This window comes from Hibiscus syriacus, unplaced genomic scaffold (assembly GCF_006381635.1).
Source record: "Hibiscus syriacus cultivar Baekdansim isolate YM2019G1 unplaced genomic scaffold, ASM638163v2 tig00110429_pilon, whole genome shotgun sequence".
Classification (NCBI taxonomy): Eukaryota; Viridiplantae; Streptophyta; class Magnoliopsida; order Malvales; family Malvaceae; genus Hibiscus; species Hibiscus syriacus.
In genome coordinates, this window is record NW_024062733.1 from 11,937,976 (window position 1) to 12,010,064 (window position 72,089).

The following is a 72,089-nucleotide window of genomic DNA, read 5'->3' on the forward strand; positions in this document are numbered from 1 at the left end:
AAGAATCTATCATCTTTGAAGAGAAAATCTATCATCTTTGAAGAAAGAATCTATCATCTTTGAAGAATGTAGATGTAAATATACTAAACTCAACAAAGATTAATTTAGGAGAGTAGAGCATGTTCTGATTTGACTCTTGAAACACATTACAATAAGGATTTATCCTAATTCCTTTCATGTCTCCACATCTAATCAAATCTTGAATAAAGCCATTCAGACCATATTATGTTGAGATGCTCAACAACAATCTGATGTTCAATATTAATTGGCTCCACTAGTTTCTTGTTGTTAAAATGTCAGCTTCCCATCTATGGAAAGAAATCTTCATCATATCTCACTTCTAACCTTGGGGTTGAAGAAGACAAACTTTATCTTGAATCAATAAATGAAAACTATATGATCACAACATTGGTTCAATATCATAATAATTGGTTCGTAAAACATTTGACAACACATTCATCATCTCATGTGGTTTCTGCTCAGATGCTAGTAAAACATTTAACAACACATTCATCCTTTCCTGTAACTTTTGCCCAGATGTTCGTAAAGCATTTGACAATACATTCATTCTTTCATGTGGTTTCTGCCCAGATTTTTGGTTAATAAAGCTCTTTGCATATTATTAAAAGCTTTGTATGGTGTCAAAAGACCACTTGAGAACAAAACTCAATGGGAATACAAGTGAGATGCTGGTATGACCAAAAAGTTGGTCAAATTCACAAAATACGCTAGTGTCGAATTGAATAAGAGATACCAACTGATTTTGATATCATTTCGGGTAAGGGCCAGTGTGATACCGACAACGTTTTCTTCCATAATGAATGTTATATGAAATAGAAACACATCCGCTATAAGAGCCATGTACATAAAGTGTCCATGGAATTCTTGTTGATATAGATGAAACACACATGATAAACAAAATATATGAAAAATCAATTCACCCTGACTGACAATGATAACCCCAGTAACAAAGGGAATAAGGGTAATATACGTAAGTCAAGCCTCCCTCTTCAATGTCATCAAGTAAGCGAAAATTGTTGTGAAAAACATCTTCGTAGCCCTAACAATATGATTGAAACTAACTAGCAGAAACCTCAAAGAAATATTTCTAATCATCACTAACACATAAAAGACCAAATTCAAAGTCGAGATCTTGAGGAACTAGACCCTGGATCGAATGATCTGCCTAGGGACCAACTTTATCCATGCAACCGTGATGTAGCTTACCAAAGAACACGTTGTCATGTGACACATGGTTAAGAAGATTGGGTATTTGAAACCATACTTACTGAGTAAATATTTGTTCAATAACATGATCATAATGTAACTGCCTGATGAACGAAACAATTATGTATAGTCATCTCTACTGTCACTGTTTCACCATTTTCATTCTTCACATCTTTCTGTCTCATTGGAAATATTTGCTTAAATCAATGATCTTTCTGCAAGATGATATGGGTTTTCAGTATGGCCTAATATTTGCTGATATGAACGTTCTTAATGCGTCAACATTCCTGATTCAGATTGAAATGAGCTTTCAGTATGTCCCAACATTTGCTTCTTATTGATGTGAGCTTTTAAAATGCCTCAACATTTTTTTTGTTAAAATGAGCTTTCAATATGCCCCTAATATTTGTTGATATGAACGTTTAAAATGCATTAAAAATTATTTTCTTGATGATATGAGACCTCAAAATAAAATTTCAAAAAGCCTCACATGAATTATTTCTATCTGAAATGGGCTTTCGAGATGTCCTCACATTTGCTTCTTGTTGAAATGAGCCTCCAAGAATACCCAAATATTCATATTGTTGTGAGCCTTCAAAATACCCTACATAGATGCCCCAACATTCTATTTCTGTTTGAAATGGGCCTTCAAGATGTCCCACATGGATCTGTTTGAATTGGCCTTCAAAATTCCCCAACATTATAAATTGTAAGGCTTACTCTCAATGTTTGTTTGATTTGAATCTCATAATCCCCACGAGGTCCAATTTTGACAACGCACTGTTATGGGTATTTGTGGCTTTATTCGTGCCCCATTTTTGTTTATCTTGAATACTGTCATTCTAGTGTCACTAAACAACAGTTTTCAAGTAACTTGAGGAATTCTCTTCATGTTATCACAAACTTAAGAAGTAATCAATCATTCTAACAGAAATGTCTGAGATATGTGCCTCTTCTGAATGAGGTACCCATTTTTTGGATCTAAAGGGATCTAGTCGGACAGAGTGGTATAAATCGCTTGGTAATTCATTCCAGGCCGACACAGTGGCTTATAATCGTTCAGTCTTAAGAGACATGTTCCCCAAGTACATCAATGTCCTGTCTCTTTTCTCTGGGATCGATGGTGCAGAGATTGCCCTTTACCAGCTCAGCATACATTTGAAATCAGATGTGCAAGAACTGAATGGTGATCAGTTGGAGCAATTGATGAGTAGATTTGGTGGATTCGACCTTTTTATCAGTGGCATCCAGTGTAACAACCTTACCGGAAGAAATAAACATCATCGGGATGAACTAGAAGATTTTTGTTGGTGTATTTTCTTGCAATGACTGCTACACTGAATGCCTCTTATGCTGCTTCAAGATACACACCTCCATATCCCACTCTTCCCAAACCATGGAAAGGTTTAGTGAATGATAAAACTGGTTATCTTTACTTTTGGAATTCTGTAACCAATATTACCCAATATGAAAGACATACAAGTGTAGAATCTGTTCCAATGCCAAATTTAAGTTCAACAATCTTCTGAAGGATATAATGAATATAATCCTGACAAAGAAAATGATCGGCATGGAAGAGGCAGTAATGATGTATCAAGACTTGAGCCAGTATCACAGTATAACCAGAGTGCAAGAAGGGACTTGTTCATTCCCATAATATACCTTAATGGGAATTATAGTTCTGTGATGTAATCTTCTAGAGAACATGTATTGATGGTTGGGGAAAATAATTTGTCTGGTGATGCTTATCGCCCTCAGCATGTGATAAGTAATAATCTTTCTTGATAAATTGCTAATAATGTCACAGGAGAGCGTCACAAGTTCAATTTTCCAGACTTTCTAGCTTCTTGTACCATTTAGTTTTAAGAAATGTGAAGTGATTCATCATTCTGGCATCACTCATTCTTTTTCTATAATAGAGGTAGAATAAACAACAACTTGCTTCAAGGACTTTCCTCATTTGAGACTATCCTGTTTGAAAATGTTTTTCCTCCTTTCTTTATCGAATAATGAAAGAATTTTGTAAAATGTTGCCTATCACAGGTTCATAATAGAATCAAATCATAAGCTTGAATTCAAAGAATATCAAAAGAACCAACAACTCTTTAATGTTTGAGAATTATAGTTCTTTGACAAGTATCAAGATTTATGGGTTAGTTTCAGAATGGCCTTCCTATTTTCTATGGTTACATCTATTTAAGATGTCACTCCTCTCTCGCTCTTTGTGAACTTTGTCAAATTCCTTACTTTAAGGACTTGGTATTTTAACCAGATGTGTATAAAATGACGCAACTAGGATTGTCAATACTAGACTATCTAGAATACCTCTATTTCAATTCTATGGAATCTTTCATTTAGACTTATCTAACCAAAGTATTACGAAAATATCGGTCTAAAAATGAAATTTCTGAGTGCTTGTGTGAAGTTGACTATAACAGGTGTTTCGCAACTCCCTTAGTCCATTTTTATTTAGTGACTTTTTGCCCTTTTGGCTAGATGAATTCAGCTTTATTGTATATAATAATATAATCACCTTTATCAGGCTAGTTGAAACTTATCCATAAAGTCGGGGTGATTAACCAATTGCTCTAGAGGGACAATTTTATTGCATATAGTAGTATAACAAATTACCTGAATATTATCCATAAAGCCGGGGTGATTAACCATTTGCTTTAAGGGTATAACTCAAGCATATCATATTAGCTTAATATTATCCATAAAGTCAGGGCTATTAACCAATTGCTTTAGGGGGTAACTCAAGCTTTATTGTATATATAATAATATAACATGGGTATCCAAATCCAATTTCTTAAGCTTGTTAAGAAGAACCTGTTATAGTCTAGGTGTTTTGATGGAATTCAGAAAATCTCTTCGGTAGAATTCAATTCCCAAGCAATTGACTTAAACTAGATTTACCTATTTGTAAAAATTATGTTCATCATCGAACGTCATCAATAGAAAAGTACTCTAGTCGGTTTTGTAATGTAATACACAAACGATGCCCCATGTTGTATGCTCTTAATATAAATACCAAGCCTTTTTGTAATTCCTTTCAATAGGAGTTGGCTATCTCATATTTGTAATAGGATATTGTTTGGGTATATTTCTTCTGAGGTAAGGTCAAGGGTCTTTGTTTTTCTGGTTTTCAATCCTGATATTCTGTCAAAGATTATAACTCTAATCATGAAGAGCTTTTTAATCCAGTTGATATTCAAAGAACTGCAAGATTGCAAAATTGACTCAATGCTCATAACCTTACAAGCAACACAATTTTATTTATTGCACAAAAGGCAGAGAAAGGAACAAAAACATGTGCAAACAAGATGCTGAAACTAGAAATGTACTACAGTGGTAGATAACAACTTCCACTTGTTTATTTAGCTTGCATATATCATTCCTCTAATGTTGGGTGTGTACTTGGCCCAAGATTTTCATCCTTATTTGCGCCCATTTCTTGATCATTTATTGTGTCAAGACTCCCTTATCAACAAGGGTCTCTATTTCTTTTAACAGTGGCCAACAACTCCCTATTGAATATCCCTTTACCCCCAAGTGAAAACCACAAACACTACATTGATCATAGCTATGAGCAGAAGAGTTTGGTGGCACTTTTGTTGGTCTTGGTGTGATGTATTGACCTTTAACCAAATGAGGATATAAGTCTGAAATGGAAGTTTGGAACACTTCTAAAGTTTTTCTTGATCGCATGACTTTATTTGGTCGATCCGAACAACTACTTGCTCTTTTTCTTTTGCAGTGGCTGGGATTCTGGATGCGACATTCATTCATATAATCAACTTTCACTTTCTGATCCGTCGGGCTCTTGGATATGACTTTTGAGTTTCCTTTGTTTATCACATTTTCAATTAATTCTCCATTTATCAATAAATTCTTGAATTCCTTCGTCGGATTTGCCAGTATTAACTCGAAGAAAGGAGCGGGAAGTGAATCACGAAACATATGTGATATTTCTTCTTTTAACATGGGAGGTTGAACTTTTGCTGCCACTCCTCTCCATCTTAAGGCATACTTCTGAAACCCTTTATTGGCTTTCATTTTTACTCCTTGAAGATCCATACGTGTTGGAGCTAAGCCTTTAGTATATCGATATTTTCCCAAAAATGCATCAGCTAGATCAACCCATCTCTTGATCTATTCTTGGGTCAACTGATTGTACCAGACTACGGTTGGGCCAACGAGGCTATCATGGAAGGGGTGAATTAACAAATCATCAGAATTTAAATATCCTTCCATTTTTCTATAAAATATTCTCAAATGGATTAGGGGACAACTGGTGCCATCATATTTCTCAAAATTAGGCATTTTGAATTCATGGGGAATAGCCAAGTCTAGAACCAAGCTGAGCTCTCTTGCTTCTAATTCTTTGTGGGAAGTATTAACACCTTTCATATTTCTGATTGCTTCATCTGCCCTCTTGAATCTCTCCTCATATTGTGAATAATTAGTGAGGCTATTCTTTGGGTTCGATTGGGATGCCCCAGGGTATGTTATCATTCTCGACTCTTCAATCTAATAGGATGGTTGCTCTTTATCAGTTATCTCTTCTTTATCAGATGTCATCCCCTGAATAATTTGATTTGATCCATCTGGTACTGAATCCGATGTTTTTTTCCTTGTATCCTGAGGTAACACTGTCAATTGTTATGGCCACTGATCTTGTAGTCTTTCATGAGATTGCTCCATTGTTTTCATGATGATGATACAGTAATATAAATGATCTCGGTTTTACTGTTACAGAAACCTTCAATGAATTATTTACATGTTTTTATAATTAATGTATATAATAATACTTAAATAAATAAAAATGTAATGTAAATGCGAAAATGCATAAATGCAAACTGTGCAATGCATAGATGCAAATATAAAATGAAAATGTAAATGAAAATATAGAAATGCAAATGCAAACATAAAAAATGCAAATGTAATGAAAAAAATACGAATGCAAAATACAAATACAACAAAGGTGTTAATCAAGAGTGATTATCTTAGAACAGATTTCATTGAACATAAAAGTTTCGGTGCATCAAACAAAACTTTTATATGTAGGGGATAGTTTTCATTCCTAACTTCTCTATTTCCCTTAAAAGTCAAATTAACTTCCACTCATGCTCAGGTGTGGAGTTGTCAATCTGCTTTAATTCTCTCGTGAAGCCAGCTAAGTCCTCCAGCTTATGAGCCATATTGTTTGCTTGAGTAGCAGCTTCCTTCATGATAATGTATTTTTCCTTCATCTTCTGTGTCAATTCCCGGAGTTGTAGACAATGTTGTTCATTTTTTCTTGTGAGACAATATTTATGTTCAAAAAGTTCTCATACAAGATCTCCATAATCATCTAAACATTTTTTCAATGTCTTGTTCTTGGCTATAGTGGCTTTTAATTCAGTATCAATTTGATGCTGATGGATCTGATATGATGCTTCCTTGTTGGTCATAGCACTATTAAACCTTTGATTTTTGACTTGACATTTTCCCAATTCAATGACAGTTGTATTGCGTCTTACTTCTGCAACTCGTAAATTATGAGAAAACTTCTTGGCTCATCCTTCATTTATGTTGCAGTTCTTTTTCAGTTTGGTCACCCCTGTTATCCACTCTTCTAGGGTGTTTCCCATGCTAGCATTTTGAAAGACTTGACTGACCTTTTGGAAATCCTCCTGCATGGTTTCCAGTTATGTGCTTAATTTATTGTTTTCATTCTTTAAATGATGCATTTGAACCTCAAACCTCGGCAAATCTTCTTCTTTCTGGGCGCCCCTACTGATATTCTTACCTTTGACCACTTTTGGTATTAATCTAGTAGGACCTTCAGTTACCAAACTAGGTCGATCATTTATCATAAATTGTAAGGTTCCATGATCCAAAAAACTTTGGGCTCGACGTTTGAAGACAAGACAATTCTCAATGGTATGTACTTGAACTCCGGCATGATATTCACAATAAACGTTGGTGTCATACCAATTCAGATACGGAGGTTGGAACGGTTTTATGTAGTATGGAACCACTTCTCGCGCTTCAAGTAGCTTCTCATATAACTTTTTATATGATATAGAGATAACATCAAAATGAGAACCTCCTTTTGTCTTGGATTAAACCTAAGTTTTAGACATCGGGAGAAGACTAAACTTCGATGATTTCATATTATATGATTTATTCTCATCTCTGGGAACTTTTACAGTTGTCACCATTTCCTGGGTATCTCTAGACAATTTGTGAATACGAATGATGACTATTTGTAATTTTTCAAATTGGTTAGGATCAGAAGTCCCTTGTATATCTGAGATTGTAAGATTATTTTCATTGAGCTCTCTCTCTCTTTTTGTGCAGGAATCTCTTTTCCTTTGGCCAAAACAAATATTCTATCCATCATCTTGGACATCTGCTCTCTTATTTCTCGTATCTCCTTTTGCTCTTCAATGGGCATATGATCTTTGGGTGCATAGCTCTCCTCTATCTTCAGAGTTCCCTCAGGACGTCATTCATTGGCTGCGTCATAGTTTGCTTGATCATAAAACTTTTTGTCCATTTATGAATTCTTTCCAATTTGATGAACAGTCTTTCAAATCAACACCTTTCGGATTATGCTATGATCATGAAATGCAAACAAAAGAAATCAATATAAACAAGTTAGAGCAAAATAATGTATGAAAAATAAAAATGAGAAAGGAAAAAATAAATTGGTTAGTATCAATTAATGGAAAGAAAAGATCCTATCTATCATGATATATCTTAACCTCATGCTTTCTAGTTCCATGCTTTGTTTGGAAAAATTAACCTAACCGAATGATTACTAATTCGCGGGCATTTATTTAGAAGAAAAAATAAAATCAAATAAATTAAAAACTAGAGCTTATTTCTCCTTTGTGTACACCTACGGAAAAAGGTTCAGTCTTGTCTTAGATTGGGTGAATTTCTAAGGTTTATTATATACATGGTTTTAGTTCTAGGAGTAAAGGTACTCGAACTGTCCTTGTTGGTGCCCTCTTGGGCTACCAAACCCTCATTCCTAGTCTATCAAAGACTTAAGTGGACCGAGTTCATTTCGAGGGGACATATTTCCCTATGCCTGACACGGAGAATAAATTTTCACGAAGACATAGAGCATATGAGCCCTGAAAGCTACTTGCTAGGTCTGACACGGAGAATAAATTCTCACGAAGACGTCGCTTTCACTCCCACTTAAAAGGGATAAGCTTGATTATAAAGCTTATGTTATGCAATGCAAGTGTTTGTGTGTGAGGAGAAATGTTCATACAAAAATTGATAAAAAGCAATTAAATATAAAAATAAATATACAAGGAAAAAATTTGAAAGAAATCAAAAGAATCATAAATTAAATAAAATTGGATTCTCAATTTCTAACTATTGAGACAATATAATTGACTTAGGTTGACCAGAGTCCCCAGCAGAGTCGCCAAGCTGTCGTAACCGGTTTTCGCCCGGGCACGAATTTTTACTTGGCGAGAAAAATAATGTAGATAAAAAATGATTTTGATTTTAAAAAATGTTTTGGGAGTCACCATCGGCCTTTTGGATTAGGTAGGTCGAATACCTAAAAATCATCTTTTAAAAGAGTTTTTAAGAAAACATCAGTTAAAAGATAAACTAGTCTGCGTTTAACCAAAAATTCGTTCTTTTTAATAATAAAAAGGGATATGTGGTCGGTTACGTTTGGGGAATGATTATCACCCCCACAAATCCCCAAAATTGGTCCTTGTCAATTATAAATTGTCTCTAATATATTAGAATTTAAGAATTCGAATATAAATTTAATTTATGATCCTATTATTTCGTATTTTAATCGGATAATTCTAAGGAAGAAAAAGATATTAAATAATTTTTATAAATTATAAATAAAATATTTATTTATTTAAAACATCAGAAAATGACATCTAGGTGCTTTAAGATTGTCCTTTCTTAATATTTGAAAAATAAATAAATATTAAAAATAATAATATTTCCTAAGAAAATAATTTAAATAAAACAATACGTGTTTTCTGATTTTTATAAGTATAATATTTATTTATTTTTAAAATACCAGAATAGGACATCTAGTTATATTAAGACTGTCATTTTCTTTGATATTAAAAAATAAATAAATATTTAGAAGAATATAAGGATTTTTCTTAAAAATAATAAAAACAAAGCAAATATATATATATATATATATATATATATATATATATATATATATATATATATATATATATATATATATATATATATTTATAAGCAGGATATTTGTTTATTTTTAATATACCAGAATATGACATCTAGTTGCTTTAAGACTGCCCTTTCTTAGTATTTAAAAATAAATAAATATTATTATCTAATCAAATTATAAAATTATAATATTGTATTTCATGTAAATGTTAGTGAATGAAACATAAAAAATAAATAAATAAAATACTATATTTAAAGTATAGGATAAAAATAAAATTAATACTATATGGTATTTTATTATTAATATAATATTAAGTAAAAAAATAATAATGATCAAAATAAAATAAATTAAAAGCAATAATATTAAATTGCAAAATATTAAAAATTCAGGGTAAAAATGAAAATTAGTGATTAAAATGTAACATATTACAATTAAAAGCTCTAATTCAAAATATTATGAAATATAATAATTAACAGTATAATTTAGCCATAATAATTAACACGTGATTAAAATAAATTTAATAAAATTATAAGGGACTAATCATAATATTTACCCTAAATATATATAAATACTGATAATGACTAAATTATAAATAAAATAAAATTCAAATACCGAATTGAAATACTCGGTGGCCAAAATAAAGGTTTACAAAACCTAAAGGTTGGCGAGCATAGTTTTCCCAAAAGGGAAATTACAAAGACACCCCTCCCCTGAAACGACGTCGTTCGGGGAGGGTATTTAAACCTTAAAACTGACCCAAAAGGGTCGAGCATTTCATTTTCCTGGTTTGCTTCTCTCTTTAGAGAGAGAAGCTCTGTATTCTCTCTAAATTCCTCCAACCGGAAGAAAGACGGCTGCCGTATTCCGGCTCAGATCACCGCCGGTGGCCGGAAAACTAAAAATACACCGCAACTTAGATCTTCACTTCCTAAGGCCGAATACGGCCTCTATTTATCCTAAAAACCCTTAGAATTTCCTAGATCTAGGAAATTACCTTCAAAGTTCAAAGGTTTCCGTCGACAATTGGGCTCTCCAAGGGTAAGTTCTCTCTCCTTCACTTTTCTTTCGGTCTCTTTTTCTGTTGGTGTCGTTCTTGGTTGTTGTCTGTGTCCCCTCTTTTGCAGGTTCAGTGACCATATTTATAGGCCACCACGACGTTGCTCTCGGACCAATTTAAAGGAGCGACCCTAGGTGAGTCACCGAAGCTAACGGTGGTGACTCACTATAGGGTAGTAACGTGTACAGCCACCTAGTGCTTCTGGAGACTTTGGCGAGGGTTGGGCGTGACAGAGGCGGTTGGAAGCTTGAGGCAGCGGCGACGTGGCCTTAGGGTATGATACCCTAGGGTTTTCATCTTGAGGGTTCTGGACCGTTGGATCTTGCCAGATCCAACGGCTGCTGATGCTGGCGGCTGGGTACTGAGATGATGAAACCCTAATTGGGTTTAGAATTCTACTAGACCAGATTGGGCTTCTGTTGGGCCATCCGGGTCTGGAATTGTAATCGGGCCCCGATTTTGGGCTTTGTAATATTTATTTAACAATAATAATAATAATATATAATAATAATAATAAAAGGAAAAGGAAAAATTTAGTGTGTACAGTGTGATTCGTACACGCCACCATAATAATGATCTATTGCACTCTGACAAACCAGACTGAAAAATACAGACCATGAAAAGGACCCACCTTTCCATATGAGTACATGATGTGTTCTTGATAATTAATAGGCTACCCAAATCTTGTAATCATCTATATGTTTCTCTCCAGCCATCTTTATCTCAGATGTTTAGTAGGCTTCAAGGACCTAATTCATTCCACATTCATAAATGAACCAAGTGGTCAATTAGATCATCATCATTCCATCCATCATTCACCACAGGTGATCAAAGTTGAGGTCTCCTGAGAGCAGAGATGAAGGTATACACTTTTCGGTTATGCATGTGAAGATGATCTTCCTCGATTTTAATGACTGAACTTTTCTCTTTTTGATGCAGTTATTAGGTTGGAAGCACCGTAAGTTCGGCCAAAATACCAGTGAACCACTCAAGGAGTTCACCATTGGTAAGTGTCGTCCTGCCATATTGCTTGTTCTGCAAACTGCAGTGGCAATGCATGTTCGGGCCTTTCTTGTTATTGTCTTACGGGGCAGCCATCTCTGGATAATCAACAGTTCTATACAAAGCCAAACTATGGTACCAAGTCATTCAGGCCATCCCAGAGTGTCCGTCTTCGAAAGTCATTTGCTGGCCTAGAAAGAGTATACGAAGAAGACTACGAAGAGGATTCATCATCAGCAATGTCTGAGTTATTTCATGACTTTTTTGCCGTTGGCACCCTTGATTCGGACCATAACGTTCCCGATCCCTCGACACCAACATATGCTATCTCTGTAGTGAATATATCTGAAAAAGAAACTGAAGTCACAGAGAATGAGCTGAAGCTCATTAATGATGAGTTGGAGAAGTTTCCTGGAGCAGAAGCTAAAGAAGAAGGTGGCTGCAACGATTCATCTGCAAGAAACAGTTATGTGAGCACTGGAAGAAGCGGTCATTGCAGCACAATTACTCATAGTGGAAGGCCAACTGAAGGTCCAGATACCAATGGGAATGATACTACAATTTGTCCACTCCAAGCCTTTCTGGCTCAGCAATTGAATTGTCAGAAACAACTACAATGACCAAAAAGGCACACAGGACCTCACTTGAGGACCTGTTTCAGAGGATTAAAATAACAGATGATAATTTATCGAGTAATTACGAAGACGAAAAGCGTACGAAAAAGGAAGGAGATAAATCTGCAGTGCACATTATGATGAAAAAACTGCTCAATGCTTTTAGGAGCTCTACTGCAGCTACTGGAGGAAACATAAGCACAGCAAGCCACAGAAGAATGAGAACAAGGCATCTTCTATGATGTAGATCATATGCTTGCAGATGATGACATAATTATATATCCTCATAGATCCCTTTCGAAGAACGTATGGCACTATAAGAGCCTATCTAAACCACCTCAGTTCACGCTTAGCTGCAACGATTCGAATGGGAACCGAGACTGCTGGATCAAAACAGATGCAGACTGTAATTATAGTATACCACACATTTGACATGCTTATTATTGTTATGGGTGTATACTTGCGAGAATATTTTGAGTTTTCGAAATAAATTTCCTAATATGGTATAATGCTGTGTTTGTAGACCTCGTGTTGGAGCTCTGATAGGAAGAAGAAAACTTTCAAGTGTTTGGTTTTCCAACTATCATCACTGGTTAGTATGAATGATAGTTGACGGTATTAAACTGGTATTTGGGAGTGGATATTTGACAGAACAGGTTGAAGTAACTAAGGGAGTCCAATCTCCGTGTAAAATTACAAGGCATTGTTGTTTTCCTACAAAACATATCTGAATTAGTATTGGGGTTCAGTTCACTGTCTCATTAACCATGAATTTAACGAGAGATGAACGTAGAATTTTATGTTAAAGGGGCAAATTTAAAATTATAAAATTTTAAGGTGGTAAATAAAATTTTAGGGGTGAAAACAGATTTTTAATAAGAATTTTATATTTTTAGGGGCACATGCCCCCACCTAGATCCATCTCTGAATTTAACAACTGACAACCAGAAAACCACGAACAAATATGAAGCAATCTGCTCTCTACTCGTTTATACCACGTTACACATGGCATACGAATTATAAGTTATGCAATAGCCAGAAACGCAAATTACAAGCTATGTAATAGTGTTTGCCTAAAAAATCCGTAGAAGACGCCAATTGGGAGGAGCTCATATCCAACTCTAGCGCATAAAAGCATGATCAACAAGTACGCTTCAAGCGAAAAAGATGAAGCACTTCATAAGCCATAAAAACATATCAGTAATAGAAGGACCAAAAACAAAAACACTTTGAACCTCGTCCAATGCAGTCACAAAATAGGATGTAGCCAGTGACGTCAAAACAGAATGAACGAAACCGAATCACCATTATCATCCTCTAAGCATCCAATATAGTTCACTTTGCATCGAAGAGATGCGGAGCGATGAATGAAAGAGGTATTCTTGTCATCAAGGCACGTCCAATTAAGCCTCCTACGATGACCTCAATGTACCTCAGCTGCACAAATAGCCTCACCCGTTTACCGGCGAGAATCTGAAAGCGCCTAAAAAGTAGCATTAGTTGGTGACCAACGGCTCAAACACTCAATTCGATGCCTCAACGAAGCAATAGAACCCAAACTGTTACAATATTTAATACTTAGTTGGCATTGACATGTACACTATTTTTTCTTCAGTTAGGAATTTTTTTTTTAACAAGACTCATGTTAATACTTCATCTTTGCAGGATCTTCATATATTATTTTTTTTGGATAATTTGATTTTTATTACCCAAAAGAAAGAGCAGTGTTACCTGCTACCAATGTTACATGCTACCGAATATCACTAAATAATCATCAACCCCCTTCTTACAAACTAAGCAACAATCCGAATTAAAAAAACAACTTAACCAAAGTCAAACAAAAGAAGATGCAAAACAACAAGCAACAAAACGGGGAAGTTCTGACAGTGACTTTCCATGGATCATCAACCCTTAGGCCCCTCACATCTGCAGGTGAACAACTAAACAAGCACACAACAATTCAGTAGCAAACAACAAATTAACCAATATTTCAATCCAGACAAAGCTGAAGATTAACCCTATCAGATTTATTTATGCTACAGCCATGTAACTTAGCACTAACAGACCTTCTGATACCTTCAAAATTTTCTTTTTCAACCCGAGAGCAACCTCTAAAATGCCTGGAGTTACGTTCTTCACAAACAAAATACAAAAGACAAATCCAAGCTAGCTTCAAGATACAAACAAGCAAGGATTTTCCCTTGAAATTGGTTACTGCCCAAGCCAAGGCATCATTCCAACATAATACCCTGTAAGGAATTCTACAGGCTTGCAAAACTTTACTCCATATCCCCCTGCAAAAGCACAGTCATTGAACAAATGATCTCTGCTTTCTAACCCTGCACTACAGAGTTCACAGCACCCATTCGAATGAGTTTGTCTTTGGTTGGGAGCCTATTTGAAACAACCATCCAAGCAACAATTGATATTCTTGAGATATGTAAAGGGAAACAGATCAGATGTTCCCACCTTACCTTCTCCCTCATATCCCTTATTTTCTCCCAAACCCAGTTACTTTTAACCATACTCCAATCCACCACATTACCAAATAAATCAGCTGCTTCATTCCTAAGTTTAAGTAACCTCCTCATTATCCAACTAAGCTGGGGCTTGTAGTTATCCTCCCAAAAACAATCCCCTTCAGGGCATACTCTTTGACCTAGGTCACCCAAAGTGAACCAGCATCAGCTAAAATATTTCTAATCAATAAGAAGCAACACACCTTGTTCCAACAGCCTAAACTCCTTAAGCCTAGACCACCCTCAGACTTTAACCAGCACATTTGTTGCTAGCTAACTCTAGCCCCCTAGCTGGTGTATCATCACACTTCCAGAAGAATCTCATATAGAGCTACTTAACCTGTCTGATGGCCTCATTAGGTAAAACCAGCTGCCTACACCAATAATTTGATATATTGAATAAGATAGACTGAATGAGTTGCAATCTGCCACTATAACTCAACTTCAATTTAAACCACCCACTCATTTTTCTTCTAATCTTATCAATCAAAGGAATACAATCTTTAACAGTTAATTTCCTGGTGACTAATGGCACACCAAGGTACTGAACAGGAAACTTGCCCAACTTAAAACCAGTAGCTGCCTGCACTCTCCTCAAAACATCTTCATGTACCCCACAAGCATACAATTTAGATTTTCCAGCGTTTGGCTGCAACCCAGACATGTCATAAAAACCCCAAGAACCCCAACAAAACCCAATATTGAGTCCTCAGTACCATGACAAAAAATGAGTAAGTCATCAACAAAGCTAAGATGAGTAAGAGAAACACTCTTACACTTGGGGTGAAACCGAATTAAACCATCTCTAGCATCAACATTTAACAATTGGGACAATACATTCATAACAAGAACAAAGAGATAAAGAGACAGTGGGTCACCCTGTCTTATCCCCCTCATCCCTTTAAAATAACCCACTAAACTCCTATTGAAGGCCATAGAAAACCTTGCACTAGTGACACAAGTATTAATCCAACCCCTAAACACCTCAGGAAACAATTACTTTCATAACAAAAATCCCAATAAACAGAGTCAAAAGCCTTCTTTAGGTCAATTTTAAGGGCACACTTAGGAGAAAGTGAACTACGAGAGTATCCCCTAACAATCTCCTGGTCTAACAAAGTGTTATCTACTATACTACGCCCCTTAATGAAAATAGACTAATTTGCCAGAATCATGTCTGAAAAGTAACTAGCCAAACGACTTACAAGAATTCCAGTGATGGTTTTATAAACATCCGAGCAATAAGAAATAAGGCGAAAATCCCTAACCATACTTGCATTGGGAGACTTAGGCACCAAGACAATGGTTGTAGCATTAAAAGTAGGAAGCAATGAACAAGTCTAGAAAAACTTTCTAATGGCAGCTAAAAAATCCTCTTGCACAATATCTCAGACCACCTTGAAAAAAATATGCAGTACATCCTTCAGGCCCTGGGCTTTTCTCATTCCCTTGCTTGAACAGTGAAGCCTTGATTTCTTCATTAGAAACCTCCCTTAATAGAGAATCAATAGCATCATAAGGTAATTCATACCCCAATAAGCCCTTAAGGAGATCCACATCACATCTTTTAACTTCAGCATCCTTAACACCAAGAAGCTCAATATAAAACCGCACCATCTCAACAGATATAGTCTCAAATGTATCCAACCGAGTGCCATCCTCAGTATAAAGTAATCTAACTGTATTTTTCTTTCTTTTCCTCAACACAGCAGAGTGAAAGAACTTTGTATTCCTATCAACCTTCTTTAACCAATGAACTTTGGTTTTCTGCTTGTAAAAAGAAGCTTCAGCCACCTCAAGGTCATGAAGCTCTTATTGTATAATCTTCTCATCATCTAAGTAGTAGCCAGCTTATAAAAGATTTGCAAGCTACACTTGCTCAAGCTGTTCTCTCTTGGCCTTAACCCTCATGGATATGTCATCAAAATGACATATATTAAACACCTTTAACCTTAACTTAAGCATTTTTCAACTTTGCAAATAGGCAGTACATAACAGTGCCAGACACTTCAAGCCTCCCAGGACTCTTTGATTGTATTCTTAAAATCCACATGACTAGCCCAACAGTTGAAAAACTTAAAAGGTGTTAGGTATGGCTCATAAATATACCTGTAAAAGGAAAGTCTTGTAGTGGGGGTTACGATTATGTGGGTTGAGGGTGTGGGCGATATGCCTCCGCGGTATGGTACATGGTTATTTTTGTAAATATGTACCAGAGTTTATTTATTATAAAAGGAGATGTAACCAAAACCTATGAGACATTGAATAAAAATTCTAGCGCCGCCTAGGGCACCGAGGACGTAAGCACATTGCTGGACCTCGTTAAAATTCTTGTGTTCTTTCATTTTCTTTACCCAATTATTTCAACAATTAGTATCAGATGTTAGGAGCCAAATTCGAAGTTACGAAATTCGATGGTCAGGGTAACTTCGGATTATGGCAAACAAGGGTGAATGATCTGTTGGCGCAGCAAGGGATCCTGAAAGCTTTGCAACCTACAAAGCCGGAGTCGATGGAGGAGGAAGATTGTGAAGAATTACAGCAACGAACAGCAGGAACCATACGATTATGTTTGGCAGACGAGGTCATGTATCACGTCATGCATCTGTCGTCTCCAGATGAAATTTTGAAGTTGAAAAGTCAGTTTATATCCAAATCCTTAACGACTAAATTGTATCTAAAGCAGTGGTTGTATGGGCTGAAGATGCAGGATGATCATGATTTGGCGTAACACATGAATGTCTTCAATTAAATCGTTTCTGATTTGGCTCGCCTTGATGTGAAAATTGAGGATGAAGATAAAGCGATGATTCTGTTGTGTTCGTTGCCTCCCTCTTACGAACACATGGTGACTACTCTTACATATGGGAAAGAGACTATTAAAATTGAGGAGATTACTGCAGCCTTGTTGGCTCACAACCAGCGGAAGTAGAATGCAGGGGAAACCTCTCAAGGTAATAGCTTATATGTCAAAGGTAATCAAGATCGTGGATGGAAGCCAGAGAACACAGGGTATGGGAAGCGAAATTTCATATCCAAATCTAGGGATAAGAAGACAATTCATTGTTACAAGTGTAAGGAGGAGGAACATATGAAGCGAGACTGCCCGAAGTTGAAAAAACAGACTGATGAGAAGCATAATGACTCATCCAAGTCTGTGATTGTGGTCGATGATGACAATTCTGATTGCAATGAGGGTGATATGCTCTCTATTTCAACGACTCAATTGACGAATGCTTGGATTCTTGATTCTGGATGTTCTTATCTCATCACGCCAAATAGGGAATAGTTTTTGACATACAGGTCGGTTAATTATGGTTCTATTTATTTGTGTGATGATCAATGTTGCAATATATTGGTATTGGTGATATCAGAATTCAGATGTATGATGGTTCTGTTTGGACGTTGTGTGGTGTTCATCATATCCTAGATTTGAAGAAGAATTTGATTTATCTGGGCACTTTGCATAAGAATGGTTTTATCCCTAAGGCTGATGAAGATAGGGAAACCATTCGGATTGTTAAAGGAGCTTTGACTGTGATGAAAGAAAAGATGACTGCAAGGAATATTTACATATTGTTAGGGAGTACCGTTGTAGGTGGAGTTTATTCTATTGAGTCATGTGATGATACTACCAAACTGTGGCATATGCGTCTTACTCATCTTAGTGACTGTGGTATGGCTGAATTACATAAAAGAAATCTGTTGCATGGTGTTAAAAGTTGTAAGCTCGATTTTTGCAAGTATTGTGTTCTTGGTAAACAGACTAAAGTTCGTTTCAAGACTAAGAACCACACAACTGAAAGGATTCTTGATTATGTGCATTCTGATGTATGGGGGTCTTCCACAACATCGTCTTTGGGTGGATCTAGGTATTATGTTACGTTTATTGACGATTTTTCACGGAAAGTTTGGGTGTATTTTTTGAAACAGAAGTATGACGTTTTTGAGAAGTTCAAGCTGTGGAAAGCTAAGGTAGAAAACCAAACAGGACAAAAAATCAAGTGTTTACGGTCTGAAAATGGTACGGAGTATACAGATTCACGGTTTCTAAACTTCTGTAAGGAGCATGGGATTAAGAGGCATTTTACAGTGCGCAAGACACCACAACAGAATGGTGTTGTGGAACGGATGAACAGGTCATTGAATGAAAGAGCCAGATGTTTACAATTGAATGCGGGGCTTCTCAAACACTTCTGGGCTGAGGCTGTTAACATGGCATGTATCTTATCAATAGATCGCTAAGGGCCAAGGGCATCATTGGCTGGGAAAGTTGCATAAGAGGTATGTACTAGTCATGATGTTACTTTTGATCACTTACGGATTTTTGATTGTCCTGCTTATGTGCATGTACCTGCTGATAAGAGATCCAAACATGATGCAAAATCGAATGAGTGCATTTTTCTGGGTTACAAGAAAGGTGTCAAAGGATTCAAGTTCTGGGATCTAGTTGCGAAGAAAATTGTGATCAGTAGAGATATTTTTTTTATGAATAACCCATATTGCAACAGAAGAAAGACACAAAGTGGTGGATTTCTAGCAGTTTCCAATTGAGAAAACAGAAACTTCTCAACCGAGTTCTGGTGGTTTTGCTACGGTTGATTTAATAGATTATAGTCTTGCCAGAGACAAGGTGAGACGGACGAATATAAAGCCTCCGAACAGATTGGGTTTTGAAGACTTGGTCTCTTTTGCACTTACTGTTAGCAGTGATGATCCGGTTACTTTTCATGATGTTGTTACTAGTCAAGTAAATGACAAGTAGATGACTTCCGTGGATGACTTTCATGGTTGAGAAGATGAAGTCTTTGATTCACAATCGCACATGGGAGTTAGTTCACCTTCCTGAGGGTAAGAAGCATATTAGTTGCAAATGAGTGTATAAGAAGAAACCAGCAGTAACATAAAAAGAGGGGGAGAAGTTCAAGGCTCGTTTGGTAGCAAAGGGTTTTTCACAGTAGAAAGGAGTTGATTATGATGAATTTTTTTCTCATGTGGTCAGGCATACTTCAATCTGAGCAGTACTTGCATTGGTGGCTAGTTGGGATTTGGATTTAGAGCAGATGGATGTGAAAACTGCTTTTTTGCATGGTGATTTAGAGGAGCAGATCTACATGCAGCAGCCTGAAGGTTTCACTCAACCTGGAAACGAGCATTTAGTTTGCAGATTGAAGAAATCTTTGTACGGGTTGAAACAATCTCTGAAACAATGGTACAAATGGTTTGACTCCTATATGATCAAGATTGGCTACAAGCGATGTGAGTATGATTGTCGTGTCTATGTTAAGAGCCTTGATGGTGGTTTTTTTTTTGTTACAGTATGTTGATGGTATGTTAATTGTTGCGAAGAACATAGATGATGTTATCGGTTTGAATACTTTATTGAGTCATGAATTTGATATGAAAGAATTAGGTGATACAAAGAAAATTCTTGGAATGGAAATTTGCAGGGACAGAGACTCAAGGAAACTGTGGCTATCTCAACGGGGTTATGTTGAGAAAATGCTAGAAATGTTTGCGATGAGCAGCGCAAAACCAGTGAGCACTCCATTGGCGAATCACTTTAAGATCTCATTAGAACAGTGCCCTAAGACAGATAAGGAAGCTAAAGATATGGCAAAGTTTTTGTATTCTAATGTTGTCGGCTGCTTGATGTATGCAATGATATGTACTCGTCATGATTTAGCTCATGTTGCTAGTCAAGTTTGTAAGTACATGTCTAAATCTGGTAAGCAACATTGAGAAGCAGTCAAGTGGATCTTTAGGTACTCAAAGCGTACTGTGGGACATGAAATTGTTTTTTGTAGTCAGCGGGATAATCCTTTGGTTGTAGGATATGTAGATTTAGACTATGCGAGTGATTTGGATAATAGAAGATCTACGACAGGGTATGTCTTTACTCTTGGTAGAGGCATATTTGTTAGAAGTCTACTGTTCAATCTGTTGTGGCATTATCTACAACTGAAGCTGTAAAAAAAGCTTTATGACTTACTAGTTTAGTGAAGGAGTTGGGTGTTCAACAAGGTGGAGATCAGTTGCTTTACAATAATCAAAGTACTATTCATTTGGCTAAAAATCAGGTATATCGTGCTAGAACTAAGCATATTGATGTAAGGTTTCACAAGATCAGAGAGTTGGTTCCATCTAGAGAGATTTTGTTTCAGAAGATACATATTGATGAGAATGCCGCTGATATGTTCACCAAGCCAGTTACGATAGACAAGTTCATGCATTGCTTGGACTTGTTGAATGTTTCGAGTTGTTAAAGAAGTAAGGTAACCCAACCCACATTGAATGTTTCCTAAGGGGCAGAATATTCGCCAAGGTGGAGATTTGTTAGGTATGGCTCATAAATATACCGGTAAAAGGAAAGTCTTGTAGTGGGGGTTACGATTATGTGGGTTTGGGGTGCGAGGGTTGTGCCCTCGCGGTACAATACATGGTTATTTTTTTTAAATATGTACCAGGGTTTATTTATTATAAAAAGAGATGTAACCAAAACCTATGAGACATTAAATAAAAATTATAGCGCCGCCTAGGGCACCAATAACGTAAGCACATTGCTGAACCTCGTTAAAATTCTTGTGTTATTTCATTTTTTTTACCCGATTATTTCAACAAAAGGCTTAGGTCTGTCAGCATGATTTTCCTTGAAAAAAGAAACCAAAGTAGGGCAATGATCAGATACCCCCCGAGCCTTAAATTCAACAAAGGAATTTGGAAAATCCTCAAGCCACCGAGGATTGATTAGTACTTTATCCAACTTATGAGCTAATAAATTCCCTTCTTGCCTATTAGACCATGTAAATAGAGGCCCCTCAAAAGGATGGTCTATAAGCACCAAGGATGTTAAACAATCTTTGAATGCCTCCATATCAACAGTATCATAAGGTCCTAACCTCTCAAAATCAGAACTTTCCTCAGCATTAGCAATAATTTTGAAGTATCATCTTATCAACCAAGAGGACACCCCCACCATGCTATCCAACTCTTTCAATTGCCTCAAAAGATTTTGCCTATCAACCCCATTGTTACTACCATAAACAACAGTTATGACACATCTATGGCCACTAATCTTACCAACTATAGACAATGATTGATCAAAGGCTTTTAAAACTGCAAAATTTAATCCTTTCCTCTAAAATATCCACAATCCCCCATTTTCATAATACTCATGGTTAGAGTAACAATCCCAATCCATTGAATAACAAGCAATCAGTCTATCCATATTAACAGTCCTCACCCGAGTCTCCATAAGACAAACAACATCCACATTAAGCTTACCAAGTCTCGAAAACACTTGTACTTGCTTCATAGGGTTATTGAACCCCCTAACATTCCAGAAGAGGCAATCATTGAGCAAAAACAGAGTTAACCTCCCCCCCCCCCCAACAACTCCCACAGCAGCTCCCACAGATTTATCCATAATATCTTTCTTTATATTTTTTATTTTATTCAAAAGGGCAGCAACACCCATAGATGTAACTAGGGGTTTCCTAGCACCTTCTATACCAGCAACTGTCACAAGTACCTCAAATCGATTTGAAGAACCAGCTAGCAACGTTTTATCCTTACCTCTCTCTTTAGCTTTCTTTTTTTGAGAAGATGCTTGCAGAACAGGAAAATCCACTGCAGCAGGCAAAATAACAAACTCTTCAATAACAATCATACCTACTGTAGACTCACAGATGACCTTAGATTCTTCCACCAGATCCTCAACCAACTCCACCACCTGAGAGCTCATCCAATTCTCCAACCCCTCACCAGCGGGATGGCCAGGTTCCTATAATGCCTCAATTCCACCAACTACAGCAACTTCAGGACATTTATCCTCTCCTTTCTTATATTAATCATACATATACCTTTAAAAAATGCTTAATACCAAAATAAGTACCCAAACTATAATGTTTTTCTCAAATATGTGCCTAAATTATTTTTTGACTAATCCCGGTGTCTAACGTTACAAACGTTACCACTTTAGGTGTTTGGGTCATCAACGGTGTTAATTTTTCCCATTAAGTGGCATGTGTCATAATTTGGTAATTTTAAAAAATTTATTTAAAATTAAAAAAAATATTTATTTTTTAAAAAAAGAAAACACAAAAATTTTGATAAACTCAAAACTTTGAAAACCTTCATTTCAACGCCTAACCCATGTCGGCCGCCACCCTTTTCCATCGATGAAGCTCCACCGACCCTGACCCCGACAACCAAAACCCCTATGAAATCGTGACCGATCGACGATGAATCGATATTTTATACTCGCGAACCCTATGATGAAAATCATGATCACACGCGATTCCGAAGACCAATCGATGGCGATGTATGACTAGGAGGATGGTAGGGACTACGTTAGAGGCGGTGGTCGTGGCCGAAAAGAGCGGTAGCAGCGAGTTAAGATTATGATTTTAGAATTTTTGGGATTATTTTATAATTTAAGAGAATTTAGGGTTTTATAAATATAATAATATTTTTAATATTCTTTTTAAAAAATAAATTTCAAAATCTCGAAATTGTGACATGTGTCGAGTTAACGTGGTTGAGGGAAAAATATGTACATTTGGATTTACATGTTTCACCGGAAAAATGTGAACAAGAAACCTTTTAGGTTGAGTGTATTTAATTTCAAATAGACGTTGAAAGGAATATCGGAAATATCAGTGTTTTGAAAAGTCAAAAATTATCTTCCAAATTTTCAATTTTATTTTATATTATTTGATCAGATAAACTTGTCTTCAAAGATGTCTGAGTTAATGAAATGCTAACATCAATCCAATTATTACTGCAAAACTGGTATATTAACCCTGCTTAATTAGAGGTGAATGAAATTTGACTCTGGAATTTTTTTACTCGATTTGATGTTAAAAATTTGACTCGATTAAACTCATAATTTTATAAATTGGATTCGATTTGAATTTTTTAAATTTTGAGTTAAGTTATAAAATACAATTTAAATAACTCGAAATTTTTAGTAATTAGTGAATAAGTTTTTGAGTTGATTATTTCAACTATGGATGATATATGTATATTACATATGAGAAATTATGAAGAAATATATGTGTGTATCCTATATGGTTATAGAAAATCGTTTAAATTGAAATTATATAGTATCATAACATCATTTACAATTAAATTTTAATAGAAACTCGAATCGATTCGAAAAAAAAATCTCAAATAAAGTTTAAGTTATAAAATAAGACTCGTACTCAAAATCTTTTTACTTGACTCAACTTGATCGACTACTCACTCTATATAAGCACATAATAATAACAACATAAATACTAAAATAACAATAATTTAAAACTAAAACTTGTCATTTGTACGAACTAAGCGACCTCGATGATAAATAAATTATTGTTATTCCTTGAGGTCCTTGGTTCGAGTACCGTAGATGTCAGGGGTATGAGCTTTCAATGTCAAATCATATAAAGTTATATTTGTTGGGAAAAATGTGATAAATTGATAACTTTGAGGCATATTTTCCAAGTGTAAAGACGGAGAATCGAATAATGAATTTATTGATTCATGTTCTACTCCGTGAGATATTTGCAACGGTATCTTATATGCTCAAAACGATTGAGTGATGAATGAGAAATTGATACACAAATTAATGTACATGTGAATTGTGTTGTGTAAGTGAAATGAGAAAACTCATATCCCACATTGATGGGATATCAAGCAAAAAAAAATGGTTTATATGCACAAATCAATGATTAAATTTTGTTCAAATTGTGTCTCGTGTGTAGGTGTAGTGGGTGTAAATTGAAGGTTGCTTGATGTGAGTATTGTGTAAGTCTAGATCAAGGGCCCATCGATATTTTACTCACTATAAATTAAATATTTTCATTAAATGTGTTATATATATTTTTGAATATTTTAAATTAAGAAATATATTATACGATTTTCTTTTAATTTAAATATTAATAAGGTATTATTTGCAGTTTATAAATATATTCTAATTAAAGTGATATTAATTGATTATTTTTTATTTTATTCAGATACTAATTAATAGACTTACTTTTCATAATATATTGTTTCTAATTTTTCTCCTATGTGAAACACTATAAATATCGTGTAAACCTACTAGGTTTTACACAACTCAAAAATTCTTTTCCTCTTCCCTTATTTTCGGTGATAGCCTCTAGCAATTTTTTTGTTCGTGACCTCGCAAGTTGTGTCATTGTATGTTGATCATATCGTTGTTATATCCTGAGAGATAGACGACCAAAACATCTCGTACATCAAGGAGTAGCCAAAATTCTGTCATAAGGAAACTACGTAATTGCAGGCTCAACTTGTATCCAGTTTATTATTCAGGTTATTTGTTCTAAATTGTATCTCTTCCATTATTAATAAATTTTTATTTTATTTTACTTTATCTCGGATTGTTATTCTATTACAATATTTGAACATATATTATTTTGTACTAGACTATTCAAAAAAGTGTCATTTAATCTAAAAAAATATTATTAAATGTAAAAAATCATATTTAATTGTTTTGTATTTTTCAATAAATTTAATTAATTATTTCATTTATTTAATTGATGATAAGGCAAAGATGGTTTAGTCTTATGGATCGCGAGATGGATATAGACATCTCTATCCTTAGATAAGATCAGTTGTTCAAAATTTTATTTTAAATAAAACAATTAAATTAATACAGTCGCCTTTATAATATTGTACTATAGATTTAAATATTAAATTCGCTAAAAACATATAGACTTTTATAGTTATGATATCAAATACAGTATTTTATAGCGGTCACTAACCAAACAAGAAATTCAAACCACGTGTAGTAATGTTTTTTTATGACTTTTCTTTGGTTTAAAATAATATTTTCAAAAAGAAAATATTCAATTATGATTGTTCAAATTGGTCTGCACGAGTACATGCATGTTTTGTCAAATATGATATTAGTTTATTATTGTGACTATTGGATATTTGCTTGCATTATGATATGAACTGATCTCTTCGGCTTTTGGCCTTTCAAGTCAAAGAGCAATGACTATCAATAGTTCCATTAGTCTAGCTACCTAATCGACAAACCCTAGTTTAATTTATTTAATTGTTTTAAATATTGAACATTTAATTCACATTTTACATCCAAATAATGATTCCTAACTTGGTTGATTTATTCAATTATATAACTTAGGTATGGATACTATACAATGTAATAAGGGTTAATAAATATGTATTTAAATTATGTCTCGAAAAATGTTTTAGTGCTTAAAGAATTTTTCGCTAAAAATATGTATCTAATATTTTCTCGATTATACTTTTAGGTGTCTATTGTTTATTTTTAAATTTTTTAATAATAAAAATTTATTTTTATTTTAAAAAATCCAACTTTTTACTGAAATTATAAAAAAAGCCTAAAAAACTAAAATCTTTCATTTCAACCCCTATTACCAACCATCGTCGGTCATCTTTGGCCACCATCGTCATCGTCGAACGATCACCTACCCATCGTCACCATTCATTGATCAACCGTCGTCCTTACCTTCACCCAGAATCCCTAAATCTAAAATCCCAAATATCCAAATCCATAATTTCCAATTTCAATTTCTTAACCCAAACGGTCGTCGGTCATATCCAGCCATCGTTGTCAAACGGTTGGCTTTTGATCGAAATAATACGATGGTTAAAATAGTGGCAAAGGTATGGCTTATGGATGTCAGAATCAGCTGGAATCGATGAAGAACGACGAAAGTGACTTAAAATCCGACGAATCTTTGAAAGCTTCTCCGTGACAAACAATAGCATACTACGATGAAAGGCCAACAGGGTTTGATCAGCGGTCTACACCGGTGATGATGATGGTGGTAACTGTCACCACTGGTCGACCGATGACTTTTGGAAGGGGTAGAGGGGGAGGGGGCCGCTGCACATCGGGGGGGGGTTTACAATTTTTTTATTTTTTAAAAATCTCAAATTTATCAAAATGTGACATGTACCATTTAACGGAGATATTTAAAGGCTGTTAACATTGGGACACCTAAAAATATACCATTTGAAACATTAGACATATAATTTTAGCGACTTTTTTTAAAACATTAAAACGTTTTTCGAGACATAGTTCATTAACTTACTTTTATATTAATACATATAATAAACATCCTCCTCCTAACCGGGGACACATTGGCATAGTTATAATAGCATCCCTTCTCGTTATCAAGTTCAAAATTATAATACCAATACATATGGATATTACCAAGTATCGATTTTTTTACAAGGTTTTGAAAAATTATTTTGTTACTTGAAGGGCTTAATTTTCAAATTTCAACTTTTAAGGGACTCAATTGAAGTGTAATTGAATTTATAAGGGTTTAAATCGAACAAATTAAAAATCTTGTGTTTAAATTAGAAAAGGAAGGACTAATATGAATACTTGGTGAACTTGGGAGCAGATTTGTAAACCTTAGCAAAGTACAAGAGATTTTGCCCAATTATTAAGGTTATAAAATAAAATTTGACAGGGATCGACATAATTTGTTTTTTTAGGGATAATTAATATTGTAAAAATTTAACTTTAATTCAAACCTTACAAAGGAAAAATATTATTAATATTTTTTATAAAATGTAAATTCTTATTTGAATTTATTAAAAACTAAATAATTCAAATAATTTAACTTGGTTAATTAAAATTAAAATTTTTATGTTTTCAATAAAAAGTTTTCGGCCTATATATATACACTAGTATTTTTTTTTGAAAATAACTAAGATTTTTCATTTATCGAAAGTTATGTCAATAAACATCGTGCTAATGATAGATCGAACAAATACAATCAAAACTATTTGAAAAAATAATGAATATATACCCTAGTAATTTTTAAATGCTAATGGTTACGGGATGCATGCATATATCTCAATCTTAGAAGGCTGAAAAAAATAATTAATATTTTTCTAGAACTTTTCCATCAAATAGGAAAAAGAAAGAAAAGAAAAGAAATCCATGCTTAAGAGAACGCACATGTTGACCAGTAAAATGTTGACCACTACAACATCATAAACTAAAACAATAAGCAACATTCACAAAGGGAAAAGTATTAACGCACGGAAGTCAAGCTTGGTCTAGATCGAATAAGCAAACGAATGTAAAATTTTATGTTAATCGAAAAATAAATTATATGTTAATTTAAAATTTTTAAAAGATAGTAACTATCTCTGGTCCGATTCGTATAAACAAATGTTCATGTTTTGAATTGAATCTAAATAGTAATGTTTTGATTTTTTTATTTTTTAAATAAAACTATTTGAATTTAATTATATAATAATGATCAAAATATTTAATTTAAAATTTCAATTATTTTTAAAAATAATAATTCAAAGATATTGAATTCATTTAACCATTAGATAAAATAATAATAAAAGTGTTATTGTTCAAAGTTTGACTAAGTTTTATCTAGATCTATATGTAAAGTACTCACATGCTATTATACGCTGGGATCATGTTAAATATAAATATAATAATAGGTTTGATCGCAATATTTTCATAAGTGCCCAAATTAATTTATTTTCCGACCAAATCATTAAAAAAAAGTTCTCCAATATTCGAATTTCGACCTACAGGTAAAAGAGTAATAAAATAAAATAGGATAAAATATATAAATAGTCTTTGAATATAGGCTATTGATTTGTTAAATTTTTCGATTATTAAAAGTTATAAAATAATTTTCTGATTATAAAATGTTACTATATTGAGTTCCTTAATTATTAAAGTTTTAAAATGATCACATGACTATTCATATATTCTAAACTTGTCATTTTTTATTAAACATTTAACGATTGTTTGAACTGGATATTAATATATTGAATGAGATACGATAAAATTATATTTTAATGATGTCTATTAGCACCGTTATTGCTTTCGAACAATGACTTAATAACATAATGTTTCAATCACTTGTACGATAAGATATCAACGATTATGTGACGAGATTTTTACGATACAAAATTTTAATGTCTAATTCAGAAAGCAACGAATTATTTTAATAACAATGACGAATTTAAAACATATAAATAGTTATGTGATCATTTTATAATATTTAATATTTAAAAATTTAATATAATAACAATTATAATCGAAAAATTATTTTATAATTTTTAACAATAAATAAATTTATTAAAATAACGTCTTGTAATGGTAGAATACTTCTATACTTTAGGTTAAAATAAATAAAATAATGTAACATATTTGTTCCACCAACTTCTTTATATTTATAATATTACATTACGTGCCGTTTACGATACTAGCATGGGACAAATGACATGACTGCCATGTCTAGCCATCGGGCCGCCATTATCTTTTAAGCTTCTCTTGCTTTCCTCCGACCTTTACAAAAACTTCATTTTCTCTTTCTCACTCTTCAATCCGCTCGTCTTCTTTGTACATGCATGGTGCATTGAAGTACGGATCAGTCTCCCTGAATCCATCAATCGTTTTCTATCAGAGTCTCTTCGTCTCTCCATGTCTTTCAAGATGGAAAATCTCGAGGGTCCATTCCCATCACCCACCCCCTTGTCCTTAAACCTCATTAATTCCCTTGGTTACGGTGAGAGAGATAATGGAATATTGGGATTAACGGCGGCGGCGGCGGCCGGAGTTCCTGGTCATGAAAACAAGGGATTAGGCGGGACGACGACTGAGAGTGAAGTGAAAATAGGGAAGAATAAAAAGGGGGAGAATAAAAAGACGAGGAAATCAAGATACGCATTTCAAACCAGAAGCCAAGTTGATATCCTTGACGATGGCTATAGGTGGAGAAAATATGGTCAGAAAGCTGTCAAGAACAACAAATTCCCAAGGTAAGTCTCTTACTTTAGTTACAATATATTGTTTAGAATACGTGATAGTATTAAACAAGAACCCTAATTAAGAACCCTAATTTATTGTTTAGAATCTTTAATTTATCAGCTAATTTACACAGTGATAGTATTACTCACTAGAGAACAACAATTTATGTTTTATGAATATTGTATTAGTTGATTTGTTTATGATTGATGGCAGAATCACCAAAACTCAAATTGATTTAGCACTCTTGATTAATCTGAATATTTCGTGAATTAGGCCCTCTTGTTTGGTTAATTTCTCTTTTTTAAGTCTATTTTTATCTAATTTTGAATCAAATACTACTCAATCACTCTAGTTACATTTGTAACTCCACTTCTTCTTTTCGGCATCAAGTTTTTTCTTTTCATATTTTTGTCTCTTAGTTTCACATTTTATTCAATTTGGTAATCTGAATAATATTTTTTTTACAATTTATTTCTTTTCATCAATTTTTACTCCTTTAACCTTTCATCAATATTATATCTTCAAAATACATTCTTTAAAAATACCATTATAAATATATTATATAACTTTAGTCATCAATTGATTATTAAATAATGTTATAAATTTTACTAATACATGTGAAAAAATATAAAAAATACACATATATATATACCATAAATAGTTAGAAATATTTGTTTAAATTATAATAGATGAGTACCATAACATTAAAAATAATTATATTTAAATTTAAATAAAAATTTTAACAAATATACTCTAGTCAATAAATTTGAAATATAATTTAAGTGATAAAATAATATTTATAAATTTAAAAAATTTAATATTTTTCACTCGACTAGATTAAATATTTACTCCTAATTAAAGTTGCATCAATTATTTCTATATTTCATTTTGGACTATATTGAATATTTTTTCACTCTACTAGATTGAATATTTACTCCTCTAATTTTAAATAAAATTTTAGCTGAAGTAGTATTATAATGGAGTCTTGTTGAAGTTAAAATTGTGAAAGGTAAGGCTTACCAAATAATTTAAATTCAATAATAATCGAATTCGAGTTCGAGTTCTCTCATTACACTTACTAATAATATGTATTGCTTTTGCAGAAGTTATTATCGGTGTACGCACCAAGGATGCAACGTGAGAAAACAGGTTCAAAGATTAACTAAAGACGAAGGGATCGTTGAGACAACCTACGAAGGCATGCATTCGCATCCTATCCAGAAACCCAATGACAACTTTGAGAATATATTGAGCCAAATGCAAATTTACACTTCATCCATTTAATCGACACCACCTTTTCTATTTTATATATTATCGTAAACTATTTGTAAATTATAAAATAATTATGCATTGTTAGATTTACACCGTTGATTCAATTTAGGTTTTAGATCATTTTCTTGTAATGAAATATCAAATAATAATAAAGTGAATTAAAATATGTATCGATTAGAAATTATTTATTAATTGATTCTGTCATCAATAATAGTTACGTTCTGTTTCGTACTGTTTTGTACGAGTTCTGGCTTAACATTTATCTTGAGAATATAATATTTTTTATTTAATTAAAAATATTGATTTAATTAATTCTTTTATAAAAATAAATGGTAAATAACATAAGTGATTTGATGTGGAGATTTTCAACTATTAAAATTTAGAATATGGTCATCCAATTTTTCATATATTTTAAACTTATCATTTTTTTTTAAAAATTACGATTTAAATTGAACATTAACATGTTGACTTGAATATGATAAAATTTGTTCCTAGAATTTTAAACATATTATATCTTCATCGACATGTTAATATCCAATTCAAACGACCATCGAATTTTTAATAAAAAAATATGAGTTTAGAATATATTTCGTAACTTATAATAATAATAAGACTCAATAAAACGACGTCCTATAATTAAAGATTATTTTAAAACTTTTAATAATAAATAGTCTTAATAAAATAATATACTATATTCGAAATACCATTTTTGTACTTCCTTGAATTCATTTGGTTACCAACTCTCGAACCTTGTCAAGGTCAGTAGTGCAGCGCACCTAACCATTGAGGACAAGAGAAGAGCCAGTTACTTCCTACTAAAGAAAATAGGGAGGAGATCGTCACTCTAGTTCGTTTCCCGCCATTTTCCCATCTACTCTCAAACTTTTGCCGCGCTTTTCTACTTTGCCCTTAGGCTCTCTCTCTCTCTCTTTCTATTTTGGAATCGAAAGGAAACAAGAGAAAACACCGTTTGTAGTCTGAGTAATCGGAACTGTACACAGAAAAAGAGCGAAGAAATGGAAGTATTTCAATCTCATAGGAAATCCAGTTCCAACAATGTCTCTGTTTCCACTCTTCCTCTCTACCGATCCGCACCTCCCCTCGAAGTCCGTCTCGAAGATTTCGAGCTCTTCGCCATGGATCGCCTCCGAGGTACCCTATTCTCGTCTCTTATTATTTTTCTAATGCTTTAATTTGTCAAGGAAACAAAAACACCCTCGCATCGACATTTTAGGTTTGCTCTAGTATCTTTTGTTCACTGGTTTGTTACCGACGAAACGTTATTAAAGAATAGGAATCCAGAGTATTAGGTTTCAGTTTTATGACGGTTTCAAAAAATAAATATAGTTAATTTCTTGATTAAAGGTTCAATGTTTCAGCTCCATCAAAATCTCATGTTTATGTTTTTGTATTATCTCATTCTGTTAATTGCTCGATGCAGTTCTTAAAGGTATCTCAGATGGATTGGGCCGTGGAAAGAAACCAGAAGAAATGGAAAATTTGGTATCACTATTGACTGTGTTTACATTTCTCTGTGCCAACTTAATTGTTTTCCTCGCCAATTTCACATACTGGATTTGCTCAGGTGGCGGATCTTTGGAAAGAAAATATGAGACATCCACAAGCAAATGAGGAAACAAACAAGGATGTTATATCACACTTTGTTCTACGACTTGTGTACTGTAGAACGTAAGATGGAGATATGTTTTGATGTATTTTCTCCTTTTTTCTTCTCTAATCGATTAAAATAATTACCATTATGATTCTTTTTTATTGCAATGTTTAGAGAGGAGTTAAGAAAATGGTTTCTTTCCATGGAGACTACCCTCTTTCGCTATCGGTTTCGCTTTCAAAGCTCTGAGGCACAGGTAGCACATGTTCATTTTTTGGTGTTGGGTTTTCTAGTTTATTAAGCTTATGCTGATTGCTTTTATGCTGATGTCATAGAGGGCATTGATGTCTGAGTTTAAGCTTCCCTACAAGGCAGTCAGCAATGCAGAATTTGAGGTAGTTTAGCTTCACTGTTTTCTAAGTCCCTTGAGCTATTTGTTTTCAGCAAGATGCAATTGCTTGAACCTTATTAAAGTAGTACATATGGCGCCTTTTTTGTGTTCTCTAGATATTGAGTTCCTAGTAACTGGAGCCATTTGTTGTTTTTTTTTTGGTAGTGTGTGAAGGATAAATTGAACCAAGTTGCACGCTCTATGGGTCAGACTTTAGCTGCTGGTATGAGATTACTGACTGGCTTCTATACCCATTTTCCGCATGGAAGGCACAAGTTTATCTGTCTTATATCCCTTCTCATTTTGCATTAAGTCATTTTATCTTGCATATGACCTTTAAATTTTGTATTTTATCGCCGAGAACCTCTCATATGACTGCTATATCCAGTTACAATCAGGCTTGACCAAATTTGTTGAAAACTAACAGGGTTTAACATGTTATCTGATTGTTTATATGTTTTCTTTATTCTAAGTACTCGGAATCTCTCTCCTGTGAAATCCATTGTGAAGCATGAGCATTCATATCCTTGATTGAGCTTATCACTATTTGTTATATTAACCTGTTAGGTTTTTGAATGTGAATGTTTCAAAGACATCCGATTGATTTTTTTTGCTCCAGAATGTCCTCAATAATTAGTTTTCCTTTTAGGGTTTCATAGGAAAATTTTCCATTCCTCCAACAATGTACGCCCAAGTCATAAAACTATGATTACCAGTAAACTTTAAACCTGATTTGATCCTTTGACTATATTAATGATAGGATTTCATTTTTTTCTCTTTGTTTTTTAAATTTTGCAGTTGATGCAGTATTCTACAAGGTACTACTGTGCTTTCTTGATTCTTCTACATTTCAAACAAAGAGCAGTGGTAGCTTTCCCTTGTGAAGAAGAATTGATTTGCTACTTGAAGTCATCTCCTGTAGCTATGTATTAATATAATGTATTTACTTATTTCAATAGTACCAAAAATAGGTATATAGATAGCTCTGGCCATTTACCTGTATTAGTAAGCACATGGATGGAAAAATAAAGGGGTCGGGATTAAACAGTGTTAAATATAATTATCATTCTCGGTTGGTGATGTGTGGTTCAGAGAGAACACTGATGGCTCCATATTTAGTCTACATAAGCCAGGGTTAATCATAGGATAAAAATCTGATTTAGTTTCTAGATTTAACTGGCTTATTTGTGTTTGCTTCCACCCAATGAAGGTGCCCTTTGAAGAAGTTCCAGAACTTGTTGCTGGTCGTCGAGTGTTTATATATAAAGGACATGCTTATGTTGCAATGAATCAGGTAGTAACTTTCTATTAATCTTTGAATCTTACCTAAAAAATTGAATACCATCAACCCGAGTCTGTATTCATACTTGTTATCCCCTTTTTTACATTTAATATTTTCAGGTTGTTTCACTTGTTGTCACACAATTTCGAAGTTATCTATCAAAGGCACTCATTTTAACAAACAGGTTTCTTCTTTGTCCATTAAGGTCTCCAGAATGTTGCCTTGTATTCATTTGTGAACATTTGCATTGGTCTTTGTCAAGCATTGAGTATGTCTACAAAGGCATACATAAATGCACAAAGACACCATGCTATAGGTTATCTATCAAGGCTCTCATTTTCTGCAAGCAAGATGGTAAATTGAAAATTGGCAAACACCGTGAAATCCTTAATTTACCAGCATGGAGCTGCTGAAATCCATCTTATTAAGTAATTTAATTTCTCTTGTGATGAACATCATATTAATATTCTTAAAAAGGTAGAGGAAGTTTATATATCACATCCAAGTTGCTGCTGTTGAACATCATTTCCATTTCTGTTTTCTGCTTTGTTCATACGAATTTCAAGATGTTTACCAAGTTTCTATTTGCAATCTTGCTTGCAGAAAATGGACATCTACTGTTAGAGAGCAGGAGAAGGATCGGCTGGCTCCGGTAAGAATTGGAATGTGAACCTTGTTATTGAAATATCATTTTGTTTGATATTGAATATTTTCTTTTTCTACCTGATTTGTTGTTTAGATTGTGGAAGCACTATGCACACGTTATTTGGGTCCTGATTACTCTCAGGTACTTGTATATCATTGTATCAGCTCATCAACTAGCCTGATTATAGTTGTTTTACGAATAAGATCATTTTTTCTGAACTCCATTCCCTTTATATTTTAGCCAAATGAAGTTGGGGAGATATCTGTTAAGGATATCGATCGTATTGCTAAGACTTCATTTCCTCTCTGTATGCGTCACTTATTTGAAAAGGTTAGAAAATGGATTTTTGAAAAGGGGTAGCATTTGTTTTGATTGTGTCTTCGATTCTATAATAAAATAATTCTTCTATGTTCTTTACTTTTCAGGTCAGAGAGGATCATCATCTAAAGCATGGTGGAAGGATGCAACTAGGTCTATTCTTGAAGGTTGTACTTTACTAACATGATTTGTCTTCAGTATAATTGCCTGTAACTGTAGCATTATAAAGATCTTTCCCGTGTAAGTCAGACAATAGCAGGGTACTCCTGTCTCATTGATGGATATGCATTAATTCTTGCGTTCATACATTTTGTTTGTGTTTTTTTAGTTTATTGTGGAAACCTGAAACCAATTGGTAATAGGTGAAGAGGTTCAACTTCAATTAAATTTCAGTGCAAAGTGTAAACTTGATTGATTTGAGAGTCAAATTAGAAGCTGTAAATATTGCATGCTGATAAATCATGAAGCTGTCCTAGTTCTTTCCTCTTTTCTCATGATTCTTTGTTCTTCATTCCTCTGCTCAGGGTGTTGGGCTGAAGCTTGATGATGCCCTGGCATTTTGGAAAGCCGAGTTTGCACCAAAGGTAAGTTACTTGCTCCACAAGCATTTATTGCTGTATGTATGGTGCTGCAGAAGTATGTTGTTTACCTTGTGGTTTTCATCTTTTCTGACTATTTGATTTCTATTCTCAACTACAAGACTTAAAAAAGATAAAAAGGAAACTCAATTGAAAATCCAGGACTTAAATTAATGTCCTTCCACTAATTCCTCTTAAATTTCATCTCTAACCATGGGCATTTGACACCCACTCCCCTCCTAATACTAAATATCTGAGTATTGTGATACTTTATTTGGTTTTATCATTTTGAAGATTTCAACGCTTTTTTTCTTGCTGCCCATGCAGCTGAATACTGGAAAATTAACACTATATTAGTTCTTATAGGTTAGTGCTGAGAGGTTCGACAAGGAATATGCTTACAACATACGCCATAATTATGGAAGGGAAGGGAAGAGAACAGTAAGATACCATCTTATCCCTATGTAAAAGTTTTCCATGTCTCAGATTTAGATTAATAAATTTATTTCATATCACATCAGAAATAAAGTAAATTTATTTACAGGTTAGATGTTTGCCCCTTTTTTTTTCGTTGTTGAAACTTGAGGTTGGATTGTAATCTCATCAAATCATAATAATTTGATGGTTATTGCAGGATTATACACCTTATTCCTGTCAAAAAATTATCTCGTCAGCTCCTGGTGTTGGAGATCATCATGGTTGCCCCTATAGGCATTTCAGGTCAATATTGTTACTAGCTTTCTTTATTAAGGAGAGTTTGCTATGCTTCATTGTTGGTGTTGCTCATCTTCGAAAACCACATATAGTGCCCTTGAATTTAGCTATACTAGTTTGGTTGTTTCTAATAAAAATAGATCCGGAGACAACAACTTTAACAAATAGTTAAGGCATGAATTTGTTTAATTTTAATCGATTTAACAGCCCTATTGCAGATGTGTGATTGATGTTGATAACGTAGCTTAGGCAATTATTATATAGGCATCTTCACTCTATTTTACACATAATATTGCTTACTATTTTTACATGACAGTGAGGAGAATTTAAGGGCTGCACTTGTAAGAATGGGAGCAAGCAGTCGTGTAGTAGAGGAAGTAATGGACAAAGTGCGCAATAGGCATTATCAGGTCATAAGATTGCCTTTTTAACCTTCGAGTTTTTTTTTTTAATGTAGAACGGTTCATTTTCTTGGAAAATCATAGTTGTGAGCGATGATGAAAATGTGTGCAGTTAGCTTGTACCTTAACATTTGAAGCTGTTCATGGCTCATCATGCGATGCTGGTATCAATCATCCAAACCAATATTTCATTGACAGCCAAAAGATCCTGCAATCAAAGGTAGATGGTATACAATTCACTTAAGAGTTTTTTGTATCACTTTGTGGGTCTGATAACTGTTGTGTAAACCCCCCCTTTTTTCCTTTCAATGCTAGAATGGTACTGTTGCATAAGGAGACACTTTCAGGCATCGATCGGAAACTCGGAATCATCACATGTTTTGCACTTTGTAAGGAGGGTTAGAGGAACTGTAATGCTTGTTTAAATACTATACTGAACTGGATGATGTTTTTAATTTGTGAAGTTAGTACATCTTCATTCTAGAAATCCCATCTGCTGTAGTTCATTGTACCGTCGCCTAAGATGCAGAGTATGGCATTATGTTAATATTAAGAAGAAAAGAAAGACTGCCTTGTTAACCAAGTTTTGTAAAAAATATAGGTTGATTTTGTTGGGGATGTTGCAGTGGGGTTCTAATTTAGTTTTAAGAAGTGGCCAATGGAAGAGCAATCAATCGACGACCATGAAAATGGTGGTTGACCTTCTCTATTTTGATCCTGATTTTTGTAGGTCACGGGGTGTGCCTGACCTATGGAATCTGGGCCATGAAGGGTAAAACAAACACTGAATATTGCATTATTTGGGACACTGATAATCTTATTATTATATTCTACAGTTGGAAAAAGTTGGCAAGTGTTCAGCTTTGCAATGGGTGAGCCTTTATGTTCTATTTGGTTGGTTGTGAACGTGGTCTCTCTCATTACACATTGCATTTAATTTATTTTGGCCATGCGCATATAAGCATGTCATTATTGGCAGAAAATAGCTATCTGCCTTACATGATAACTATACAATTATTTATATCATATTGCTTTATTAATATTATTATAGTTAGATTAGATTGTTTTAAGGTATTTGTGATTGATTTGGAAGGAAAAGTTAAGTTCCTAAACCATATAAATGAACAAAGTTCTTTGTATCACCCAAATAAAGTATTTTATCGCAATAATTTTCCATGTCCTACACAAAGTACAGCCATTGGTTCGTTTTGTCGAATTTTCATGCTTATCGAAATATAATTTTTTTCCCCTTGAAAAGATATCGGCGTACTGTCGAGTTAAAGAACCAACTATGCTTTTTTTTTAATTAATTATTTATTCATTTTCTTCTTCCTTTAGCATTTAGGTTTGTATTAATTTTTCCTTCCCAGAGTGTTGGCAGGGTGATTGGAATTTGGAAAGTTATATATTTAATGATATATTTATATTAATATAAAATTAAGTTTTATATTTTTATATTTTTTATAATTGATATTTAATAATATAATTGTTGAATTTTATGATATATTCATGTAGATTATTAATGTTCATGTGGTTAAAGAGAGAGTAGTTTATGACATATATATGTAGATTATTAATGTTCATGTAGGTTATTAATTGTTCAAATATGTTTTATCTGAAGGGTGTGTACGTGTTGTTAATGATTAAAAAAATTATGAATATGTACAATCTTAGAATCATTCTAGACTATTTTTAAAAAATATTTTTATATTAACATGATAAAGATATTAGATTGAAATTATAAATAATCATTCATATTATTATAATTATTTTCCATTTGGTGTAGGCAATGTTAGATTCTCATATTCATTTAATTTGTTAGGGATATTGGCTTTGGATCTCAATTTGATATTCATTTGCGTGTATAGGAGATGTTCAAAGCAAATCATGTGGATTTTAATACATAATTAATCTCCTAATATATTTGTTATTAAATAATAGCAAATTAGGGTAATAATTGTTGCAGTATTTTATTAACAACAAATAGGCTTTATATTTTAATAATCTCCTAATCTATTTGTTATTAAATAATAGCAAATTAGGGTAATAATTGTTGCAGTATTTTATTAACAACAAATAGGCTTTATATTTTAATAATCTCCTAATCTATTTGTTATTAAATAATAGCAAATTAGGGTAATAATTGCTGCAGTATTTTATTAAACAGGCTTTATATTTTGATTAAATTTTTCCAATCACTGTTGAGTGCACAGTGACATCAGCTGTGGCGCTTTGGTCTCATCATTATGTAGGAAAATTCTAGAAGGTATGTTTTACATTGAAACGTACCACTAATTTAGAGTATAATTTTTAAATAATTATTAAATCATATTAAAATAATCTTTTTAAACATTCATTTTATAAAAGTTACATAATAGACATTAAATTTTAAATCTCATTATAAAATGAATGTCAATCTTTAATTACATTAAAAGAGTAACCTGACATATTAAATTAATAAAAATATCTCATTTGACCCCTTAATTGTAATTAATATTTTTCTAAATATTATTTAATATTTTTAAGTTATAATTATAAAATAATATTTTTTAATATATATTCACAATTTATTTTTAAAATTATAAAAGTAATTTTTAAAATTTTAACTTTATGAATTTGTTAATTTTCAAGATCTAATAACTTCGAAAAATAAAATCAATTTTTGTTAAAGAATTTAATTCAATTATTTAACTTTTGTTTAATATTTTAATTATATTTAAAAATAAAATTTGGAAATTCATATATTTAAAAAATGTTTTTTAATTTTGGAATTATTACTTAAAAATATTAATAAATATAAAAAATAAAATTTTAGTCACAATTGAGGGAGCAAATGAGATTTTTTTATTAATTTATTGTGTCACATTAACCCTTTAACGATAGATAAATGTGAGTGCTTTTTTTTTTAACGAAGTCCAAAGTTTAATGCTCATTTTATAATTTTCAAAAATGTAATGACCAAAAATATCATTATATCATAGTTTAATGGTTATTTATAAATTTATAGTGGTGCACATCGGTGTGTGACGTTCGCTGTAGACTCATCATTTTATGTAACGTTAAAAAAAGGTAAACTATTCTCTTTATTGCGCTCTTTTAAAAAATATTCCCTCCGTCCTATAATTTATATCTTATATTGACAAGCATATAATTTTACGAGATATATCAAACCAAAGAAAATGATAAAATTATTCATAAAAATTGATTAATAGATTTAACAGATTTGTTTTGACAGATGTAAAGGATGAGGACATATAAGGATAAAAAAATAAAGGGTAAACTAAATGGGTGGTCACTAAAGTTTGAGTACTTTTCGTTTTCCTTACTGAACTTTCAAAATTTATAAATTGGTCACTAACGTTATTGATTTGTAACAAAATAATCACTTAACATTAACAACCGTTACTGTGAGTGATGGAATGCTGATATGGCATGTTAGCTGGCTGATTTGGCAAATGTGTTGCCATGCAAGGTCACCCTTTGACTCCCCCTAGAGGACCAATGCCATTTAAAGTCCCCCACCACCCAAAGAAATGGTTTCTCCGGCTACCCTTCAAAAATCCCCCACAACCACCATCTCTAGCTCTTCTCTCCACTGTCTCTCCATTTTCAAGAACCCTCTCGCTTCTCCTCATGCACCTCTGCCACCTTCCTCCATTCTTGACTCTTTTGTCAAAGACCAATCTTTTTCCATTTTCTCTTTCTTTCTTTTCCCTCCATTTCCTTTAAAAGAAAACTATACGTTTTGTTTAGTGAGGAAAACAGACCGACAATATAGCAAACTCATCTTTATTTCGGTCATCATTTTTGCTTACAACCTCTATAATCAATGTTTTATTCGTGGAAATGCTAACTGTCCTGCTCGTTTCCTAGAAACCAAACACCCCTTCAAAGCTCAATCTCATACGGCCACACCATTCTCTTTTTGTTTGATCATGATCAATGTTAGCTGGTTTTACTTTCAATCTCAAGTCGTAACCTTTTATAATTCTTTTTGCCCACTATCAATCTGGGGAAACCATTTTTTAATGCACCTTTGTTGAATTGAAAACATTTCAGAACTTCCAAAGTTGAATGTTTTATTCCAATAATATAAAAAAATGTTAGCTTTCATAATTTGTGATTTCCTTGCATTATAGTCCATTTGAGAAGCAAAAATTCTAAGTGCTTATTAGCAGAAGAAATAATAATTTATCTGGCTTGTTCATGAAATAAAATTGCAACTAAGATTCCATGCAGTTTTCTGTAGCTCCTGTTCAATTCATTTCCCCATTTAGAGACCAATCATCTTGGACTTATTGGTATGTTTTCCTCACTAGACAAAACATATAGATTTCTTTTAAAGGAAATGGAGGGAAAAAGGAAAGAGAAAAGGGAAAAAGATTGGTCTTTGACGAAAGAGTTAAGAATGAAGGAAGATGGCAGAGGAGTATGAGGAGAAGCAAGAGGGTTCTTGAAAGTGAAGAGATAGAGATGGTGGTTGTGGGGGATTTTTAAAGGGTAGCCGGATAAACCATTTCTTTGGGTGGTGGGGGTTTCAAAGGGCATTGGTCCTCCAGGGGGAGTCAAAGGATGACCTCACGTGGCAGCACATTTACCAAATCAGTCGGCTAACGTGCCGTATCAGTATTCCATCACTCATAGTAACAACTGTTAACATCAAATGATCATTTTTTTACAAATTAAAAATGTTAGTGACCAATTTGTAACTTTTGAAAGTTTAGTAGGAAAAACAAAAATGTACTCAAACTTTAGTGACGCCAATGTAGTTTACCTAAAAATAAAATATGAATTGTTGTTTGTTACTTTTCTAATACTATATTTTGAATGATATAATTTTAAATATTAAAACAAACAAATTTAATGAGGCATAAAGAATATTTCCGTCTATGTCCACCGAATCCTCCTCCCCTCATCGGGATTACCTCCTTCATGCAGTAACGCTGATGAACGTAACAAAAAAAAAAGCCTGCCATCAATGTGATGACCCTCATAATGTCGGAGGACATGCTGCCCCAACCGCTGACTTGCTGATGAAAGATTTCAACCATCTTCTTCCCACTTCTGCACCCCTCCTTCCTACAAATCAAATTTTATGAGTAGTGATCGAGTATAAATATATTGTGATATGGTATGTAATTCTGTGCAAGTATACACAATCGATGCAAGTAATATAGTAGTGAGTGAGTATCGTCTCTACAGGGATTGAAGGGACTTTGAGTAAAGTTTATGCATTATTTTAAATTATCTAAGTAAAGTTAGTATGTTATAAACAAGTGAGAAAGAAAAACTGTGGAAAAATGATATGTATAAGGTGATGGAATATTGTGTTAAAAATTTAAGTAAAAACAAATGTGTGCTAAAGAAGTAACATAAATTAAACTTTGGAAAATGAGATAAGACTTGGCAACCTCACACAATCAAGCTTATCTAGGGGTAATTAACGAGGATTTGCTATGGCAACTATATTCTATGCTACGAATGGTCTCTGCTTATACGAATGTACTGCCCGACAGGATTTCCTGAAAATGCTCCTAAACTCTCTCAAGCAAGGAACTTGATAAAACTAATGCTACGACAATACCTCTCATCGTGAAATGCAACACTAGCCTATCGACGAAGTATTATCCCTTTTAGTCGCTTAAAACCCTCACCTTATCTCTAAGGTAGGTTAAAACCTCCCCATCCTAGTTTGGCTCCCTTACTCACGTAGATTTAACTTAGCTCTCTCAATACTAAGTATCTATACTTAGATAATGGTAATCTCTCAAAAGCTCTTACAAGACTAAGCATATTACACTACAACAAATGAAAATCTCTCAAAAGCTCTTACAATGCTATAACACATAAAGATAAAAAACGATGAGAAAAATAATATTTTAACATAAAAACATCAAACCATCCATTAACACAAAATAAAATCAACCAAAACAAATCCAACGCTAAATAAATTAGTTCATGGCATAGCTAAGTTCATCCAAGATCATTAGAGTTAAGTACAAGCCTAAATAAGATAGAAAAATAAAAACACAAGGAGAATAACACTCCCAATGAGCTGCTGTTGTGACATTTAGGTCTACCACCATGGACCGCCTAAGCAAGCTAGCCTCTCTCAAGGTCTTAGCCGCTACCCCTTTGAAGCTCGGCTATGAAGGACACCAAGAAAAAAGAGGAAAGGAAGAAGAAAATGGAAGGTTGATGAGTTCCTACCTCATTGCTTAAATCATTCTCCAAAAGCTACATAAAAATAAGGTATCATTATCTATTTATACTAAGGAAATCCCTAGGGTTTTGTGCCAAAATTCCATTTGTACCCTAGGTATCATTCCCTTCATGTGAATATGAGGCTAGGTTGCCATATGTTGTCTTAACTAACATCTACTTTGATGGTGGTGTTGTCTTGTGCGTTATATATTTGATGCGCATTTTCTTTAGTGCGACAATGGGCTTGTCAGATTTGGTTGTGGTGGGTGGTGACATATCTTCATTAGACTCATCAGGTGGAGAAGTCCAAATATGATCGATTAACTTCTTCAAGTGAAGTTTGGTCATAGGTGTTGCAATTTACTGTGGCATTTGTGCATGAGGGTGAACACCATCAACAATGTCATCGTTTATGCCAACAACAAATGAGTATTCTTCTTAAGTGGATACAACATCTATGAGGGCATTGTCCTTGGCAAACATGCTTGGGAATTTGTTCTATTAAAAAAAACTAATTTTAAAATTAAACAATAAAGAAATAAAGTAAAACAAACAAACAAACAAAAAAATGCTATAACATAAATTAAAAAATGTTAAAGGGATGCAAACTCCAAAACATCCTGAATTGATATGATAGTTTTGTTGCATTCAATTGAAACGCCAGTATATAAAAAAATGCCCCACACATATAACAGTTCCACACATATAACAGTTCTACTTTTAGTATGCTATAACTGTTTTGCTTTGGTATTTCATGTTTTCCATATATGTTCAATGTTTCTTGGCATCTATCAAAAGATTTATATAAATCGTGGGTATCATTGAAGAGTGTAGGCTAATACAACTCATATTGTAGGACCCTTGCAGTAGTAATCTCTCCTCCAAAGTTCTCTCCACATGAAAATGAATGGTCTTGATTTATGATCTCTTTTTGCTCCTCTCCGTCTTCTTCATCAAGCTTTAAGTAATCATCATTGTGTAAAAAATTGTTGCAGCAAAATTATGCAGCTTCCTCATTCATCATAAATTCCACATCTTGATGCAATTGACACTTTCTAGTATCATTAGTATGTTTGAGAGTGTTGAAGACATTGATATTTACCCATTAGTTATCTACTCCTACTGGTAGGGGTTTATCTTTTGCTGTAGCAATAATCTGATTGTCTTCATTGGTGTCACTCTTCAAACCCTCAGCCTTATCTTCCATCGAAAATGAGTTTTCTTACATTTTCATATCTTCGTGCACAATTGTCCGCTCTTTGTAAGTACTAAATATGGGTGCGGATATGTATGCAAGTATACACAATCGAACAAGTAATAAAGTGATAAGTCGAGTATCGTCTCCAAAGGAATTAGGAAAATCAAATAGGTTTGTCAAGGCACTTTACTTTGTCACCTAAGTAAAGTTAGTGATGGTATATACAAATGATAATGCTGTGGCAAAATGGAATGACTGATGTGGAAATGGAATTATGGTGGTGTAGTAGTAATTGGATATGTCGTGGCAAATGAAATTATAATATGTGCAAGTAAAATGGAAATGTCAAGGCAAAATAAAAATACTGGATTTAATTTATAGGACTTTAGCTTTCTCACATAACTAACAACAATGGGAATGAACGATGAGAGTCACTAGGAAAACCTAAGTCTATTTCTCTGAATGGTATTTCCTCTATACTTAACCTACCCGACAGAGTCTACTAAAGTTCCCTCAGCTATCTCTAGGAAGGGACTCGACAGATTAAAGATGCCCTGGCAAATCCGATTGGCGTAAACCCCTGCAGTGATCCTATTGATTCAGATAACAGGATATGTCTTGGCAATACCTTTTTGCGACAGCATTAACATCTAACCTATCGGTTATGCTCTACTCCTTTTAGTCGAATGAAATTCTATTTTTATCTCTAAGATGGATTAGGCCTAGTTACTGTCTAGAACCCCTTTGTTTATGTAGTTCCTCCCTAGATTCTTTCGAAGACTAAAGATATTTTGCCTAGGCATTCCCTCGAACCCTAAACACCTTCTAAGGAAAGGCTAATCTCGTAGCTCTTACAACCTCAAAGAATTAAGTTTCATAAACAAAACTAAAACATAATAAAACAACCATTCATTGAAAATAAAACTTAGACATCCAAGCGAACTCCCACCAAATAGGATTAGTTCATGGTGAGGTTCGAAATAAATAAGTTTAAGACAAGTTCCATTCGTTCCTTACAACCCAACGACAAAATATGAAAGTAAAGAATTAAGGGGAGGAGAGAAATCCTTCGGCATGCACTGCCCAATGCTCCTCTCGGCCACCAAGAACTGCTCCCAGCAGACTGGCTCCTATCGGATGCTCAGAACGCCACTTCCTTCTGTTAGTCAAGGAGAAATGCCACGGCAAGACGGATTGACTGAGAGAGGTGAGACCTTCTCACTCTAACTTTTTAAGCTCAAACCAGTGTGTAACTAAAAATCTCTAATAATGTGGTTTCATCCTCTATTTATAGGGGAAAATTAACCCTTGAACTAAGAGTTGACTTCCCCCAAACCATGGTTAACTTTGCTTGAGAGTCGGGCAAGACAGGTGATGATACAGCCTAGGCAACTGGTTGAGTGACCGGCATAATCCCGTGACAGAAGCCCAAGGACAGGCAGAATCTGCAGGGTCAGGCGGCGTTATCAGCAGAACCAGCTGGCAGAGCACCAATCCCTCCAGGTGGATCTTCGAGGTGGATTTCTCGAGCAGAGCTCTTGGACAACTGGATACAGCTGGCTTCAAAAATATCTTCCTATACTTTAAGCACTTTTGAAATGTCGGTTAAACTTGGTAAATTCATTTTGCTCAGCAATCTCCTTATGTCACGGCATTTTCTTTCCTCTTTTCCTTGCTCTCAATACCTGCACATCATCAGACAAGTACATTTCTCATAACGTAGCACCGCTGTAAAAATAAAATGCCACGGCAAACCGAAATTCACCACATGCAACTAACTGCTTCTAAATGCATCTACATGGTCCTAAATGAGCCTTTAAACATTCAATAACTTAAGTTAAAAGGCCCCAAAATATGGCCTTTTACGGAGTTATCATACCCCAAACTTAAACTATTGCTTATCCTCAAGCAATGGATAGTAATAAGCAAAACAAATATACCAGGACAAGTTCAGAAGCAGAATAGTCTTATGGGATAAAATTTCAGCCCTCAGCACATATGGCCTCAACATGCTAGACTAGGTTTGAGAAAACTAGTACTATCCCCTAGGGTAAGATTCTTTGTGTGGGTGTGTGCGTGTTGTATCCAGTCCATGCTTAACAAATTTAAAAATTTTCTAAACAAGCTTTCCTAATTTTCCATGACATTTTCTAAATAAGCTCCCACCTTGCCTTTCTTTTCTTTTATTAGTTCTGCTACGAGGGGAGTCATCCCATCACTCTATCATCCCATACTCTAGGTGAAAGGGAGCATACATTCCACTCCTGAGCTAGTCAGATAGAGTCATCATGTGACATCTTTCATTCACTCATATGCCATGGTATAGCGGAGTCTCCCTCTACAGATATGCCTAGGCATTTATTCATAACCTCATATATATATATATATATATATATATATATATATATATTTCCAGCTTTCATCAGTCAAAGTTTTATGCCAAGACATTTTAAGAATGCTCTTATAAAAAAATTTCTAAGTTTCCCAAGCATGGAAAACATACAATCGTGTAAAGGTTTCAAAGAAGTAAGTCCTAGGGTTGGTTCTATCATCCTCAACCAGTCATGTACATTCTATTCTAGCCATCAAATTCATCATCATCGGGCATCCTTAACTAATTCCAGAAAACTATTCAGGCAATTACTAATGTCATGGCATATTTATTTTACTATTACTATAATGCAGTGATGTAAGAACCCTACTTCCCCCAAACTTGAGAGAAGTATTGTCCCCAATACTTACTAAAACTAAGAAAAATAAAACTACATGCTATGAATGCAATACAAATGCAAGGTACCTTGTCTTTAAACGAGTGGTGGTGTAGTGGTTGCGTGGTGAGTGCGCTTTCGTAGCTTGACAGGGCTAGAGTGCTCTGAGTCAGACACAGTTTCAGCTAGAGGAGTGCTAGGTTCTTCTAGAATGGCTGAGAGTGGGGGCTCCTGATGCTGAGATGTCTTCCTAAGGCGACGTTGGCTCCTATGAAAAGAAGCTTGCCATGACATCTCGAATTGTGACTCATCGGTTGACTCAGTGGGCTGTGGTACTTCAGGGTGTTCAGCCGCCAAAGGTTCAACAAGTTGTGCTAGCTCCGGGATATTAGCGAGTTGGAGGTTGGCTTCTTGATTTGCATCGGGTGTTATAACATGGACTGGGTCAGGATCATCGGTCTCTTCAGCATCAACAGGCTCTTCAGGTTCAGCAGGTTGGGGACTCTCTGCACTATACGATTGAGGGACATCGGTATGGATAGGACGATGTGCTTCTTTAGATGCCTCGGCATCCTCATTCGGTGGTACGAGTATGTCCGGGAAGATAGGAATAATGAAGTTCATGTGCATGAGGAAATCCATCAAGACACTGGTGAGAAATTCATCTCGGCGTTTGGCATAGGCGAAATATATCATCAGTTTGTCAGACAACTACCTGACATGATCTTGAATGCGTTGGACTGCTTGCGCCAGTACATCTGAATTTGCCTTGGCATGTGGAGATGATGATACACGAGATGTAGATGCCTCTTTTTCCTTCCCCTTTGCTTCTTTCAATCCCAACAATAAGGGGATTTTTTCTTTGGTGATCCCAGCAATACCCGGAAAAATCTTATCAAACATTTCTTTGGGGACCTTCTTTTTACGACATAATACGGTGATGAGATTTGGAAATACCAAGGCACTTGCAGGGCGCTTCAGGCACAGATGAGCCTGCTCCACTATAATCTGCCCTACAGCAATGGCTCGACCAAAGATGATCGAGTGAAGCAAAAGCATTCGCTGGCAAGTCACGGTCGTGTTGTGGGAAGTGGGTAAAAGTTTGTGCTTTATAAAATGATTCAATAGCTTCACTTGTGGAAGGAGCCTCTCTTGATCCACGGTCTTACAGCTCATTTACTGCTAATTCCATTGTGTGTCTGGAAGACAGAGATCCTCCAGTATGCCTTGGTAAGTTTCATTGTCAGTTTCTTGCGCAAAAGATGTATGATGACCTACAGTACCCTGCAGTTTAAAGTAACAGTTAATGGCAGTAGGAGTAAAACGAATAGAAATGTTGTGAACCATCACGACATGTTGGTTTGACTCAGATATATTGGAGTAAAACTCCTTCACTAGAGTAGCGTTAACTGCTGCGAGTTGCTTGGCAAATTTCTGCCACTTATGCGTGGTAACAACGTCGAGAACCTCACTCCCTAAGGCATCATCCTCCTCCTCGGAGAAGACAAACCTTAACTCAAAAAAGACTCACCAGTTCTTGATTGTTTGGAACCGTTCACGGGTGGAATCATCCATAAATCGTGGTGGCGAAAGTGGCATAGGGGGATGGGAACGGACCATCGTTAAAAGAGAAAAGGAGAAAAGAAAGAAAAAGCTTGGGGCTTTGGGCAGTTATGGCGGTTTCGGTCAAAGAGAGAAGAAGAAGATAAGATAGAAAAAGTTAAGGGAAAAATGAAAAGGAAATGAAGATAAAACAAGAAATGAGATTATGTGGGGGATAAAAGGAGAAACAGTGGGGTCTAGGCGGGAAGAAGACAAAAATTAAAAGTTAAAAAAATTTAATCCTAGGTAAAAGTAAAAAAGTTCCCTCCTTTTACTATTCATTTTTACCGCCCAACTTTCACAAGCTTCCTCCATACTCTTCACGTGATGGTCATGTGAGAAGTATCTTGCACAAAAATAAAATAAACATAATTAATTAAAAATGAGATAAACTAAAATAATGGAAGAGTAAAAATTATTTATGCACAGTAGTAAATTTAAAATGTCATGGCATCCTTAAGATGCCGGACCTGTATCGACATCGTGCAAGAGCAACGCTGATTTGTCACGCACAGGTGAGATTCCTTGGTAAGCCTTTAGGCGCTGGCCATTGACTTTAAAAATGGATCCATTGTCCATGTTCTTTATATCAACAGCGCCATATGGATAAACATTCTCAAGGATTTTCTTGACTTCGCGATTGGACACTTCAGCTTGCCCATTCGTCTGCGGGTGATATGCCGTGGCAATCTTATGTCGCACTCTATATTTTTGCAATGCCTTGACAATTAATCTATTGTTGAAATGGGTGCCCTCATCGCTAATGATGGGAATGGTCCCATAAAATCAATGCCCCAAATATCGAAAAGTTCTATCTCCAAAATATTTTACAGCGACATTTCATGTCATCTGGAAAGGTTTCCAGTACGCTGGCATTTGTCGCAAGCTTTGCAAAATTTGTAAGCATCTTAAATAATGATGGCCAATAGAAGCCCGATTGGAGGACCTTTGCAGCAGTCCTCGAACCTCTAAAATGCCCTCCACAGGTTGATGTGTGGCAATGGTATAAGATATTGCGTTGCTCCTCTTCGGGGATACACCGCCTAATCATTTGATCGGCACATTGCTTGAACAAGTACGGCTCATCCCAAAAGTAGAACTTGGCATCATGCAGAAACTTCTTCTTGCTCTGGCTATTTAGTTCATAAGGAAAAACATCGCTAACAAGAAAATTAACAAGGTCAACGTACCATGAAATTGACGTGGCATATAAAATTTTCTCGTCAGGGAATTCTTCTTTAATATAAAAAATGTTATGGCATTCTAAAACGTTCTCTAGCCTAGATAGGTGGTCTGCAACCTGATTTTCAGTACCTTTCCTAGCAACTAGCTCTAAGTCGAATTCTTGCAATAGTAATATCCATCTTATCAGTCTAGGCTTGGCATCTTTCTTGTTCATTAAATATTTTATAGTGGAATGATCGGTGTGAATTATGACCTTTGTGCCTATCAAGTATGGCCTAAACTTGTCAAATGCAAATACCACGACAAATAATTCTTTTTCAGTAGTAGTGTAATTCAATTGTGCATCATTTAAGGTACGACTAGCATAATAAATCACATGAAAAGTTTTACCTCTACGTTGTCCGAGCACAGCTCCTACGGAAAAATCACTTGCATCGCACATTAATTCGAACTGTGCCGTCTAATCTGGGGGAACTACGATCGGCGCAGAGATAAGTCTTTGCTTCAGCTCTTTGAATACGCCATGGCATTTTTGATCGAACACAAATGGTTGATTCTATTGTAGTAGGGTACACAAGGGATTGGATACTACGGAGAAGTCCTTGATAAATCTTCGATAAAATCCAGTATGTCCAAGGAAACTCTGAATGCCCTTGACCGAGTTTGGTGGTGGAAGTTTCTCGATCACCTCGATCTTGGCCTTGTCTACCTCAATGCCCTTTACAGAAATCTTGTGGCCTAGAACAATGCCTTCTGTTCCCATGAAGTGGCATTTTTCCCAATTCAGTACAAGAGCAGCCTCTTCACACCGCTTCAATACCTTTTCCAAATTGCCGAGGCATTTTTTAAAGTCGTCACCAGAAACGAAAAAATCTTCCATAAAAATTTCAAGATAATCCTCAACCATGTCAGAGAATATGGCTTGCATGTAGCGTTGAAAGGTTGCCGGGGCATTACAGAGTCCAAAAGGCATTCTACGGAAAGCGTAAGTGCCATAGGGGCACGTGAACGTGGTATTCTCTTGGTCCTTTGGTACGATGGCAATCTAGTTATACCCCGAGTAACCGTCTAAGAAACAGTAAAATGCCTTGCCAGCAAGTCGATCCAGCATTTGATCGATGAACGGTAAAGGGAAGTGATCCTTCTTGGTAGCCTTGTTAAGCTTGCGCTAGTCCATGCAGATTCGCCATCCGGTGACCGTGCGAGTAGGTATCAATTCGTTGTCTTCACTCGTCACCACGATCATGCCTCCCTTCTTGGGCACACATTGAACGGGACTTAACCACGAACTATCCGAAATGGGGTAAATTACTCCTGCATCAAGCCATTTAAGAATCTCCTTTATCACAACTTGTTTCATGATTGGGTTCAATCTTCGTTGTGGCTCTATGGATTTGCCATGACATTCTTCCAACAGGATTTTGTGCATGCAGATTGTTGGACTTATTCCCTTGAGATATGCCATCGTCCATCCTAACACTTTCTTATGCTGTGATAAAATACTTAACAAACTCGATTCTTGGTTAGGAGTAAGGGCAGAGGAAACAATCAAAGGCAAAGTTTCATTACTACCCAAATAAGCATATTTAAGATACTGTGGCAATTTCTTAAGTTCTAGGGTAGGAGCATGTTGTAATGAGGGCTTGGGAGGAACAAACTCTTCAAAGTTCAAAGGTTCAAAATGCGTACCTGGGCTAGCCTTGAGAAAGCTAACTTGTTGTTCCTTGGATGAAAATTCATGAGGCGCTATGGCCTTTAAGTCTTCCAGTTATCAGGTCCCAGCTGAATAAAATTGTCCTGGCAAAATTGATCTGCTTCTTTTGTTATTACTGTCTCCATATCCAAAATACTCTGGCATTCTTCAGAATCATCAATATACTTAAGTGATCGGAAGACATTCACAATGACTTGTTGATCGACGACTCGCATGGTCATCTCTCCCCTCTCGCAATCGATGAGAATATGATCGATAGCTAGGAAGGGTCTCCCTAAGATGATGGGTGTTATGGTGTCGACCTCACAGTTCAGAATCAGAAAATCAACAGGAAAAATGAACTTGTCAACCCGCACGATGACATCTTCAATTCTCCCCTCTGGTTGAACGTGCGAACGATCAGCTAATTGCAAGATAACCAAGGTGGGTCTCGCATTTCCTATCCCAAGCTTGACGATTATTGACTTAGGCATCAAGTTCACACTTGAGCTAAGGTCACATAATGCCTTCCCAACAAATTTGTCTCCTATTGAACATGGGATGATGAAGCTGCCCGGATCATGTCTCTTTGGTGGCAGCTTACTTAAGGAAAAGCAAAATTCTTTTATCGTGGCAATTGTTTCATACTGCTCAACCTTTCTCTTCTTGGTAACGATTTCCTTTAAAAATTTGGCATAGGTGGGCATTTGTTCCATAGCCTCTAGAAAAGGAACATTGATTTGCAGTTGACACAGAATGTCAACGAACCTTTTAAACTGAATATCTTCGTTGTGCTTCTTCATTCTTTGCGGAAAAGAAAGTGGGGGTCTGGCTTCCTGTCCTGACGGGGTGCGAACAGAAGTTACCTTGGCATCTTTATTTTCCCCATCAGTTTCTTTACTTGACGACTCCTCAGCCATTTCCTCTTCCATTGGTTCTTCTTCTTGCACTTCATTATTAGCTTGCTTGGTCACAGGGGGTGACTCATCCTTCGGTCTTCCCCCAAACTTGTCTTCAGCGTTAATTTGTGTACCACTTCAAAGAGTTAGCACACTGTATCTTTCTTTGCCATGAGGTTTAGTGACTTCAGCGTCACTCGGTAATTATCCTGGTTTACGTTCTTGTAATGCCGCGACAATTTGACCAACTTGACTCTCCAATGCCCTCAGCGTCTAACTGTGGCTCTGAAGCAGAGCTCCTTGATTTTTGATGGAGGTTGCGTGGTCTTGCAGCATTGTCTTTGTCATTGCAATAAACTCTTGCATTGTGGCCTTCAAAGAACTTATATTTGATGAAGATGGTCTTCCCTTGTTAGAATTATGCCATGGCATATTCGATTGATAACCCTGGGAGTCATTGAAATTCTACTGCCGAGCTGGTTGATGGGCATTGCTGGATCCTTGATTTCCCCACAAAAAGTTTGGATGCTGACGTCATCCCGGATTATATGTGTTACAATAGGGGTTATTGTTGCCTCGATTAAAATTGCCCACGAAGTTGATGGATTCTTGATTGGTTGGACAATCACTTTCATTGTGATTGCCATGACATATTAAACAAGCTGAATGTGTCACCTTGACTTCTTTCACCTCACTTGGCCTTTGCAAATTTTTCAGCATGTTGGTGATAGCAGAAAGTTGGGCGGACACATTATCTTTAGAATCTAGCTCGAAAGCTCCATGAGATTTTCGCCAAACGCCAAGCCTTGTGGATGAAAACTGATAATCATTAGTGGCAATCTTATCCAGGATGTCAAATGCCTCTCCTGGTGATTTGTCAAGTAACGTCCCATTTGCCGAGGCATCTAGCATCATCCTCGTTGGTGTGTTTACTCCATTATAGAACATCACCACTGGGTCCAATCTTGAAAACCATGATTTGATCACTTGTGAAGCAATGCCTTGTATCGATCCCAACACTCATACATCGACTCGTCGTCAGCTTGATGGAAGAAAGCAATGTCGTTCCTTAATTAGGTGTTCATATTCGGAGGATTATACCGCATAATATTTTTTTGCACAGATCAGTTCATGACTCCATTGAACCCGCTGGAACACCACTCAACAACACCCTTGCTCGGTCACATAGGGAATAAGAAAACAACTTTAATTTTAGAACATCTTCGTGCACCCCTTGTTGGCGGAAAGAATCACACACCTCCAAGAAGTTGCGAATATGCTGCCTGACATCTTCATTTGGCATGCCCCCAAACTATCCTCTAGAGTTCAACATATTGAACATGATGGGTTTAAGCTCGAAATGGGCTGCCTGAATATCTGGGGCCACAATTCTAGGATTTAAATCTTCTAAGATCGGGTTTAAATGATCACGAATGGCACGACGTCTGGCTGTATTCCCAGTATTTAAATTTGCCCCTGCATTCTGATCCTCCTCATGGCTGATGCCTTGATTTCCGATTTGGTACATGTTTACACGTTGAGCACGTCTTCTGTGTCTAAAAAGCCTCTCGATTTCAGGATCAATAGGTTCTAATGGCTCTTCAGGATTACTTCGGGTCATGTACCTAGAAAAATAAATGAAGAAAAATAAATGAAAGTAAAAATATAAAGCTAACTAAAAAGAAAATATGAACAAATAAAATAAAAATGCTATGACAAATCAATTTAACTTCCAGTTGCCAACTCCCTGGCAATGGCACCAAAAACTTGTCCGCTCTTTGTGAGTACTAAATATGGGTGCGGATATGTGTGCAAGTATACACAATCGAACAAGTAATAAAGTGATAAGTCGAGTATCGTCTCCACAGGGAATTAGGGAAATCAAATAGGTTTGTCAAAGCACTTTACTTTGTCACCTAAGTAAAGTTAGTGATAGTATATACAAATGATAATGATGTGGCAAAATGGAATGACTGATGTGGAAATGGAATTATGGTGGTGTGGTAGTAATTGGATATGTCGTGGCAAATGAAATTATAATACGTACAAGTAAAATTGAAATGTCAAGGCAAAATAAAAATACTGGATTTAATTTATAGGACTTTAGCTTTCTCACACAACTAGCAGCAATGGGAATGAACGATGGGAGTCACTAGGAAACCTAAGTCTATTTCTCTGAATGGTATTTCCTCTATGCTTAACCTGCCCGACAGAGTCTACTAAAGTTCCCTCAGCTATCTCTAGGAAGGGACTCGACAGATTAAAGATTCCCTGGCAAATCCGATTGGCGTAAACCCCTGCAGTGATCCTATTGATTCAGATAACAGGATATGTCTCGGCAATACATTTTTGCGGCAATATTAACATCTAACCTATCGGTTATGCTCTACTCCTTTTAGTCGAATGAAATCCTATTCTTATCTCTAAGATGGATTAGGCCTAGTTACTGTCTAGAACCCCTTTGTTTATGTAGTTCCTCCCTTGCTTCTCTCGAAGACTAAAGATATTTTGCCTAGGTATTCTCTCGAACCCTAAACACATTCTAAGGAAAGACTACTCTCGTAGCTCCTACAACCTCAAAGCATTAAGTTTCATAAACAAAACATATTAAAACATAATAAAACAACCATTCATTGAAAATAAAACTTAGACATCCAAGCGAACTCCCACCAAATAGGATTAGTTCATGGTGGGGTTCGAAATAAATAAGTTCAAGACAAGTTTCATTCGTTCCTTACAACCCAACGACAAAATATGAAAGCAAAAAATTAAGGGGAGGAGAGAAAGCCTTCGACGTGCACTGCCCAATGCTATTCTCGGCCACCAAGAACTGCTCCCAGCGGACTGGCTCCTCTCGGATGCTCAGAACACCACTCCTTTCTGCTAGTCAAGGAGAAATGCCACGGCAAGACGGATTGACTGAGAGATGTGAGACCTTCTCACTCTAACTTTTTAAGCTCAAACCAGTGTGTAACTAAAAATATCTAACAATGTGGTTTCATCCTCTATTTAGAGGGGAAAATTAATACTTGAACTAAGAGTTGACTTCCCCCAAACCATGGTTAACTTTGCCTGGGAGTCGGGCAAGACAAGTGATGATACAACCTAGGCAGCTGGTTGAGTGACCGGCATAATCCCGTGACAGAAGCCCAAGGATAGGCAGGATCTGTAGGGTCAGGCGGTGTCATCAGCAGAACCGACTGGAAGTGCGTCGATCCCTCCAGGCGGATCTTCGAGGTAGATTTCTCGGGCAGAGCTCTCGGACAGTTGGATACAGTTGGCTTCAAAAATATTTTCCCGCACTTTAAGCACTTTTGAAATGCCGGTTGAACTTGGCAAATTCATTTTGCTTAGCATTCTCCTAATGTCACGTCATTTTCTTTCCTCTTTTCCTTGCTCTCAATACTTGCACATCATCAGACAAGTACCTTTCCCATAACGTAGCACCGCTGTAAAAATAAAATGCCACTGTAAACCGAAATCCACCACATACAACTAAATGCTTCTAAATGCATCTACATGGTCCTAAATGAGCCTTTAAACATTCAATAACTTAAGTTAAAAGGCCCAAAAATATGGCCTTTTACGGAGTTATCAACAATCTCATGGTTGGGTTCTCCGAGTGTCTTCCCCAAAACTTAGCATCTTGGTAGATCTACGTGCCATTGGCCTTACTAACTTCAATATCACTAGGTGGATTGCCTTGTGGGTGAGCATGTATTGCTATAACAATTTTCCCTACTTGATTTTCCAAAGTTCTCAAGGATGAACTATGGCTTTGCAATAAATCCCCTTGGATTTTAATAGTGGACGAGTATTCATGCAACAAAGCCTTTGTCGAAGCCATAAAATCATAAAGAGTAGTATCAAGAGAGTTAGAACATGATAAAGATGCTGAAACTTTGTTAGAATTTTCCTCGACATTTGTTATTGCTAAAAGCCTGAAGGTTCAATAATATTCTACTGCAGCTAATTTGAGCTCCTGACGCTATTGTTGTTGTCTTCTTGATTACCCCATGAAAAATTAGGATGCTGACACCATCCTGGGTTGTTGGTGTTGTTGTTATCTCAGTTGAAATTTCCCACATAATTGAAGACTTCTGGTTGTTTAGGCATTCACTCTCATGGTGATTGTCACGACATAAGATACATGCTGAGCTGATCACCTTTACTTCTTTCACGTCACTAGAATGTTGCATATTCTTCAACATATTTGTTACGGCAGAAAATTAGGCAAACATTGAATCCTTAGCATCCAATTCAAATGTCCCAGGTGCATTCCTCCCAGTTTCTAGCCTTGAACAGGGAAAATGATAATTGTTGTTGGCTATCCTATCAAGGATATCAAAAGCCTCTTTCGGTGACTTATCAAGCAAAGTGCCATTTGCTGCAGCATCTATTAGTATCTTCGTTGCAGTATTCACACCATGGTAGAACATAACAACTTGCGTCAAATCGTAGAATCCATGGTTTGTACACTTGCATTGTAGTCCCTTGTATCTATCCCAACACTCATACATCAACTCATCATTAGTTTGATGAAAGGAAGCAATATCACTCATATGTTGGGCGTTCATGTTGGGTAGATTATGTCGCAACAAATTTTTTTTGCACAAATCTTACCATAATTTTTTCGAATCGGATGAAACTCAATTAAGCCATGCTCTAGCTCAATCTCTCAAGGAATATACGAATAACTTCAATTTCAACACATCTTCATGCACACCTTGCTATTGAAATGAGTCACACACCTATAAGAAAGCTCGAATATACTGCATTGCATCCTCATGAGGTGTACCACCAAACTTTCCAATCAAGCATAACATGACGAACATCACCGATTTTAGCTCAAAGTGAGATGCTTGAATCTCTTTAGCTATAATTACAGGCTTGAGATTGTCAAAATTGGGAGCTAGGTGGTCTTTAATAGTATATGGACGAGCTACAACTCCATCACTAATATTTGCTACAACATTTAGATCTCTAGGATCCTTAACTTGGTTTTCAACTCCATACATGGTTTTTTCAACATTTTGAACATGTCTTTGTTGATAAAAGAGTTGATCTATATTAGGTACCAAAAGGAAATAATGATACTTTATATCCTCTACGGGTTACACTATAATACAATGCCTGAAAAATGTGAACAAAAATAACAAGAAAATTTATACAAAAAAGAAGAAATAACATAGTGCAATAACTAAACTTAAAATCACCAAATACCAATCCTCGACAACGACGCCAAAAACTTGATGGCGTGTAAATATATTGTGTTGTGACACACAATTCTGTGCAAGTATGCATAATTGATACAAGTAATATAGTAGCGAGTGAGTATCTGTAACACCCTTAACCCATATCCGACCCGAATATGAGTCCGAGGTGTCACATTGACTTTTCAAACTTTGACACTTAAAAAAACAGGGAAATTTTAAACTTTCATTAAAACCAAATACATTAATTTACATAAAAGAGACCACAAAATACAAAATAGATCAGAGCATTCATAATTAACCACTTATTACATGCCAACACTCTATACACAACCAAAATACCTACTTTGTCAATTACTTCTGATCTGATCTTTTAGTAGTGATGTTGTCCTTGCCGCCTCTATTACTGCTCCTCTTGATTCTTGGTACCTACGTGTAAATCACCTACACGCTAAGTCATAGACTTAGTGAGGCATAATATAAAATATATATATATATATAACAATGCATTCATGAACATGCATTCTTACAATCTGATCATGACATCTTTATTTGTATGCATCTATTTCACTATAACATATATGACGGTAACATGCACATATAAAACATATATTCTTATGCTAATTCCACTTTAACTTATCTTTGAATTACCCATGTACATTATGGAGAATAAAGGTATGTGAGTACATAGAGGTTGTGCACTATGCTGTCACCACAACTCGTATAATTCCCTCAATGGGCACTGAATATTTGTCCCGAATGACCACTATGTCCCGAAGGACCACTGATAATCCCTCGACTCTTGGCATGCCCATTATACCTATAGCTCTCATATTAAATAACATGTGCTTAATTATAAATACATTTCTCATTTCATATCTCTTTCATCACTGTCCATGTAAACATATAAGTCACTTCATATGATCATTTTCATTATTTCACATATATGGAAGAATTCTCTGATAATGGCATTCATTCATATAATACCATGTTAATCATGAATGAAAAATGCATGAAATCACTATAACGTTAACACATATATATGTATGCATGTGCATGAATATAAAATCATAAATTCAATGATAAGAGATAGACTTATCGCAAGTCTTGTCTCAATTCCATTTCATCTAGGATATGCACTCACCTTGGCCTTGCTTATTTTGACTTGATCCTAATCCTTTGTTTCTTCCGGAACGAAATTACGTTCTATATCTACATAGTAATACATTGATACTAATCAATATACTAATTAATATATTCTAAACTATCACTCCTTAGGCTAAAAAGAAAGATATTTTCATCTTTTAATGAAGGTATGCATCGATGCATCCCTTGACGGGTGCATCGATGCACAATCTATGCATTAGTACATAAATCCCATTCAATGTTTGTATTTTAAGGGGGTGCATCGATGCACTACTTGTGCATCGATACACTAATGACATTCGATGTTTTTATTTGAAAGGAGTGCATCGATACACCTCATGTGCATCGATACACCTTGAACAATTTCTGGAATTTTACCCTTGATGCATCAGTACACATTGAATGTGCATCGATGCACACAACCCAGAAATGTTATTTTAGCACGAAAATCTCTTCATAATCCTCTCAACACTTCATATTTCCCATCTTTTTATCTCCTTAACTTGCATACATATACTTAAACTAATTAATACCCATTCAATACCTCTTATACTTAAAAATTCAATCCTCCACATAGATTTCAAGAATCTCCCTCAAATTCCAACATGTTCTAAATCTAATTCTAACACTTCGTATGTCTTAATTAAGTCGATAACAAGTCAAATTAAACCTTCGATTCCAAATATGAACTCTTTTTAAAATTTTTATTCAAGCACTCTTAATTTTTAATTCCTCCTACACTCTTTATCTTGTTTTTTTTAAAGCAAATTAAGCTTTCCTTAAGCTTAATTAACATCTAAGGAGCAAAACCAAACTTAAATTTCAGCAAACAATTAATTTATGAAAATCTCACCTTTGTTATAAGTCTTCACGTTTGGGAGAAAAGAAGAGAAGAAGAGAACTCTGGAACATTGGTTTTTCTTTCTTCTCTTCCACGTGGAGCTAATATATATAAATCCCTTCTTTAATTATTTTCCTTGCAAAAGACCATTCTATCCTTCTATTCTTTCTTCTTTATAATTTGCTCCTACACAACATTTCATATAAGTCCTTGCACTAATCAATTATTATACTTTAAATTACCAAATTCTGAAATTTTACAATTTAGTCACTAACCCAATATTGAGGATGTTACAGTATCGTCTCCACAGGGATTGGAGGGACTTCTAGTAAAGTTTATACACTGATCTAAATTATCTAAGTTAGTGTGGTATGAACAAGTGAGAAAGAAAAGCTGTGGCAAAATGATATGTATAAGGTGATGGAATATTGTGGCAAGAATTTAAGTAAAAGCAAAAGTATGCTAAAGCAGTAAAATAAATTTTGTGGTATGCATCAGTATGGAATGTTGTGGCATGGATTTTCTATGACAATTATATTCTATGCTACGAATGATATATGTTCTTATGAGTATGCTGGCCGACAAGATTTGTTGAAAATGCTCCTAAAATCTATCAAACAAGGAACCTGATAAAACTAATACTACGACAATACCTCTCAGTGTGAACTGCAAGACTAGCATATCGACGAAGTACTATCATTTTTAGTCACTTGAAACCCTCTTGTTATCGCTAAGGTAGGTTAAAACCTCTCCATCTCTGTTTGACTCCCTTGCTCACGTAGATTTAACCTAACTCTCTCGATACTAGGTATTTATACTTAGAAAATGACAATCTCTCAAATGCTCTTACAAGACTAAGCATATTACACTACATCAAACGATAATCTCTCAAAATCTCTTACAATGCTACAACACATAAAGATAAAAATGATTAACAAAATAACATTTGAACATAAAAACATCAAACCATCCATTAACAAAAAATAAAATCAACCAAAACAAATCCAATGACAAATAAATTAGTTTATGGCGTGGTTAAGTTTATCCAAGATCATTCGAGCTAAGTACACTCCCAATAAGTTGTTGCCATGACTAGGGCTGTAAATGAGACGAGACAGATCATGAGCTACTCGAGATCGACTCGATCAAGGCTCAATAAATACTCGGATCGAATGGACTCGACTAGAGCTCGACTCAAATTCTTAACGAGCCGAAATGAGCTACTTAATACTCGACTCGAAAAGCTCGTGAGCAGTTCAAAAATATAATATATAATATTATATATTATTTTTTAAAAAAAATTTAAAATATTAATATTTATGTATTGATCTTTTAAAGAGAATACATTAAGATTTTCATGCATTTAAGGTTCAGGTTCGAGTTCGAGTTCGAGTTTGAGGCTTCAATCGAGTTAAGTTTAAGAATTTTTTTTCTTCATTTCGAGCCTTTTCGAGCTGCTGACGAGCTTCAGTTCAAGATTTCGAGTTCGAGTAGAGCTTGAAAATTTTAAGCTCGCGAGTTTTCGAGTCGAGCTCAATTTCAGAGTTTTCGAGTCGAGTCGAGCTCAGCAATACTCGAGCTCGACTCGGCTCGTTTACACCCCTAGCCATGACACTTAGCTCCACCGCCATAGATCGTCTTAGCAAGCTAGCCTCTCTCAAGGTCATAGCTGCTACCCCTTCGAAGCTTGGCTGTGAAGGAACTAAGGAAAAAGAGGAAATGAAGAAGAAAATAGAAGGGTTATGAGATGATGCCTCCTTGCTTAAATCACTCTCCAAAAGCTACCTAAAAATAAAGTATCATTATCTATTTATACTAAGGGAATCCCTAAGGTTTTGTGCCAAAATTTCTTTTGTACCCTAAGTATCATTCACTTCATCTGAATGGGAACCTAGGCTATCATGTGGTCCCAAAAATAGCAGCAAGGGCAATGAGTCACGTGTGGCTGGACAACTTGGCAAAGATATTTTTTTTTCTATTTTTTCTTTTCTACTCCAGAATTTGTTATCCATCTTTTGTTGCGGCGAGTTTTTCTACAACATGCGATAGTAATCATCCAACATTTACTGTGACACTTCTTTCTCCTAAATGCTACAACGACCATATATTCTCCTTAAGCTGTCCTCACCTACACAACACCAAAAGAGCAAGACTTTTCCTTTAGCAACATCGATTTTCAAAAAATAAATGTTGCAACAAGACTTTACCACCAAATACAATTATATGACCTTAAATGCAACTAAATGCAATAAAATGAGCTTTTAGACAACTAATAACTTAAGTAAAAAGGCAAAAAAAATATAGCATTTTTTATTGAGTTATCACACCCAAACTTAAGTTATTGCTTGTCCTCAAGTTATGGATAATTATTAGTAGAAAATAATGCTATGGCAGAAGTTTAGTCCAAGAAGTAATGGTTATATAAAATTTTAGCCCTAAAAAATAATTGGATTCAACATGCTATACAAGTCAGGATGTCAAGAATGTTTCCCTAGAGAAAGATCATTTGCATGTGTGTGCGTGATTGTATCAAGTATATGCTTAACGAAGTTAAAAAAATTCTTGGAAAGTTCCCTATTATGCTTTAGCATTTCTTTACCAATTAAGCACACAATTACTCCCCTTTCCATTAACTTAACATAAATTTTTTTGTACTGTTACGAGAGAAGCCAGCCTATCAGAACTACCATTTACTATTGTTGTAGCTGTCATTCATTGAAACACAATATCCATGCATTGCTGTGTAAAGCAAATAGGTAGAGTCATCCCATGACTACTTTCATTTACTTGTATGCTACATCTTCCATTTATTGAAACACAATATCCAGGAACTGCTATAGCAAAGAAGAGTGTCCCTCTATAGTTATGCTGAAACATTTATTCGTAATTCAACAAAATCCACAAATATAAGGGAGACTTAATTTATCAATTAAGTCCATTATTCATAAATTTATGTTGCAGCATGAAAGAGTTCTTTCATAAAAAAAATTATAAGTTCTTTAAGCATAAAAAACATACAATCGTGTATCAAAGGTTCACAAAGGGTCAAACTCTAAAGTTGGTCCTATCAATCCTAACAGTCATGTACATTCAATTACAACCATGGCAAAAATTTATCATCATTAGACATCCTTAATTTATTCCAAAAAAGCTAACTCATCCTAATTAATGCCATAACAAAAATTCTATTAACACTACCAAATGCAAATTCTTAACTATGAACACGATGCTAAAAACTTGATCGCATGTAAATGTACTATGCTATGGCACATAATTATGTGCAAGTATACACAATCGAACAAGTAATATAATAGTGAGTGAGTATTGTCTCCATAGGGATTGGAGGAACTTCGAGTAAAGTTTATGCAATATTCTAAATTATCTAAGTATAATTAATGCGGTATGAACAAGTGAGAAGAAAAGTTATAGAAAAAGTTTGATGAAATTGTAAAAGTATGCTGAAAGAAGAATTTAAGTAAAATGTAAAAGTATGCTAAAGAAATATTGAACTTTGGAAAATGAGATAAGACTGACAACCTCATACTCAAGCTTTTTTAGAGGTAATTGGCAAGGATTTGCTATGACAATTATATTCTGTGCTACGAATGGTTTCTACTCTTATGAGTATGTTGCCCGACATGATTTACTGAAAATGCTCTTAAACTCTCTCAAGCAAGGAACATGATAAAACTAATGCTATGACAATACCTCTCAGCGTGAACTGCAACAATAGCCTATTGGCGAAGTACTATCCCTTTTAGTGCTTGAAACCCTCTTGTTATCTCTAAGGTGGGTTAGAACCTCCCCATCTCTATTTAGCTCCCTTGCTCACATAGATCTAACCTAGCTCTCTCGATACTAGGTATCTATACTTAGAAAATGGAAATCTCTCAAAATCTCATACAAGACTAAGCATATTACGCTACAACAAACAATAATCTCTCAAAAGCTCTTACAATGCTACAACACATAAAGATAAAAACGGTAAGCAAAACAACATTTGAACATAAAAACATCAAAATATCCATTAACACACAATAAAATAAACCAAAACAAATCCAATGCCAAATAAATTAGTTCATGGTGTGTCTAAGTTCATCCAAGATCATTCGAGTTAAGTACAAGCCTAAATAAGATAGAAAAATAAAAGCATAAGGAGAAGAACACTCCCAACGAGCTGCTGCTGTGATACTTAGCTCTACCACCATGAATCGCCTTAGCAAGCTAGTCTCTCTCAAGGTCCTAACCACTACCTCATCGAAGCTCGGCTATGGAGGGCACCAAGAAAAAGGAGGAAATGAAGAAGAAAATGGAAGGTTGACGAGCTACTTCCTCCTTACTTAAATCACTCTACAAAAGCTACCTAAAAAATAAGGTATCATTATCTATTTATACTAAGGGAATACCTAGTGTTTTTGTGCAAAAATTCCCTTTGTACCCTAAGTATCGTTCCCTTCATGTGAATGAGAGGCTAGGTTGTCATGTGGTTAAAAAAATAACAACAAGGGCAGTGAGTCACATGTGGCTATACAACTTGGCAAATATTTTTTTGCTAGTTTGTCTTTTATGCTTCAGAATCTGCTATCCATCTTTCACTGTGGTGATTTTTATCCAGCATGCTACATCAATCATCTAACATTTACCGTGACACTTCTTTCTTTTGAATACTACAGCAACCACATCTTCTCCTTAAGCTGTCCTCACCTGCACAACACCAAAAGTGCAAGACCTTTCCTTCAGCAGCATTGATTTTCAACAAATAAATGTTGCAGTAAGACTTTACCACCAAATGCAATTATGTGACCTTAAATGCAACTAAATGCAATGAAATGAGCTTTTAGACAACTAATAACTTAAGTAAAAAGGCACAAAATATATCCTTTTTTTATAGATTTATCAAGTATCAAGATGTTGTCCCTAATGAAGAGATCACTGATGATGATAACATTGAGTTAGTCGATGGTGATGTCTCACGTGGGATTGTCAATAGCTTGATATCTATTAATTTCTCAGATCGGGTCCAATCTCTTGCAGAAAAAAAGCTTTGATCAAACAGTCGTGGTTAAGCTCCTTAGCCGACAGATCAGGTATATTACCCTGTGCAACAAGCTATATGACTTATGGAAGCCTTTCCAACCGATGAAACTAATGGACATCAATAACGATTATTTCCTCGTCACACTTCGTACTCATAATGATTTCTTGAAAGTTCTTGTCGATGGTCCCTAGGTTATCTTCGGCTATTATTTGACTGTCGAGCCATGAACTTCAGACTTCTCCACTTCACAACCTTATCTGAGCAAGATCACTGTCTGGATTCACTTGCCATGTCTGTCGACCACTTATTATAAGTGTAGCCTTATCACCAAAATTGGAAAATGCATTAGCCATGTTATTCGAATCGATTTCCAAACGAAAAGTGGGCGCAAAGCCCGTTTTACTCGAATGGTGATTACCCTTGACCTTAACAAACCATTGATTTCTAAGATCCTCATTAACGAACGCTTGAAACATATTGAGTACGAGTCTTTGCCAATTATCTGCTTTGGTTATGGAAAATATGGTCACAATCATGATGGATGCCCGTCCAAAGTGCCTTCTAATAGGAATAATATAGCTCCAATCCACGCACATAAAACCCCAGATGCGGCTACTACTATTGAAACCCATGGTTCTATCACTATTTATATGAATAAGAATGAACCCATACCTGTCTATGGCCCATGAATGATGGTGGAAAATACTCCCGCTGACCCTCTAAACTATCTTATGTGAACCTGCCAAACCAGAAAACCTCGACTATCCAAGGTTGCCGCTTCAACCTTGTTTATGATTCACCGACTGATAACTTTGATGTCCCAACCTACTATGATACTCTCTCATAATCTACGATGCCCCCTTCTACTTTAGGCAATTCCCACGTTAAAATCGTCTCAAATGGTAAGGGTAAAACACCATCCGATAACATTCTCATCAAAACTACTCCTTCCATAAAACCCACTGTGTAAGCACGTAAACCTTCAGCCATCCCACTGTCAACCCCAGACGTACTGCTACCCTCCAGCTTTCCAAATCGAAACATTCTGCTATAGGTGTTCGATCGGTAGTGACACATGCTTCAATTGGAAACAACCCCCGCCTTGATCGAGCTAAACAAAGTGCCATTGTTGTCTCTGAAAATGCTGACCCAAATATCCCTCACAATAATGATGTAGACATGATGGATGATCCACCTGGCAATGACTTTATGTGCCCCTCTGATAGGGACCATGTAGATAATTCCAATATTGCCCCTAATGAAAAAACTTATCAAGCTACTTCCATGCTTGAGTAATGCCAGTTTGGCCTTTAAACCTCTTTCATATTTTATTATGAATTTATGTTTCTTCTGTTGGAATGTGAAATGATGCACTAACCCGAAATTTGTCATCACCACCAAACAATTATTGCATGAGCATCGACCCGATCTAGTAGCTTTTATGGAACCTCAAACCAGCAGAGTGAAAGCTGACAGAAAAGGTTGTGCTCCTTCCTCGAGGGCTTGCAAGGACTTCTAGAGTTTTATGTTTGATATGGGTCTTCGTGATATGGCCTTATAGGGGCTGAATGTTACCTAGTCTAGAGGTGTCTCTCATGCCTGCCTTGATCGAGTGCTTTACAATACTCACTGGGATTAATCCTATCTTGAGTCCTCAGTTACTCATCTTCTTCACATTCGGTCGGATCACAGACCAATCCTACTTCGAGTTAGGGGTGTTTCTCACACTAAACCTACTCGATTTAGTTATTTCATAGGATGGATTTCTTGTGATGATTTTGGGTGCATGGTCAGTGATAATTGGAATTCCTTGGTTCCCTTATTAGAGACAATTTGTTCTTTTTCTTCTGTCGCTGACAATTAGAACAAAACTATTTTTGGGTACATATGCACCAAGAAAAGAATCCTAATGGCTCGTCTTCGGGGGATCCAAAAAGCTTTATCCTGCCATTCCTCTCGTCTCCTTTCTTTACTAGAAGCTGAGCTCTTACGCGATCTTGAGAATCTCTTAGATGAAGAATTAGTATGACATTAAAAATCTCGTTCAGATTAAATTGTTTTAGGTTATCGCAATACTAAATATTTCCACAGATGTGCTATTCTCCGTAGGCAACAGAATAAAGTGACTGCTCTAAAATTAAATGATGGCTCATGGTGTCATGATTTCGATACCCTTAAAGGAGAAGCAGTTCAGTTTTTCTCAAAGATTTTTCCCTCGATTCCTCGCCTCAAGGTTCCTTCTCGACACCAAACAAGTTCACTCTTATTCCAGATTGTCTACTTTCTTTCATCGACAACAACTCTTGACACTGAAATACACGCTGCTTTATGAGACATGACTCTCTTAAAGCTTCAGGTCATGATGGTCTCCATGTGGAATTTTTTCAGAAACAATGACATGTTTTTGGAAAATCACTTTGTAAATCTATCCGAGATGTCTTTGAGGGAGGTAATCTGGATCTGGATTTCAACAAAACGATCCTTGTATTCTTCTCAAACACTAAATCTCCTAAGACCTTCTCGGACTTCCGCCCCATTAGCCTTTACCTGGTTATCTTCAAGCTCCTCACAAAAGTTATTGTCCGAAGGCTTCAACCATTAATTCCATTGTTGATCCAACCAAATCAAATCATCATCATTCATGTAAATCTACTAGCGAAAATATTATCATCAATGGTGAAATTGCTCATTCCATGTGCTCATCTAAGAGTAAGAATGGATGGATGACAACCAAAATTGATCTTGAGAATGCCTTTGATCGACTGCGTTGGGACTTCATTGATGAAACTCTTCACTGTGATTAGTTTCCCCCCCAATCTTATCAGAGTTATTATGCAATGTATTTCTTTGTGCTCCCTTGTTGTACAATGGAATGAGTCTTACTCTACTACATTAGGGCCTTAAAGAGGCATCCGTTAGGGGGATCCCCTCTATCCTACTTATTTGTTCTTGTCATGGAGCGTCTTGGTTACTATATCTCCTATGCAATTGATTCCAAAATCTAGTCTCCCTTTCGATTCTCAAGGAATGACCATGTCGTCTCCCACATTTTCTTTGCGAATGACTTAGTTTTATATTCTAAAGCTACTGAAGCTCAAGCTACAATCATGGATTTTATCCTTTCTGAGTTTGGAAGATACTCGGGTCATCGGGTTAGTAAAAATAAATCCTAATTTTTTCTCCCCAAATAACCCATGATATGAGAATGACTATTGGCCTTCATCTCGGATTCAAATTGGTTGATTCCCTTAGAAAATATCTTGGAGTTCCAGTCATTAATAAACGTGCCTACAGTTTGGATTATAACTTTATTCTCGAAAAGATGCGAGCGAAACTCAATGGATGGTCGGCGATATCCCTTTCGCTAGCGGGCCATATCACCATTGCAAAATTTGTTTTGGTTGCCATTGCTATTTATTTCATGCAAACTTGCCTTCTCCCGAAAAAAGTTTGCAATGATATAGAGACCATTGCTGATCGCTTTATTTGGGGTTTGACACCAAATGCTCGTGAGGTTTTTCTTGTCAATTGGAGCACCTTTTGTCAACTTGCCGATAAGGGAGGACTGGGGTTATTTAACATCCACAAGCAAAACTTAGCTTTTATTATGAAGCTTAGATTTGCTTTTATAACTCAAACCGATGCATTTTAGATTTTTATCCTTTATGGGAAATATAAAATTAATGATCCTTGTCCTATGTCCATCCACCAGGCGAATTATTCCCCCTCTGGCATGCCCTCTCATCTATTTGGGACAATCTTCACCGAAACATTGCATGGTCAATCGATAATGGTTTAGGTATTCACTTTTGGGACGACAAATGGATTCCTAATCTTGGACCACTTCGCCCTTATGCTCTCAATCGTGAACTCATTGATGAAAGCATTACTATCTCCGATGTTGTTACCATCGATGGTTCCTGGAATCTTGAAGCTCTCAATTGTTTGTTACCATCTTCTATCATTTCATTCATTCAAAGTATCCAACCACCTTTAAGTTTCGATGTGCATGATTCTTGTATTTGGATTTGTGGTATGAAGTATCAATTTACTACGAATTTCGTTTATTGTTCATTAGCTGAACAAAATTGGGATGAGCGATCTTCCATCTGGAAATCCTAAGTTCCTCATCGTATCTTCCTATTTCTCTGAACAACCTTTTGCCACAAATCAATGACAAACCTGGAGCACTCCAAACGATCTTTCACTAACGACCCCTCGTGTAAGAGGTGCAATAATCTAAAGAAATTTATTATTCATATTCTTCGTGATTGCCTGAATGCTCGATCTCTTTGAGACAACGTTCTTTCTGCTGATCATAGGTTGGACTTCTATTCTTCTAGCACGGATCAGTGGATTCTTTCAAAAGTCCATCGAAGGACAATCAGTGGAACTTTTGACGTCCCCTCATTTTTTCCTCCCTGGCTTGGCAGATATGGAAGAAGCGGAATGATATTATCTTTAACTCAAGTTGCTGCCCCGATTGTTCGGTCCTGAACCAAAGTATCGCATGGGCGAAGTTTTTCCACTGTTCTTTTCGCTCTATGGAACCTGAGAATATTAAGAACAATACTCTATTCCATTGGCAAAAACCACCTGCTGGCTGGTTTTGTCTTAATATTGATGTGTCTCAGTCTCTCCAGCTTCAAAATTTGGTTCAGTTAGTAGTGGTGTTCGCGACCATGACGTTAATTGGATAACCGATTTTCATAAAGTTGTTGGTATCATAACGCCCCTCCAAGCTAAATTATGGGCAATCTCCCATGGTCTAGAGGTCACTTGGAGTCACGGGTTTAAGCTTCTCTTGATTCAATCTGATTGTGCCAATGCTGTGAATCTTGTCAATGATCCCAATAGTTTGATTAGCCCCCATTATTTTGTGCGACCCATCTTCCGCCAGCGGGCATAGGTGACTGAAGTTACTTGGGTTCCTAGCGAGTCTAACTCTCTTACGATGGCGTCGCAAAGCTGCATTCTCCTTTGATGCACAATGTTACCCTTCTCTCCTCGCTCCCAATCGGTCTTCAAGATGTCTTCAGGCGTGGTATGAGTGTTCTTGTTACTTTAACTCAAGCTTAATTTAGCTTCTTTAGCTTTGCCTTATTAAAAAAACGAATGTCAAATCTTTAACTACATTAAAAGAGTAATATGACATATTAAATTAATAAAAAAATATCTCATTTGACCCCTCAATTGTAACAAACATTTTATCTAAATATTATTTAAAATATTTAAAAATATTAAATAATTTTATAAAAATATTAAAAAATATTTAAATGCATAAACTATACTTCAAAATAATAATTATAAAAAAATATTTTTTAATATATATTCACAAATCATTTTTTAAATTATAAAGTATTTTATAAAAATTATAACTTTATGAATTTGTTAAGTCATAAAAGTATTTTCAAGATCCAATAATTTTGGAAAATAAAATAATTTTTGTTAAAGAATGTAATTCAATTATTTAACTTTTGTATAATATTTTAATTATAATTTTAAAAACATATTTATAATTTTAAAAATAAAATTTGAAAATTCATATATTTAATTTTTGGAATTATTACTTAAAAATATTAATAAATATAAAAATAAATAAACTTTAGTCACAATTGAGGGAGCAAATGAGATTTTTTTTATTAATTTAATGTGTCACACTAAACTTTTAACGATAGTTAAATGTGAGTGCTTTTTTAAGTTTAATGCTCATTTTATAGTTTTCAAGAATTTAATGACAAAAAAATTATTATATCACAATTTAATGATTATTTATAAATTTATAGTGGTACACATCGTTGTATGACTTTTGATGTATACTCATCCCATTATGCAACTTTAAAAAAGGTAAATTATTCTATTTATTGCATTTAAAAAAAATTCCTCCATCCTACAATTTATATCTTATATTGACTAAACATATAATTTTACGAGATATATTAGATAAAAGAAAATGATAAAATTATTTATAAAAAATGATTGATATATTTAACAGATTTGTTTTGATACATGTGAAAGATAGGGACATATAAGGATTAAAAATAAAGGGTAAACTACATGGGTGATCACTAAAGTTTGATAACTTTTTTATTTCCCTCACTGAACTTTCAAAAGTTACAAATTGATCACAAACATTATCGATTTGTAACAAAATGATCACTTGAAGTTAACAATCGTTACTGTAAGCGATGGAATACTGATATGGCACGTTATCTGGCTGATTTGGTAAATGTGCTGCCACGCAAACGAACCCTTTGACTCCTATTAGATGACCAATGTCATTTGAAACCCCCACCACCCAAAGAAATGGTTTCACCAGCTACCCTTAAAAAATTCCCCACAACCACCATCTCTATCTCTTCTTCCACTCTCTCCACTTTCAAGAACCCTCTCGCTTCTCCTCATACTCCACTACCATCTTCCTCCATTCTTGACTTTTTCGTTAAAGACCATTATTTTCCCCTTTTCTCTTTCTTTTTTTCCCTCCATTTCCTTTAGAAGAAAACTATTAGTTTTGTTTAGTGAGGAAAACAGACCAATTGTATAGCAAACTCATCTTTATTTCGATCATCGTTTTTTCTTACAACCTCTAAAATCAATATTTTATTATATTTTCTTCATGGAAACGCTAACTTTCCTACTCGTTTCCCAGAAACCAAACACCCCTTCAAATCTCAATCTCATTCGGCCGTTGTTCGATCAAGATCAATGTCAGCTAGTTTTACTTTCAATATCAAGTTGTAACATTTTTTAATTATTTTTTCCCACTATCAGTCCGGGAAACCATTTTTAATGTACCTTTGTTGAATCGAAAACATTTTAGAACTTTCAAACTTGAATGTTTTATTCCAATAATATTGAAAATGTCATATTTCCTTGCATTATAGTGAATTTGAGAAACAAAAATTCTATGTTCTTATTAGCAGAAGAAATAATATTTTATCTGGCTTGTTCATGCAATAAAATTGCAACTAAGGGTGTGTTTGTTTACCGTAATTGGAATTACGGAATTGGTTTACTCCGAATTTCCGTGTTTGTTTCACGTAATTCGTTTTCTGGAAAATGTTTTCCCATTTCTGTTTCACGTAATTCGTTTTCCGGAATGTAATTCATTTTCCTAGTAACAGAATTTCATTTGTGTTTTCTGTAAAATGACTTACAGATTCATTTTCCATAAGTCATTTTCCGAACTTTTCACTTCAAATAATAAATACTCAAAATAATTTTATTTTATGAATTTAATATTAATAAAATTGTAACCCCCCAGACCGATGCGGGTAACCAGATCCGATCTGGGTGTCACATTTGGGCCACCGGAGCGACCCACTGTAAAAATAGCAAAAAATTTAAAACTTTTTTATCAGTACATGTAAACTAATAAAATCAGTTGTCGCTATTTAAAAATAAAACAGATTTCCAGACTCGTATATAAATCAAAATACAATTACATGCCCCCTAATCACATGTATCATACTCTGCAACAACGCCGAAAGAACTCCCTTACTGAAGTCGATAGATGCACTGGTACAATTCTTTTAACCTGAAAAGGTGAGTAATAGAGTGAGCTTCGAAAAGCTCAGTAATACAGAACTACCAGATGATGCTGAAGAACGTGCAGATACAGATACATATCCTTATTATTTCCAAACATTTACAGATTTTTATGTTGAGCAGAGATCCTACTGATATTTCAGAAGGTAAAGGACAATGAGCTTTCAGTTCAGACAAATATTTCGGATGACTGAGTTCAGGA

At 35.1% G+C, this 72,089-nt stretch overlaps 2 protein-coding genes and 1 pseudogene across 3 annotated transcripts; all 3 read left to right on the top strand.

Annotated features, from left to right (window-relative positions):
- The first annotated feature begins 11,281 nt into the window (after positions 1-11,281).
- LOC120124934 lies at positions 11,282-34,364 on the top strand (annotated as a pseudogene).
- LOC120124937 (probable WRKY transcription factor 75) lies at positions 28,913-30,707 on the top strand. The gene is made up of 2 exons (XM_039143489.1): positions 28,913-29,406; positions 30,499-30,707. Exons 1-2 carry the CDS (start codon positions 29,069-29,071, stop codon positions 30,677-30,679), a joined length of 519 nt encoding a protein of 172 aa, XP_038999420.1. The 5' UTR covers positions 28,913-29,068; the 3' UTR covers positions 30,680-30,707.
- Positions 31,540-37,227, top strand: LOC120124933 (probable DNA primase large subunit). 2 transcript variants are annotated; one of them, XM_039143487.1, is made up of 19 exons: positions 31,540-31,819; positions 32,109-32,170; positions 32,253-32,356; positions 32,454-32,535; positions 32,615-32,674; positions 32,836-32,893; positions 33,469-33,488; positions 33,881-33,964; positions 34,072-34,136; positions 34,556-34,604; positions 34,692-34,739; positions 34,839-34,928; positions 35,024-35,083; positions 35,441-35,500; positions 35,861-35,935; positions 36,129-36,214; positions 36,525-36,618; positions 36,722-36,829; positions 36,925-37,227. In XM_039143487.1, the coding sequence occupies exons 1-19, from the start codon at positions 31,684-31,686 to the stop codon at positions 36,940-36,942; spliced, it is 1,359 nt and encodes a 452-aa protein (XP_038999418.1). In that variant the 5' UTR covers positions 31,540-31,683; the 3' UTR covers positions 36,943-37,227. The 2 variants fall into 2 exon arrangements, with proteins under 2 accessions (XP_038999418.1, XP_038999419.1); XM_039143488.1 differs by having other exon boundaries at positions 33,472-33,488.
- Positions 37,228-72,089: the final 34,862 nt, after the last annotated feature.

What these genes read in the sequence shown, in the direction of transcription:
- LOC120124937 (XM_039143489.1), top strand. Translation starts at nt 29,069, where the DNA reads ATGTCTTTCAAGATGGAAAATCTCGAGGGTCCATTCCCATCACCCACC. An exon ending in AAGAACAACAAATTCCCAAG is followed by an intron (nt 29,407 to 30,498) that starts GTAAGTCTCTTA and finishes TTGCTTTTGCAG; the next exon opens with AAGTTATTATCGGTGTACGC.
- LOC120124933 (XM_039143487.1), top strand. Translation starts at nt 31,684, where the DNA reads ATGGAAGTATTTCAATCTCATAGGAAATCCAGTTCCAACAATGTCTCT. An exon ending in AGAAGGATCGGCTGGCTCCG is followed by an intron (nt 34,605 to 34,691) that starts GTAAGAATTGGA and finishes TTTGTTGTTTAG; the next exon opens with ATTGTGGAAGCACTATGCAC. An exon ending in TGGGTCCTGATTACTCTCAG is followed by an intron (nt 34,740 to 34,838) that starts GTACTTGTATAT and finishes TTTATATTTTAG; the next exon opens with CCAAATGAAGTTGGGGAGAT.